This window comes from Triticum aestivum, chromosome 1A, assembly GCF_018294505.1.
Source record: "Triticum aestivum cultivar Chinese Spring chromosome 1A, IWGSC CS RefSeq v2.1, whole genome shotgun sequence".
Lineage (NCBI taxonomy): Eukaryota > Viridiplantae > Streptophyta > Magnoliopsida > Poales > Poaceae > Triticum > Triticum aestivum.
Window position 1 is genome coordinate 494,997,237 of NC_057794.1, and position 58,638 is coordinate 495,055,874.

A 58,638-nucleotide genomic window follows, 5' to 3' on the forward strand; every position below is an offset into this window, starting at 1 on the left:
TCTCCTATCGACCCCCAAAGAAAAGAAAAGAAATAAAACTATTTACACGGGAAAGCTCCCAACACGCAAAAGGAGAATAGGAAATCTTTTTGGGTTTTCTTTTTAATTACTGCTACAAGCATGGAAAGTGAATTAATTAAAAGCTACAACTATTTTTTTGGTTTTTCTTAAGGTTTATTAAACACACAAGAAGAAAGCATAAAAAGGAAAATAAACTAGCATGGATGATACAATGAAAAAGTATGAGCACCGACATCTAGCAATGAGTGTGTGAACATAAATGTAATGTCGGTGGGAAATACGTACTCCCCCAAGCTTAGGCTTTTGGCCTAAGTTGGTCTATGGCCACGGTTGGCCTGGCTGATATCCATAGTAATAGTTGGGGTCATACTGTGATGAAGAAGGCTCCGATTGCCACTGGTTGGCAATCATCTCCGGATCCCACAGGTAATTAGACTGTCATGGAGGATCAACTTGTGGTTCCGCCTCTGGCTCTGTGGCTGATGTAGGGTTCCGGTAGGCGTGAATGTCCTTCGGCGAGACGAGGTACTTGCCTGAAGATAAATTAAACAAGGAAGGAGCAGGCAAGGTGATAGTCTCAGGGTGATGTTTATCAAAGAACAGTTTATATTTCAGCTCCCCTTCTCTATTCTTTGTAACAAAGTCATGTGCTACCATACTCTTATAATCTAAATAAACATGAGGCATCAATTTTTCTTCTTTTTCATAGTGCCTAATAGGTATATTATAATGTGCAGCAAGGTGTGAAGCATAAATACCACCAAAGATGGGTCCTTTGGTACGGTTAAGACTTAACTGTTTAGCAATAATTCCGCCCATACTAACAGAGTTGTCAGCATATAAACTGTGGAACAGAATAAAAATATTAGGGACACTAAGGTTTCCATAGTTTCCGCGACCAATTAAGCAACGACTAGCAAATATTGCAAAGTAGCGTCAAACAGGAAAATGTATGCTAGTGATTCGTGCATCAGAAACCTTCCTAGTTTCCCCTACAGTGATAGTATCAATAAAACCTTCCACATCCTTTTGATGTAGTTCCTCTAAACTACCCTCAAAAGGGATCAAACAAACCTGAAAAAAATCATAAAGTGACATCTTCTTAACCAGATCATATAAATGAAACTCTACTGAAGGGGGTGATTCCCTAGGATAATAGTAGAAGTTTTGCACAAAAGTATTGGTGAGTAAGAGATAATGTTCGCGTTGGTCGTGGAGGAAGTCGGTGAGGCCTGCATTCTTTGCCAATTCATAAAAATCCTCATAAATCCCGGTTGCTCTCAAGAATTCATCGGAGTGCCATTCACACGGTCTAACCTCCGTGATGCGAGGAAAATTATATTTAGGCTTCTGTGCCTGTTCATTTTGCTTTTCCCTTGAGCTTCGGCTCGATGAGCCCCTCAAAAATCTCTTTATCATTTTATGAATTTTTTTGAAATTTTTAGTAACTTCAAAATAAAAGTAAACCAAACTCAATAATATTGATAGCAACTACTCATACAAGTGCCTAGAGCCTATATCATGCATCAAAACTACTTTTGACCATCTAAATTTGACATGCAAGCTCAAGAACAGGGTCACCTAAGCAGCAAAAATTTGCAATGAATAAAGCGCTAGAACAAAAACTAATTGGACCAATGGAGGAGTCACATACCAAGGAACAATCTCCCCAAGCAGTTTTGTGAGAGGTGCTTTGAGCAAGGAGATCGAAAATGGCAGCAAAACAAGCTTGGACTCGGGTTTGAGCTGGTTATTCGTGTTTGGGGGAGGAAGAAGAAGTGTATGGGTGAAAGGATAAGTGGAGGAGGGCCACCATGGGCCCACGAGGCAGGGGGCGCGCCCAGGGAGGTAGGGCGCACCCTCCACCCTCGTGGACAGGTGGTTGACCCCCTGCTGTGTTCTCAGTGCCAAATATTCTCAAATATTCTAGAAAAAATCATATATTTAAATTTCAGGGCATTTGGAGAACTTTTATTTTCGAGGTATTTTTATATTGCACGGATAATCAGATAACAGAAGGAATAGTATTTTTTTATTTATTTAATATAGATAACAGAAAGTAAAAGTGGGGTACAGAAGGTTTTGCCTTCTAGTTTCATCCATCTCATGATCATCAAAAGGAATCCACTGACAAGGTTGATCAAGTCTTGTTAACGAACTCATTCCAAATAACATGGAACCAGAGAAATTTCGAATAACACTATGTTACCTCACCGGGGATATGCACATCCCCAATAATAAGAATATCATATTTCTTCTTGACGGTAGGAAGAGGAAATTCAAAACCTCCAAATATAATCAATGGAATTTTTCCAATAGAGTTGATACTATGAACTTGAGGTTGTTTCCTCGGAAAGTGTACCGTATGCTCATTACCATTAACATGAAAAGTGACATTGCCTTTAGTGCAATCAATAACAGCCCCTGCAGTATTCAAAAAGGGTCTTCCAAGAATAATAGACATACTATCGTCATCCGGAATATCAAGAATAACAAAGTCCATTAAAATAGTAACATTTGCAACTACAACAGGCACGTCCTCACAAATACCGACAGGTATAACAGTTGATTTATCAGCCATTTGTAAAGATTTTTCAGTAGGTGTCAACTTATTCAAATCAAGTCTACGGTATAAAGAGAGAGGCATAACACTAACACCGGCTCCAAGATCACATAAAGCTATTTTAACATAGTTTTTTTAATAGAGCATGGTATAGTGGGTACTCCTGGATCTCCAAGTTTCTTTGGTATTCCACCTTTAAAAGTATAATTAGCAAGCATGGTGGAAATTTCAGCTTCCGGTATCTTTCTTTTATTTGTAATAATATCTTTCATGTACTTAGCATAAGGATTTGTTTTGAGCATATCAGTTAATCGCATACGCAAAAAGATAGGTCTAATCATTTCAGCAAAGCGCTCGAAATCCTCATCATCCTTTTTCTTGGATGGTTTGGGAGGAAAAGGCATGGATTTATGAACCCAAGGCTCTCTTTCTTTACCATGTTTGCTAGCAACAAAGTCTTTTTTTATCATAACATTGATTCTTTGATTGTGGGTTATCCAGATCAACATCAGGTTCAATTTCTATATCATTATCATTACTAGGTTGAGCATCATCAATAACATTATCATTAACATTATCACTAGTTTCAGGTTCATTACCAGATTGTGTTTCAGCATCAGAAATAGAAATATCATTTGGATTCTCAGGTGTTTCAGTAATAGGTTCGCTAGAAGCATGCAAAGTCCTATCATTTTTCTTTTTCTTCTTTTTAGAAGAACTAGGTGCATTTATATTATTTCTCTGAGAATCTTGCTCAATTCTTTTAGGATGGCCTTCAGGATACAAAGGTTCCTGAGTCATTCTACCACCTCTAGTCATAACTCTAACAGCATTATCATTTTTCTTACTATTCAATTCATTGAGCAAATCATTTTGAGCCTTAAGTACTTGTTCTACTTGAGTGGTAACCATAGAAGCATGTTTACTAATAAGCTTAAGTTCACCTTTGACATTAGCCATATAATCACCCAAGTGTTCAAGCATATTTGAATTGTATTTCAACTGTCTACCAAAATAAGCATTAAAATCTTCTTGCTTAGCCATACATTTATCAAACTCATCTAAGCATGGGCTAGCAAACTTAGTAAATGGGATTTCAGCTTTATCATATCTATAAAGAGAACTTACCTTCACTACCTGTGTCAGGTTATCAAGACCATGAGTTTCTTCAATAGGTAAAGGATTAAGATCATATATTTCTTCAACAGGCGGTAAATTAAGATCGTGTATTTCTTTAATAGGAGGTAAATTCTTAACATCTTCAGCTTTAATACCTTTTTCTTTCATAGATTTCTTTGCCTCTTGCATATCTTCAGGACTGAGAAATAGAATACCCCTCTTCTTTGGAGTTGGTTTAGGAATAGGCTCAGGAACTGGCTCCGGAGGTGTCCAATTATTTTCATTTGCCAACATATTATTCAATAGAATTTCAGCTTCATCCGGTGTTCTTTCCCTGAAAACAAAACCAGCACAACTATCCAGGTAATCTCTGAAGGCATCGGTTAGTCCATTATAAAAGATATCAAGTATTTCATTTTTCTTAAGAGGATGATCAGGAAAAGCATTAAGTAATTGGAGAAGCCTCCCCCAATCTTGTGGGAGACTCTCTTCTTCAATTTGCACAAAATTATATATATCCCTTAAAGTAGCTTGTTTCTTATGAGCAGGGAAATATTTAGCAGAGAAGTAATAAATCATATCCTGGGGACTACGCACACAACCAGGATCAAGAGAATTAAACCATATCTTAGCATCACTATTTAATGAGAATGGAAATATTTTAAGGATGTAAAAGTAACAAGTTCTCTCATCTTTAGTGAACAGGGTGGCTATATCATTCAGTTTAGTAAAGATGTGCCACAACAGTTTCAGATTCATAACCATGAAAAGGATCAAATTCAACCAAAGTAATTATATCAGGATCAACAGAGAATTCATAATCCTTATCAGTAACACAGATTGGTGAAGTAGCAAAAGCAGGGTTAGGTCTCATTCTAGCATTTAGGGATTGCTTATTCCATTTAGCTAATAACCTTTTGAGTTCATAACTATCTTTGCAAGCTAAAATAGCTAATGAAGCTTCTTGATCAAAAACATAACCTCAGGAATAACAGGCAAGTCTTCATCATCAATTTCATCAGTATTATCAGATTCAATATTCTCAATCTCTCTAGCCCTAGCAATTTGTTCATCAAGAAAATCACTAAGTGGCACAGTAGTATCAGACATAGAAGTAGTTTCATCATAAGTATCATGCATAGCAGAAGTGGCATCATCAATAACATGTGACATATCAGAACGAATAGCAGAAGAAGGTGTAGGTGTCGCAAGCTTACTCAAAACAGAAGGTGAATCAAGTGCAGAGCTAGATGGCAGTTCCTTACCTCCCCTCGTAGTTGAGGGATAGATCTTGGTTTTTGGATCTCTCAAGCTCTTCATAATGATAAGTAGATATATATATCCCAAGTGACTCAAAGAATAGAGCTATGCTCCACGGCAATAGCGCCAGAAAATAGTCTTGATAACCCACAAGTATAGGGGATCGCAACAGTTTTCGAGGGTAGAGTATTCAACCCAAATTTATTGATTCGACACAAGGGGAGCCAAATAATATTCTCAAGTATTAGCAGCTGAGTTGTCAATTCAACCACACCTGGAAACTTAATATTTGTAGCAAAGTAATATGATAGTAGTGGTAACGGAAGAAAAGGTAACAGTAGTAAAAGTAATGTTTTTGGTATTTTTTAGTGATGACAGCAATAGCAACGGAAAAGTAAATAAGCAAAGAACAATATATGGAAAGCTCGTAGGCAATGGATCAGTGATGGAGAATTATGCCGGATGCAGTTCATCATGTAACAGTCATAACCTAGGGTGACACAGAACTAGCTCCAGTTCATAAATGTAATGTAGGCATGTATTCCGAATATAGTCACACGTGCTTATGGAAAAGAACTTGCATGGCATCTTTTGTCCTACCCTCCTGTGGCAGCGGGGTCCTTACAGAAACTAAGGGATATTAAGGCCTCCTTTTAATAGAGAACCGAAACAAAGCATTAACACATAGTGAATACATGAACTCCTCAAACTACGGTCATCACCGGTAAGTATCCCGATTATTGTCACTTCGGGGTTAACGGATCATAACACATAATAGGTGACTATAGACTTACAAGATAGGATCAAGAACTCTCATATATTGATGAAAACGTAATTGGTTCAGATCTGAAATCATGGCACTTGGGCCCTAGTGACAAGCATTAAACATAGCAAAGTCATAGCAACATCAATCGCGGAACATAGTGGATACTAGGGATCAAACCCTAACAAAACTAACTCGATTACATGATAAATCTCATCCAACACATCACCGTCCAGCAAGCCTATGATGGAATTACTCACGCACGGCGGTGAGCATCATGAAATTGGTGATGGAGGATGGTTGATGATGATGATGGCGGAGGATTCCCCTCTCCGGAGCCCCGAACGGACTCTAGATCAGCCCTCCTGAGAGGTTTTAGGGCTTGGCGGCGGCTCCGTATTGTAAAACGCGATGATTTCTTCTCTCTGATTTTTCTCCCCGAAACACAATATATAGAGTTCGAGTTGGAGTCGGAGAGGCACCAGGGGGCCCACGAGGTAGGGGGCGCGCCCTAGGAGGGCAAGCGCGCCCCCACCCTCGTGGACAGGTGGTGGGCCCCTGGCCTTCATCTTGGGCAGGTATTTTTTATATTTTCCAAAAAGTGGCTCCGTGAAGTTTCAGGTCATTCCGAGAACGTTTGTTTCTGCACATAAATAACACCATGGTAATTCTGCTGAAAATAGCGTCAGTCCGGGTTAGTTCCATTCAAATCATGCAAGTTAGAGTCCAAAACAAAGGCAAAAGTGTTTGGAAAAGTAGATACGACGGATACGTATTAGGTACACCTTCTATCACAGATCCGAAGGCAAGATATTCGTTGCTAATAATGGATCCTTTCTAGAGAAGGAGTTTCTCTCGAAGGAAGTGAGTGGGAGGAAAGTATAACTTGATGAGGTAACGGTACCTGTCGTGGTTCTAAGTCTGATAGTAGTGTAGGGGGGTAAGTATGGAGAGGCGAGATCTTAGCTGTGGAGAAGTTGTAAGCACGCAAGGTTTACGAGTTCAGGCCCTTCTCGGAGGAAGTAATAGCCCTATGTCTCGAAGCCCGGAGGCAGTCGACTGGATTATATGAATATGGGTTACAGAGGTGCGAACCCTTGTCTCGGAGGAGGGGGTGGCTTATATAGAGTGCACCAGGACCCCGGCCAGCCCACGTTACAAAGGGTTCAATGTACATTAAGGCAGGGCGTTACTGGTAACGCTAGTAATAAAGTGCTATGATGACCATAAAAGCTACTTAATGACCGACCGTTAGCGTGCGGAGTGACTTCAGGTCTCCTGGCCGTCGAGTGGTTGGATCTTGGTCGAGTGATTGCTTCTTGGTCAAGCGTCTTCGGGTCTGTCGAGTGGAACACCTCCAAGTCGATTGAAAGGTGGTTTCTTCTAGAGATGTCCTTGGGTAGGGCAGTTAGGACAGGTCCATGATCCTACCCTAGGTACATAGCTTCATCAGTACCTGCTCCCTTATTGGAAAGTAGTTCATCACAGAAATCAGTTCCAGTGATTCCTACACCAGTAAGTGAGGAAGCTAATGATGATGATCATGAAACTTTTGATCAAGTTACCACCGAACCTCGTAGGTCAACCATAGTAAGATCCACACCAGAGTAGTACAGTAATCCTGTTCTGGAAGTCATGTTACTTCACCATGATGAACCTACGAACTATAAGGAAGCGATGATGAGCCCAGATTCCGCAAAATGGCTTGAGGCCATGAAATCTGATATGGGATCCATCTATGAGAACAAAGTGTGGACTTTGGTTGACTTGCCCGATGATCGGCAAGCCATAGAGAATAAATGGATCTTCAAGAAGAAGACTGACGTTGCCGGTAATGTTATTGTCTACAAAGCTCGACTTGTTGCGAAAGGTTTTCGACAAGTTCAAGGAGTTGACTACGATGAGACCTTCTCACCCGTAGTGATGCTTAAGTCTGTCCGAATCATGTTAGCGATTGCCGCATTTTATGATTATGAAATTTGGCAAATGGATGTCAAAACTGCATTCCTTAATGGATATCTTAAAGAAGAGTTGTATATGATGCAACCAGAAGGTTTTGTCGATCCAAAAGGTGCTAACAAAGTGTGTAAGCTCCAGCGATCAATTTATGGACGGGTGCATGCATCTCGGAGTTGGAATATACGCTTTGATAGTGTGATCAAAGCATATGGTTTTATACAGACTTTTGGAGAAGCATGTATTTACAAGAAAGTGAGTGCCAGCTCCGTAGCATTTCTGATATTATATGTGGATGACATATTGTTAATCGGAAATGATACTGAATTTCTGAATAGCATAAAAGGATACTTGAATAAGAATTTTTCAATGAAAGACCTCGGTGAAGTTGCTTATATATTGGGCATCAAGATCTATAGAAATAGATCAAGATGCTTAATTGGACTTTCACAAAGCACATACCTTGATAAAGTTTTGAAGAAGTTCAAAATGGATCAAGCAAAGAAAGGGTTCTTGCCTGTGTTATAAGGTGTGAAGTTGAGTCAGACTCAATGCCCGACCACTGCAGAAGATAGAGAGAAAATGAAATTCATTCCCTATGCTTCATCCATAGGTTCTATCATGTATGCAATGCTGTGTACTAGACCTGATGTGTGCCTTGCTATTAGTTTAGCAGGGAGGTACCAAAGTAATCCAGGAGTGGATCACTGGACAGCGGTCAAGAACATCCTGAAATACCTGAAAAGGACTAAGGATATGTTTCTCGTTTATGGAGGTGACAAAGAGCTCGTTGTAAATGGTTACGTCGATGCAAGCTTTGACACTGATCCGGATGACTCTAAGTCACAAACCAGATACGTATTTTTATTGAATGGTGGAGCTGTCAGTTGGTGAAGTTCCAAGCAGAGCGTCATGGCGGGATCTATGTGTGAAGCGGAGTACATAGTTGCTTCGGAAGCAGCAAATGAAGGAGTCTGGATGTAGGAGTTCATATCTGATCTACGTGTCATACCTATTGCATCAGGTCCAATGAAAATCTTTTTGTGACAATACTGGTGCAATTTCCTTAGCAAAGGAATCCAGATTTCACAAGGGAACCAAGCACATCAAGAGACGCTTCAATTCCATCCACGATCAAGTCAAGGAGGGAGACATAGAGATTTGCAAGATACATACGGATCTTAATGTTACACACCCATTGACTAAGCCTCTCTCATGAGAAAAACATGATCAACACCAAGACGTATCTCGCAGCCCTCCACCGAAACTCCGCCGAAAACCATGATGATTCAGGTCGGAAAGAAGTCGTGGTTCTAAGTCTGACAGTAGTGTTGGGGGGTAAGTATGGAGAGGCAAGATCTTAGCTGTGGAGAAGTTGTAAGCACGCAAGGTTTACAAGTCCAGGCCCTTCTCGGAGGAAGTAATAGCGTTACGTCTCGGAGCCCGGAGGCAGTCGACTGGATTATATGAATATGGGTTACAGAGGTGCGAACCCTTGTCTTGGAGGAGGGGGTGGCTTATATAGAGTGCGCCAGGACCCCGGCCAGCCCACGTTACAAAGGGTTCAATGTACATTAAGGCAGGGCGTTACTGGTAATGCTAGTAATAAAGTGCTATGATGACCATAAAAGCTACTTAATGACTGACCGTTAGCGTGCGGAGTGACTTCAGGTCTCCTGGCCGTCGGGTGGTTGGATCTTGGTCGAGTGATTGCTTCTTGGTCGAGCGTCTTCGGGTCTGTCGAGTGGAACACCTCCAAGTCGATTGAAAGGTGGTTTCTTCTAGAGATGTCCTTGGGTAGGGCAGTTAGGACAGGTCCATGATCCTACTCTAGGTACATAGCTTCATCAGTACCTGCTCCCTTATTGGAAAGTAGTTCATCACAGAAATCAGTTCCAGTGATTCCTACACCAGTAAGTGAGGAAGCTAATGATGATGATCATGAAACTTTTGATCAAGTTACCACTGAACCTCGTAGGTCAACCAGAGTAAGATCAGCACCAGAGTAGTACAGTAATCATGTTCTGGAAGTCATGTTACTTCACCATGATGAACCTACGAACTATGAGGAAGCGATGATGAGCCCAGATTCCGCAAAATGGCTTGAGGCCATGAAATCTGATATGGGATCCATCTATGAGAACAGAGTGTGGACTCTGGTTGACTTGCCATATGATCGGCAAGCCATAGAGAATAAATGAATCTTCAAGAAGAAGACTGACGTTGTCGGTAATGTTATTGTCTACAAAGCTCGACTTGTTGCGAAAGGTTTTCGTCAAGTTCAAGGAGTTGACTATGATGAGACCTTCTCACCCGTAGTGATGCTTAAGTCTGTCCGAATCATGTTAGCGATTGCCGCATTTTATGATGATGAAATTTGGCAAATGGATGTCAAAACTGCATTCCTTAATGGATATCTTAAAGAAGAGTTGTATATGATGCAACCAGAAGGTTTTGTCGATCCAAAAGGTGCTAACAAAGTGTGTAAGCTCCAGCGATCAATTTATGGACGGGTGCATGCATCTCGGAGTTGGAATATACGCTTTGATAGTGTGATCAAAGCATATGGTTTTATACAGACTTTTGGAGAAGCCTGTATTTACAAGAAAGTGAGTGGCAGCTCCGTAGCATTTCTGATATTATATGTGGATGACATATTGTTAATCGGAAATGATACTGAATTTCTGAATAGCATAAAAGGATACTTGAATAAGAATTTTTCAATGAAAGACCTCGGTGAAGTTGCTTATATATTGGGCATCAAGATCTATAGAAATAAATCAAGATGCTTAATTGGACTTTCACAAAGCACATACCTTGATAAAGTTTTGAAGAAGTTCAAAATGGATCAAGCAAAGAAAGGGTTCTTGCCTGTGTTACAAGGTGTGAAGTTGAGTCAGACTCAATGCCCGACCACTGCAGAAGATAGAGAGAAAATGAAATTCATTCCCTATGCTTCATCCATAGGTTCTATCATGTATGCAATGCTGTGTACTAGACCTGATGTGTGCCTTGCTATTAGTTTAGCAGGGAGGTACCAAAGTAATCCAGGAGTGGATCACTGGACAGTGGTCAAGAACATCCTGAAATACCTGAAAAGGACTAAGGATATGTTTCTCGTTTATGGAGGTGACAAAGAGCTCGTTGTAAATGGTTACGTTGATGCAAGCTTTGACACTGATCCGGATGACTCTAAGTCACAAACCGGATATGTATTTTTATTGAATGGTGGAGCTGTCAGTTGGTGAAGTTCCAAGCAGAGCGTCATGGCGGGATCTGCGTGTGAAGCGGAGTACATAGCTGCTTCGGAAGCAGCAAATGAAGGAGTCTGGATGTAGGAGTTCATATCTGATCTAGGTGTCATACCTAGTGCATCGGGTCCAATGAAAATCTTTTGTGACAATACTGGTGCAATTTCCTTAGCAAAGGAATCCAGATTTCACAAGGGAACCAAGCACATCAAGAGATGCTTCAATTCCATCCACGATCAAGTCAAGGAGGGAGACATAGAGATTTGCAAGATACATACGGATCTTAATGTTACACACCCATTGACTAAGCCTCTCTCATGAGAAAAACATGATCAACACCAAGACGTATCTCGCGGCCCTCCACCGAAACTCCACCGAAAACCATGATGATTCGGGTCGGAAAAAAGTCGTGGTTCTAAGTCTGACAGTAGTGTAGGGGGGTAAGTATGGAGAGGCAAGATCTTAGCCATGGAGAAGTTGTAAGCACGAAAGGTTTACGAGTTCGTGCCCTTCTTGGAGGAAGTAATAGCCCTACGTCTCGGAGCCCGGAGGCAGTCGACTGGATTATATGAATATGGGTTACAGAGGTGCGAACCCTTGTCTTGGAGGAGGGGGTGGCTTATATAGAGTGCGCCAGGACCCCGGCCAGCCCACATTACAAAGGGTTCAATGTACATTAAGGCAGGGCGTTACTGGTAACGCTAGTAATAAAGTGCTATGATGACCATAAAAGCTACTTAATGACCGACCGTTAGCGTGCGGAGTGACTTCAGGTCTCCTGGCCGTCGAGTGGTTGGATCTTGGTCGAGTGATTGCTTCTTGGTCAAGCGTCTTCGGGTCTGTCGAGTGGAACACCTCCAAGTCGATTGAAAGGTGGTTTCTTCTAGAGATGTCCTTGGGTAGGGCAGTTAGGACAGGTCCATGATCCTACCCTAGGTACATAGCTTCATCAGTACCTGCTCCCTTATTGGAAAGTAGTTCATCACAGAAATCAGTTCCAGTGATTCCTACACCAGTAAGTGAGGAAGCTAATGATGATGATCATGAAACTTTTGATCAAGTTACCACCGAACCTCGTAGGTCAACCAGAGTAAGATCCGCACCAGAGTAGTACAGTAATCCTGTTCTGGAAGTCATGTTACTTCACCATGATGAACCTACGAACTATGAGGAAGCGATGATGAGCCCAGATTCCGCAAAATGGCTTGAGGCCATGAAATCTGATATGGGATCCATCTATGAGAACAAAGTGTGGACTTTGGTTGACTTGCCCGATGATCGGCAAGCCATAGAGAATAAATGGATCTTCAAGAAGAAGACTGACGTTACCGGTAATGTTATTGTCTACAAAGCTCGACTTGTTGCGAAAGGTTTTCGACAAGTTCAAGGAGTTGACTACGATGAGACCTTCTCACCCGTAGTGATGCTTAAGTCTGTCCGAATCATGTTAGCGATTGCCGCATTTTATGATTATGAAATTTGGCAAATGGATGTCAAAACTGCATTCCTTAATGGATATCTTAAAGAAGAGTTGTATATGAGGCAACCAGAAGGTTTTGTCGATCCAAAAGGTGCTAACAAAGTGTGTAAGCTCCAGCGATCAATTTATGGACGGGTGCATGCATCTCGGAGTTGGAATATACGCTTTGATAGTGTGATCAAAGCATATGGTTTTATACAGACTTTTGGAGAAGCCTATATTTACAAGAAAGTGAGTGGCAGCTCTGTAGCATTTCTGATATTGTATGTGGATGACATATTGTTAATCGGAAATGATACTGAATTTCTGAATAGCATAAAAGGATACTTGAATAAGAATTTTGCAATGAAAGACCTCGGTGAAGTTGCTTATATATTGGGCATCAAGATCTATAGAAATAGATCAAGATGCTTAATTGGACTTTCACAAAGCACATACCTTGATAAAGTTTTGAAGAAGTTCAAAATGGATCAAGCAAAGAAAGGGTTCTTGCCTGTGTTACAAGGTGTGAAGTTGAGTCAGACTCAATGCCCGACCACTGCAGAAGATAGAGAGAAAATGAAATTCATTCCCTATGCTTCATCCATAGGTTCTATCATGTATGCAATGCTGTGTACTAGACCTGATGTGTGCCTTGCTATTAGTTTAGCAGGGAGGTACCAAAGTAATCCAGGAGTGGATCACTAGACAGCGGTCAAGAACATCCTGAAATACCTGAAAAGGACTAAGGATATGTTTCTCGTTTATGGAGGTGACAAAGAGCTCGTTGTAAATGGTTACGTCGATGCAAGCTTTGACACTGATCTGGATGACTCTAAGTCACAAACCGGATACGTATTTTTATTGAATGGTGGAGCTGTCAGTTGGTGAAGTTCCAAGCAGAGCGTCATGGCGGGATCTACGTGTGAAGCGGAGTACATAGCTGCTTCGGAAGCAGCAAATGAAGGAGTCTGGATGTAGGAGTTCATATCTGATCTAGGTGTCATACCAAGTGCATCGGGTCCAATGAAAATCTTTTGTGACAATACTGGTGCAATTTCCTTAGCAAAGGAATCCAGATTTCACAAGGGAACCAAGCACATCAAGAGACGCTTCAATTCCATCCACGATCAAGTCAAGGAGGGAGACATAGAGATTTGCAAGATACATACGGATCTTAATGTTACACACCCATTGACTTAGCCTCTCTCACGAGAAAAACATGATCAACACCAAGACTCCATGGGTGTTAGAATCAATACTTTGTAATGTAGATTATTGACTCTAGTGCAAGTTGGAGACTAAAGGAAATATGCCCTAGAGGCAATAATAAAGTAGTTATTTATATTTCCTTATATCATGATGAGTTTATTATTCATGCTAGAATTGTATTAACCGAAAACTTAGTACATGTGTGAATACATAGACAAACTGAGTGTCACTAGTATGCCTCTACTTGACTAGCTCGTTAATCAAAGATGGTTAAGTTTCCTAACCATAGACATGCGTGTCATTTGATAAATGGGATCACATCATTAGAGAATGATGTGATGGACTAGACCCATCCGTTAGCTTAGCACTATGATCGTTTAGTTTATTGTTATTTCTTTCTCCATAACTTATACATGTTCCTATGACTATGAGATTATGCAACTCCCGAATACCGGAGGAACACTTAGTGTGCTATCAAACATCACAACGTAACTAGGTGACTATAAAGATGCTCTACAGGTGTCTCCGCTGGTGTTTGTTGAGTTGGCATAGATCGAGATTAGGATTTGTCACTCCGAGTATCGGAGAGGTATCTCTGGGACCTCTCGGTAATGCACATCACTATAAGCCTTGCAAGCAATATGACTAATGAGTTAGTTGCGGAATGATGTATTACGGAATGAGTAAAGAGACTTGCCGGTAACGAGATTGAACTAGGCATTGAGATACCGACAATCGAATCTCGGGCAAGTAACATACCGATGACAAAGGGAACAACGTATGTTGTTATGCGATTTGACCTATAAAGATCTTCGTAGAATATGTAGGAGTCAATATGAGCATCCAGGTTCCGCTATACGTTATTGACCGGAGAAGTTTCTTGGTAATGTCTACATAGTTCTCGAACCCGTAGGGTCCGCACGCTTAACGTTCGATGACGGTCGGTATTATGAGTTTATCTATTTTGATGTACCGAAGGTAGTTCAGAGTCCTGGATGTGATCACCGACATGACGAAGAGTCTCAAAATGGTCGAGACATAAAGATTGATATATTGGACGACTATATTCGGACACCGGAAATGTTTCGGAGAAGTTTCGGATAAAACCGGAGTGCCGGAGGGTTGCCGAAACCCCCCGGAGGAACTAATGGGCCTCATGGGCCTTTGTGGAGAGAGAGAGGGGCCGCTAGGGCAGGCCGCATGTCCCCTCCCCTTGGATCCGAATTGGACTAGGGAAGGGGGCGGCGCCCCCCTTTCCTTCTCCCTCTCTCCCTCTCCTACCTTCCCCCTCTCTTCCTTGTTGAAAACCTACTAGGAATAGGATTCCTATTCCTAGTAGGAATCCTACTTGGGGCGTGCCCCTATAGGGTCGGCCGCCTCCCCCTTGCTCCTTTATATACGGGGGCAGGGGGCACCCTAGAACACACAAGTTGACAGTTGTCTTAGCCGTGTGTGGTGCCCCCTCCACCATATTCCACCTCGGTCATATCGTCGTAGTGCTTAGGCGAAGCCCTACACCGGCAACTTCATCATCACCGTCATCACGCCGTCGTGCTGAAGAAACTCTCCCTCAGCCTCAACTGGATCAAGAGTACGAGGGACGTCATCGAGCTGAACGTGGGCTGAACACAGAGGTGCCGTACGTTCGATGTCGAGATCGGTCGAATCGTGAAGACGTACGACTACATCAACCGCGTTGTTATAACACTTCCGCTTTTGGTCTACGAGGGTACGTAGACATACTCTTCCCCTCTTGTTTCCATGCATCACCTAGATGGATCTTGCGTGTGCGTAGGATTTTTTTAAAATTACTACATTCCCCAACAAAAGGATGGGGTGAGTACTTGTTTGTACGAATGTTTTCAGATTCATCGCAATTTGTAGCTTATTGTTTGCTCAAAATTATGTGTAGGATGGATGCAAGTTTTGGTATTGGGAAGATGAGAACATCAATCTATTGAAAACGAGAAAGTTGCTGGATGTTTGTGCACTCCTTGCTATAGTAGAGACTAGAGATGGAACTAGAGACTACGTAATGCTTGAGAAGCCAGTTGAGAATATCAACAATGCTAAAAATGAAGACATAGAGAAAATATTAATCCAACTACTGGGAGTGTTATGGAGGTTGGATTTCTTTTAAAACTGTAATTTTTCTTGTGATTTTCTTTGGATTAGTTCTCTTAGTGAAGAATTGGTGAATTATGTACTCCGGTGTATAAAGATGTCGTTCAATAAAATAAAAAAATAGTTCAATTTATTTCGGTGGCTGGAAATTAAATGAATTTGATGAAAAAATATATTTACTCCACTAAATTTAGGAGTTTGGCTAGGTGCAGCCAAAACTGAGTGGAGTAAATTTACTTCACTAAAGTTTACTCGGCGGTTTACTCCACTATTTCTTAGGAGATCGGCTAGAGATGCCCTTAGTCAGGTTCAACTAACAAAGGACACCCCAACACCTGCCACACAATCATAAAAAGAAAATAAGCAAGCCCACCATATTTAGCAAAAAGAATGTATACATGCTGTTATCTTGAGAAATACATGTGAAAGCAATTCTCAGCTTAAGTGGTCACTGTTCAATATATCTTGTTAAACTTTTTTGACACTTTGAGACAACTTGGAAGAACCAAATGATCTAGAGGAACACAATATAACGTATATAATCATTTTGATGTTGTCGTACTTGTATTAGTAGAAAATAATTCCACTCTTCTTCTAGGTTTCATCTTAAAAAACAAGTAGGAATGACAACCGAATTCTAACATGGGAGGTGAACCCTAGTCATTATCAAACACATCCCTCCTCCACCTCCTCCCTTCACCGTCAGCAACAGGAAATCTCCCCCTCGTGCTCCTTACGAGCTGGCGGCGGTGTGCCCCCTCCCTTGTACGACACTATAGTAGTGGATTTGGCAGCATGCGGCTAGTGTGTGAAAGCTAGGCTCGGCGCGGAGGGTTGTGGTGGCAACCAGGACTGGAGCCCCGGATGGGTGGTATATTATGGTATAATGTGCATTGACTTCAGGAAGTTGAATAAATAGACGCGAAAGGACCATTACCCACTACCCTTCATCAACCAATTACTTGAAAGGTTGGCCACTCACACTCACTTTTGTTACTCAGGGAGTCCTGGATTAGGGGGTCCTCGGACAGCCGGAATATATCCCTTGGACGGACTGTTGGACTATGAAGATACGAGATTGAAGACTTCGTCTCGTGTCCGGGTGGGACTCTCCTTTGCGTGGAAGGCAAGCTTGGCAATTTGGATATGTAGATCTCCTCCCTTGTAACCGACTCTATGTAACCCTAGCCCCCTCCGGTGTCTATATAAACCGGAGGGTTTAGTCCGTAGGACAACAACAATCATACCATAGGCTAGCTTCTAGGGTTTAGCCTCTTTGATCTCGTGGTAGATCAACTCTTGTAATACTCATATCATCAAGATCAATCAAGCAGGAAGTAGGGTATTACCTCCATCAAGAGGGCCTGAACCTAGGTAAACATTGTGTCCCCCGCCTCCTGTTAGCATCCACCTTAGACGCATAGTTCGGGACCCCCTACCCGAGATCCGCCGGTTTTGACACCGACATTGGTGCTTTCATTGAGAGTTCCACTGTGTCGTCACCATAAGGCTTGATGGCTCCTTCGATCATCGGCAATGATGCGATCCAGGGTGAGGTTTTTCTCCCCGGACAGATCTTCGTATTCGGCGGCTTCGCACTGCGGGCCAACTCGCTTGGCCATCTAAAGCAGATCGAGAGCTACACCCCTGGCCATCAGGTCAGGTTTGGAAGATTGAACTATACTGCTGACATCCGCGGAGACTTGATCTTCGACGGATTCGAGCTCGCGTCAGGTGCGCCGCACAGTCACGACGGGCATGACTTAGCTCTGCCGCCGGACAGTGTTCGGGAGATCACACCTGAGGCGACTCCGGCCCTTGATCCGGAGTAGATCACGTCATCCGAGGACGGGTGGATGGACCCCACCCCGGAGGCCGAACACTCAGCGGCGATAGAGTCGAATACTGACTTCACCTCCTACGCGACATGTGTTGCAGGACCCTTGGATTCGTCCCTGGCCATGACCTCCGAACCGCCTGCGTCCATGCCTATCGAATCCGATTGGGCACCAATCATGGAGTTTACCTCCGTGGATATCTTTCAGTACTCGCCCTTGGGCGACGTGCTAAATTCATTATGGTCTCTCTCCTTGTCAGGAGGCTCTCGGCCGAACTATGTCTGGCTCGAGTGGGAAGCGGACGGCGAAGAAATTTGTTCCCCACCCACCACCCACTTAGTAGCCACTATCGACGACTTAACCGACATGCTCGATTTCGACTCCGAAGACATCGACGGTATGGACGACGATGCGGGAGACGAACAGGAACCACCGCCCACAGGGCGCTGGACTACCACCTCATCGTATGATATATATACATGGTGGACACCCCCAAAGAAAGCGATGGCAATAAGGCAACAGAGGATAATCCCCCGAGAAACAATCCAAGAACCGGCGTCATCGGCGCCGCTCTAAGCCCCGCCATAGAAAAAACAGCGATACCGGCACAGGAGACAATAACACTGCAAATAGTGCCGAAGACGAAGACAATCCCCTCCAGCTAGGCTTTGAGCAGGAGGATGGGCAAGCCATCCCTAAGGAATAGGCAGCAGACAGAGAATCAAAGGATGACAATTACATGCCTCTCTCCAAAGACGAGGTGAGCCTCGGCGACGAAGAATTTATCGTGCCTGAGGATCCCGTCGAACAGGAGTGCTTCAAGCACCGGCTTATTGCCACAGCAAAAAGCCTGAAGAAAAAGCAACAACAGCTTCAAGCTGAGCAAGATCTGCTAGTGGATAGATGGACTGAGGTCCTGGCAGCCGAGGAACACAAACTTGAGTGCCCAATCAGAAGTTTCCCAAAGCGCAGGTTGCTACCCCAACTTGAAGAGGAAGCATTAAAGCCTGCACTTCCAGCGTATGATGCGGCAGACCGGCCACCTCGTGGCCGGGACAAAGTGGCATATAAGCCCGAAGTCCAGCCTGCACCCCGTCGCTAGTCAAACAAAAACAGCAAGGCCCGGGGTAACACGCAGGACCTGCGAGACGTATTGGAAAACAAAGCAGGACACAAAAGATCGATCTTCGGATCACGAGGGCGCGCCCCAACACATGACAACGACCGTCATGCTGGATATACCAAAAGCAAATCCGGCCGGGCCAAACACAACAGACAAGACTCTTACAACTGTGTCATGACATAGCCCGGCACAGAGGCGCCGCACACCCCCTATGCTTCACTGATGAAGTAATGGATCATGAATTCCCAGAAGGGTTTAAACCTGTGAACATTGAATCATACAATGGTACTAATGACCCCGTGGTATGGATAGAGGATTTCTTCCTCCACATTCACATGGCCCGCGGGGATGATCTACACGCCATCAAGTACCTCCCGTTAAAGCTCAAAGGACCAGCTCGGCATTGGCTAAATAGCTTGCCAGCAAACTCCATCGGAAGTTGGGAGCACCTGGCAAACGCATTCCTGGACAACTTCCAGGGCACTTATGTGCGACCACCGGATGCTGATGATTTAAGTCACATAACACAACAGCCCGTAGAGTCAGCCAGGAAATTTTGGACTCGGTTCCTAACCAAAAAGAACCAAATTGTGGATTGTCCGGATGCTGAAGCCCTAGCGGACTTTAAACACAACATCCGTGACGAGTGGCTCGCCCGACATCTCGGCCAAGAGAAGCCAAAGTCCATGGCAGCCCTCACGACACTCATGACCCGTTTCTACGCGGGCAAGGATAGATGGTTGGCCCGTAGCAACAACACAGCAAGCAACCTTGGCACATCGGAGGCCAGAGACAGCAACGGCAAGCCACGTCGCAATAGATACAAGCGCCGCAACGACGGCGATAACGCCGAAGACACGGCAGTCAATGCAGGATTCAATGGCTCTAAATCTGGTCAGCGGAAAAAGTCGTTCAAAAGAAACAATCCGGGCCCGTCCAGTTTGGACCGCATACTCGACCACTCGTGTCAAATTCATGGCACCCCCGATAAGCTAGCCAACCACACCAACAGAGAATGCTGGGTGTTCAAATAGGCCGGCAAGTTGAATGCCGAAAGCAAGGAAAAGGGGCTGCATAGCGACAACGAGGAGGAGCCCTGGCCGCCAAACACATGAGGGTAGAAGAAATTTCCTCCCCAAGTGAAAACGGTGAACATGATATACGCAACCCATATCCCCAAGCGGGAACGGAAGCGTGCACTCAGGGACGTCTACGGTGGAACCCTTATCCCTTTATAAGGGCGGAAGAAACTATGCGCCTCCCCACCTGCCTGGTAAATTCGCTTATTCCCCAAGCGCCGTGATTAATGGCGTGGTTGGGTTACCCACACCCGTATTGATGAGAATCCCGTGATAAGGGGACACGATCTCTGCTTCGACAAGACATGCCAAGAAAATCGTCTCACAATATGTGCAGTAGCTGGTTGAGAAAAACGGTTCGAATAATGACCGGGCCATGGCGTGATGTCACGTTATGAAAAGTTGTCAGCAAATTAGATTTGTGGAAATATTATACTCTCTACGGTGGTATGTGGAATTTGTTTTGCAGAGCCGGACACTATCCTTGTGTTCAAAATCTTCTATGGAGTATTCAAAGGAGGAACCCGCCTTGCAATGCCGAAGACAATCTGCGCGCCGGGCTCGTCGTCATTGAAGCCTGGTTCAGGGGCTACTGAGGGAGTCCTGGATTAGGGGGTCCTCGGACAGCCGGAATATATCCCTTGGCCGGACTATTGGACTATGAAGATACGAGATTGAAGACTTCGTCCCGTGTTCGGGTGGGACTCTCCTTTGCGTGGAAGGCAAGCTTGGCAATTTGGATATGTAGATCTCCTCCCTTGTAACCGACTCTGTGTAACCCTAGCCCCCTCAGGTGTCTATATAAACCGGAGGGTTTAGTCCATAGGACAACAACAATCATACCATAGGCTAGCTTCTAGGGTTTAGCCTCTTTGATCTCGTGGTAGATCAACTCTTGTAATACTCATATCATCAAGATCAATCAAGCAGGAAGTAGGGTATTACCTCCATCGAGAGGGCCCGAACCTGGGTAAACATTGTGTCCCCCGCCTCCTGTTACCATCCGCCTTAGACGCACAGTTCGGGACCCCCTACTCGAGATCCGCCGGTTTTGACACCGGCAGTTACCTAGATATTCTGGACTTTCACAAATTGTTGTTCACCCTGATGATCAAGAGAAAACGGTATTTACTTGACCTTTCGCCATGTATGCTTACCGTTTTATGCCATTTGGACTGTCTAATGGATGTGCTACCTTTCAGCAGTGCATGACTACAATATTTGTTGACTTAGTTGAAGACATTATGGAAGTATTAATGGACGGTTTTCCATCCATGGAACTTCATTTGATGATTGTATTCACAATCTTAACAAAGTTTTTGCATAGGTGTGAAGACACAAATTTAGTCTTGAACTACGAGAAATGTCATTTCAAGCTGAATGAAGGAATTGTGTTAGGCCACAAGATATCCAAAAGGGGCATTGAAGTCGACGGAGTTAAGAGTGATGCCATAGAAAAGCTACCATATATCCATGTGACGTAAAAGTGATATGGAGTTTGCTAGGGCATACATGCTCTTATAGACGCTTCATTAAAATTTTCTCTAGTATTTCGAAACAGTTGACTAATATTATGTAGAAAAACATCCTTTCAACTTCAACGAAAAGTGCATCTTGGTTTTCGAACAACTAAAGCGATCTTTGATCAAAGGACCAATCATCAAACCGCTTAAATGGGATCAGCCTTTTGAGGTAATTTGTCAGATCAACGACAATAAAGTAAGTGTCGTGTTAGCACAACACAAAGGTGACAAACTTGATCTTATTTATTATGAAATCCATACTCTAAATGATGTCCAAAGGAATTATGTTATTGATGATAGAGAATTATATGATGTATTTTCTTTGGAAAAATTCATATCTTACATTATTGATACAAAAGTTGTAGTCTACACGAATAGTGAGGCAGTAAAAGATGTACTCACAAAAAAAGACTCAAAGCCAAGAGATCCAGCGGGCTCCCCTTTTATAGGAATTCTATATGAAGATACTAAACCGGATTGCGATAGATGCTAAGAAGATGGATGTCTCATTGACAACGCAAAATGAAGCAAAGGGACAGGAAGACAATGTATGCATTCCTCATGGTTCAACCATATCTCCTGATGGGATCACGACACGAACGCATGGGGAACACACACCCCCCCTCTTGCAAGCTATACAAGGACATCTACTTCAAAAGTTAGTGTGAAAAGGTACATGACTTTGATACAAATAATCATCCTAACGGTTTATGCCCCAATAAGTTGTTCAGGACAAATTCATCAAAGAATCCACCGAAAAGGGAAAAGAAAGTTGGAACCAAAGCATTTCTAAAGAACAAGTCTTGCGAGAAGCACAAAAGTAGCCCTTGCCACATGTACATGTTTCCCTAAAGCTAAAAATTTCCATCTCTTTGACTTGGGCTAAAAATTATGTGCAAAATTAAGGTTTTTCCAGGTAGTACAACCGCTTGTAGGACTGCGCCGGTCGTACCATGCGCTGCCTCGGTTTTTGGGACTTTCGGTTAGTCTTACGACCGGCGGTACAAGCACCAACACTCGCACCATAGGCCGTCTTTCGTTCTGGATACAAAACCCCTTTTCATTAAAAAATCTTGTTTTGCAGGTACCGAGAAGCAACATGACCCCTGGTACGAGCGCTAGCGTGTTGGAAATATGCCCTAGAGGCAATAATAAAAGCATTATTATTATATTTCCTTGTTCATGATAATTGTCTTTATTCATGCTATAATTGTGTTATCCGGAAATCGTAATACATGTGTGAATAACAGACACCGACATGTCCCTAGTGAGCCTCTAGTTGACTAGCTCGTTGATCAACAGATAGTCATGGTTTCCTGACTATGGACACTGGATGTCATTGATAACGAGATCACATCATTGGGAGAATGATGTGATGGACAAGACCCAATCCTAAACATAGCACAAGATCGTATAGTTCGTTTGCTAGAGTTTTCCAATGTCAAGTATCTTTTCCTTAGACCATGAGATCGTGTAACTCCCGGATACCGTAGGAGTGCTTTGGGTATGCCAAACGTCACAACGTAACTGGGTGACTATAAAGGTAGACTACGGGTATCTCCGAAAGTGTCTGTTGGGTGACATGGATCAAGACTGGGATTTGTCACTCCGTATGACGGAGAGGTATCACTGGGCCCACTCGGTAATGCATCATCATAATGAGCTCAGAGTGACCAAGTGTCTGGTCACGGGATCATGCATTACGGTACAAGTAAAGTGACTTGCCGGTAACGAGATTGAACGAGGTATTGGGATACCGACGATCGAATCTCGGGCAAGTAACATATCGATAGACAAAGGGAATAGCGTACGGGGTTGATTGAATCCTCGACATCGTGGTTCATCCGATGAGATCATCGTGGAGCATGTGGGAGCCAACATGGGTATCCAGATCCCGCTGTTGGTTATTGACCGGAGAGTCGTCTCGGTCATGTCTGCTTGTCTCCCGAACCCGTAGGGTCTACACACTTAAGGTTCGGTTACGCTAGGGTTGTAGGGATATGTATATGCAGTAACCCGAATGTTGTTCGGAGTCCCGGATGAGATCCCGGACGTCACGAGGAGTTCCGGAATGGTCCGGAGGTAAAGATTTATATATGGGAAGTCCTGTTTCGGGCATCGGGACAAGTTTCGGGGTTATCGGTATTGTACCGGGACCACCGGAAGGGTCCCGGGGGTCCACCGAGTGGGTCCACCTGTCCCGGGGGGCCACATGGGCTGTAAGGGGGTGCGCCTTGGCCTAATGGGCCAAGGGCACTAGCCCCACATAGGCCCATGCGCCTAGGGTTCAAGGGGGCAAGAGTCCTAGGAGGGTAAGGCACCTCCTAGGTGCCTTGGGGGGAAGGGAAACCCCCCTTGGCCGCCGCACCCCCTAGGAGATTGGATCTCCTAGGGCCGGCCACCCCCCCTTGGCACCCCTATATATAGTGGGGGAGAGGAGGGACTTCATACCTGAACGCCTTGGCCTTTGGTTGCCTCCTTCTCCCTCCCCAACACCTCCTCCACCTCCATAGTGCTTAGCGAAGCTCTGCCGGAGTACTGCAGCTCCATCAACACCACGCCGTCGTGCTGCTGCTGGTGCCATCTCCCTCAACCTCTCCTCCCTCCCTTGCTGTATCAAGAAGGAGGAGACGTGGCTGTTCCGTACGTGTGTTGAACGCGGAGGTGCCGTCCGTTCGGCGCTGGTCATCGGTGATTTGAATCACGTCGAGTACGACTACATCATCACCGTTCTTTTGAACGCTTCCGCTCGCGATCTACAAAGGTATGTAGATGCATCTAATCACTCGTTGCTAGATGAACTCCTAGATGATCTTGGTGAAACGAGTAGGAAAATTTTTGTTTTCTGCAACGTTCCCCAACAGTGGCATCATGAGCTAGGTCTATGCGTAGTTCTTCTTGCGCGAGTAGAACACAATTTGTTGTGGGCGTAGATTTGTCAACTTTCTTGCCGTAACTAGTCCTTTCTTGCTTCAGCGGTATTGTGGGATGAAGCGGCCCGGACCAACCTTACATGTACGCTTACGTGAGACCGGTTCCACCGACTAACATGCACTAGTTGCATAAGGTGGCTGGCGGGTGTCTGTCTCTCCTACTTTAGTTGGAGCGGAATCGATGAACAGGGTCCTTATGAAGGGTAAATAGAAGTTGACAAATCACGTTGTGGCTTTAACGTAGGTAAGAAAACGTTCTTGCTAGAACCCTAATTCAGCCACGTAAAACTTGCAACAACAATTAGAGGACGTCTAACTTGTTTTTGCAGCAAGTGGTTTGTGATATGATATGGCCAAAGTTGTGATGAATGATGAATGATCTATATGTGATGTATGAGATGTTCATACTATTGTAATAGGATTCACGACTTGCATGTCGATGAGTATGACAACCGGCAGGAGCCATATGAGTTGTCTTTATTCTTTTATATGACCTGCGTGTCATCAAGAAACGCCATGTAAATTACTTTACCTTATTGCTAAACGCGTTAGCCATAGTAGTAGAAGTAATAGTTGGCGAGCAACTTCATGGAGACACGATGATGGAGATCATGATGATGGAGATCATGGTGTCAAGCCGGTGACAAGATGATCATGGAGCCCCAAGATGGAGATCAAAGGAGCTATGTGATATTGGCCATATCATGTCACGTTTATTATTTGATTGCATGTGATGTTTATCATGTTTTGCATCTTGTTTACTTAGAACGACGGTAGTAAATAAGATGATCCCTCACAATAATTTCAAGAAGTGTTCCCCCTAACTGTGCACCGTTGCGACAGTTCGCTGTTTCAAAACACCACGTGATGATCGGGTGTTTTATTTAGACGTTCACATACAACGGGTGTAAGACAGATTTACACATGCAAACACTTAGGTTGACTTGACGAGCCTAGCATGTACAGACATGGCCTCGGAACACAGAAGACCGAAAGGTCGAGCATGAGTCGTATAGAAGATACGATCAACATGAAGATGTTCACCGATGTTGACTAGTCCGTCTCACGTGATGATCGGACACGGTCTAGTTTAACTCGGATCATGTAATACTTAGATGACCAGAGGGATGTCTAATCTAAGTGGGAGTTCACTAATAATTTGATTAGTTGAACTTAATTATCATGAACTTAGTCTAAAATCTTTGCAATATGTCTTGTAGATCAAATGGCCAACGTAGTCCTCAACTTCAACGCGTTCCTAGAGAAAACTAAGCTGAAAGACGATGGCAGCAACTATACGGACTGGGTCCGGAACCTGAGGATCATCCTCATAGCTCCCAAGAAAGATTATGTCCTACAAGCACCGCTTGGTGACGCACCCGTTCTCCCTGCGGAACAAGACGTTATGAACGCTTGGCAGGCACGTTTCGATGACTACTCCCTCGTTCAGTGCGACATGCTTTACAGCCTAGAGTCGGGGCTCCAAAAGCGTTTTGAGAGACATGGAGCATATGAGATGTTCGAAGAGCTGAAAATGGTTTTCCAAGCTCATGCCCGGGTCGAGAGATATGAAGTCTCCGACAAATTCTTTAGCTGTAAGATGGAGGAAAACAGTTCTGTCAGTGAGCACATACTCACTATGTCTGGGTTGCATAACCGCTTGACTCAGCTGGGAGTTAATCTCCCGGATGATGCGGTCATTGACAGAATCCTCCAGTCGCTTCCACCAAGCTACAAGAGCTTTGTGATGAACTTCAATATGCAGGGGATGGAAAAGACCATTCCTGAAGTATTTGCTATGCTGAAATCAGCAGAGGTAGAAGTCAGAAAGGAACATCAAGTGTTGATGGTCAATAAAACCACTAAGTTCAAGAAAGGCAAGGGTAAAAAGAACTTCAAGAAGGACGGCAAGGAGGTTGCCGCGCCCGGCAAGCAAGCTGCTGGGAAGAAGCCAAAGAATGGACCCAAGCCCGAGACTGAGTGCTTTTATTGCAAGGGAAGCGGTCACTGGAAGCGGAACTGCCCTAAGTACTTAGCGGATAAGAAGGCCGGCAAAACAAAAGGTATATGTGATATACATGTAATTGATGTGTACCTTACTGGTGCCCGTAGTAGCTCCTGGGTATTTGATACCGGTGCAGTTGCTCACATTTGTAACTCAAAGCAGGGGCTGCGGAATAAGCGGAAACTGGCAAAGGACGAGGTGACGATGCGCGTCGGGAATGGTTCCAAGGTCAATGTGATCGCCGTCGGCACGCTACCTCTGCATCTCCCTTCGGGATTAGTTTTAAACCTTAATAATTGTTATTTAGTGCCAGCTTTGAGCATGAACATTGTATCGGGATCTCGTTTAATTCGAGATGGCTACTCTTTTAAATCTGAGAATAATGGTTGTTCCATTTTTATGAGAGATATGTTTTATGGTCATGCTCCTATGGTGAATGGTTTATTCCTTATGAATCTCGAACGTGATGCTACACATATTCATAATGTGAGTACCAAAAGAAGTAAGGTTGATAATGATAGTCCCACATACTTGTGGCACTGCCGCCTTGGTCACATAGGTGTCAAACGCATGAAGAAGCTCCATGCTGATGGACTTTTAGAGTCTCTTGATTATGTATCATTTGACACGTGTGAACCATGCCTTATGGGTAAAATGACCAAGACTCCGTTCTCAGGAACAATGGAGCGAGCAACCGACTTATTGGAAATCATACATACTGATGTATGCGGTCCGATGAGTGTTGAGGCTCGCGGTGGCTATCGTTATGTTCTCACTCTCACCGATGATTTAAGTAGGTATGGGTATATCTACTTAATGAAACACAAGTCTGAAACCTTTGAAAAGTTCAGGGAATTTCAGAGTGAGGTTGAAAATCAACATGACAGGAAGATCAAGTTTCTGCGATCAGATCGTGGAGGAGAATACTTGAGTCACGAGTTTGGGGCACACTTAAGAAAATGTGGAATAGTTTCACAACTCACGCCGCCTGGAACACCTCAGCGTAATGGTGTGTCCGAACGTCGTAATCGCACTTTGTTAGATATGGTGCGATCTATAATGTCTCTTACCGATTTACCGCTTTCCTTTTGGGGCTATGCTTTAGAGACTGCCGCATTCACTTTAAATAGGGCTCCGTCGAAATCTGTTGAGATGACACCGTATGAATTATGGTTTGGGAAGAAACCTAAGCTGTCGTTTCTAAAAGTTTGGGGATGCGATGCTTATGTCAAGAAACTTCAACCGGAAAAGCTCAAACCCAAATCGGAAAAATGCGTCTTCATAGGATACCCAAAAGAAACTATTGGGTACACATTCTACCTCAGATCCGAAGGCAAGATCTTTGTTGCCAAGAATGGGTCCTTTCTGGAGAAAGAGTTTCTCTCGAAAGAAGTAAGTGGGAGGAAAGTAGAGCTTGATGAAGTATTACCTCTTGAACCGGTAAATGGCGCAACTCAAGAAAATGTTCCTGAGGTGCCAGCACCGACTAGAGAGGAAGTTAATGATAATGATCAAGATACTTCTGATCAAGCTCCTACTGAAATTCGAAGGTCCACAAGGACACGTTCCGCACCAGAGTGGTACGGCAACCCTGTCTTGGAAATCATGTTGTTAGACAACAGTGAACCTTCGAACTATGAAGAAGCGATGGCGGGACCGGATTCCGACAAATGGCTAGAAGCCATGAAATCCGAGATAGGATCCATGTATGAAAACAAAGTATGGACTTTGACTGACTTGCCCGTTGAGCGGCGAGCCATAGAAAATAAATGGATCTTTAAGAAGAAGACAGACGCGGATGGTAATGTGACCATCTATAAAGCTCGGCTTGTCGCTAAGGGTTATCGACAAGTTCAAGGGGTTGACTACGATGAGACTTTCTCACCGGTAGCAAAGCTGAAGTCCGTCCGAATCATGTTAGCAATTGCCGCATTCTATGATTATGAAATATGGCAAATGGACGTCAAAACGGCATTCCTTAATGGTTTCCTTAAGGAAGAATTGTATATGATACAGCCGGAAGGTTTTGTCGATCCTAAGAATGCTGACAAAGTGTGCAAGCTCCAACGCTCGATTTATGGGCTGGTGCAAGCATCTCGGAGTTGGAACATTCGCTTTGATGAGATGATCAAAGCGTTTGGGTTTACACAGACTTATGGAGAAGCCTGCGTTTACAAGAAAGTGAGTGGGAGCTCTGTAGCATTTCTCATATTATATGTAGATGACATACTGTTGATGGGAAATGATATAGAACTCTTGGACAGCATCAAGGCCTACTTGAATAAAAGTTTTTCAATGAAGGACCTTGGAGAAGCTGCTTATATATTAGGCATCAAAATCTATAGAGATAGATCGAGACGCATCATAGGTCTTTCACAAAGCACATACCTTGATAAGATATTGAAGAAGTTCAATATGGATCAATCCAAGAAAGGGTTCTTGCCTGTGTTACAAGGTGTGAAATTGAGCTCAGCTCAATGTCCGACCACGGCAGAAGATATAGAAGAGATGAGCGTCATCCCCTATGCCTCAGCCATAGGTTCTATTATGTATGCCATGCTGTGTACCAGACCTGATGTAAACCTTGCCGTCAGTTTGGTAGGAAGGTACCAAAGTAATCCCGGCAAGGAACACTGGACAGCGGTCAAGAATATCCTGAAGTACCTGAAAAGGACTAAGGAAATGTTTCTCGTTTATGGAGGTGACGAAGAGCTCGTCGTAAAGGGTTACGTCGACGCTAGCTTCGACACAGATCTGGATGACTCTAAGTCACAAACCGGATACGTGTATATTTTGAATGGTGGGGCAGTAAGCTGGTGCAGTTGCAAGCAAAGCGTCGTGGCGGGATCTACATGTGAAGCGGAGTACATGGCAGCCTCGGAGGCGGCACATGAAGCAATATGGGTGAAGGAGTTCATCACCGACCTAGGAGTCATACCCAATGCGTCGGGGCCGATCAAGCTCTTCTGTGACAACACTGGAGCTATTGCACTTGCCAAGGAGCCCAGGTTTCACAAGAAGACAAGGCACATCAAGCATCGCTTCAACTCCATTCGTGAAAATGTTCAAGATGGAGACATAGAGATTTGTAAAGTACATACGGACCTGAATATAGCAGATCCGTTGACTAAACCTCTCCCTAGAGCAAAACATGATCAACACCAGAATTCCATGGGTGTTCGATTCATCACAATGTAACTAGATTATTGACTCTAGTGCAAGTGGGAGACTGTTGGAAATATGCCCTAGAGGCAATAATAAAAGCATTATTATTATATTTCCTTGTTCATGATAATTGTCTTTATTCATGCTATAATTGTGTTATCCGGAAATCGTAATACATGTGTGAATAACAGACACCGACATGTCCCTAGTGAGCCTCTAGTTGACTAGCTCGTTGATCAACAGATAGTCATGGTTTCCTGACTATGGACACTGGATGTCATTGATAACGAGATCACATCATTGGGAGAATGATGTGATGGACAAGACCCAATCCTAAACATAGCACAAGATCGTATAGTTCGTTTGCTAGAGTTTTCCAATTCAAGTATCTTTTCCTTAGACCATGAGATCGTGTAACTCCCGGATACCGTAGGAGTGCTTTGGGTATGCCAAACTTCACAACGTAACTGGGTGACTATAAAGGTAGACTACGGGTATCTCCGAAAGTGTCTGTTGGGTGACATGGATCAAGACTGGGATTTGTCACTCCGTATGACGGAGAGGTATCACTGGGCCCACTCGGTAATGCATCATCATAATGAGCTCAGAGTGACCAAGTGTCTGGTCACGGGATCATGCATTACGGTACGAGTAAAGTGACTTGCCGGTAACGAGATTGAACGAGGTATTGGGATACCGACGATCGAATCTCGGGCAAGTAACATATCGATAGACAAAGGGAATAGCGTACGGGGTTGATTGAATCCTCGACATCGTGGTTCATCCGATGAGATCATCGTGGAGCATGTGGGAGCCAACATGGGTATCCAGATCCCGCTGTTGGTTATTGACCGAAGAGTCGTCTCGGTCATGTCTGCTTGTTTCCCGAACCCGTAGGGTCTACACACTTAAGGTTCGGTTACGCTAGGGTTGTAGGGATATGTATATGCAGTAACCCGAATGTTGTTCGGAGTCCCGGATGAGATCCCGGACGGCACGAGGAGTTCCGGAATGGTCCGGAGGTAAAGATTTATATATGGGAAGTCCTGTTTCGGGCATCGGGACAAGTTTCGGGGTTATCGGTATTGTACCGGGACCACCGGAGGGGTCCCGGGGGCCCACCGGGTGGGGCCACCCATCCCCGGGGGCCACATGGGCTGTAGGGGGTGCGCCTTGGCCTGCTTGGGCCAAGGGCACCAGCCCCACATAGGCCCATGCGCCTAGGGTTCAAGGGGGCAAGAGTCCTAGGAGGGTAAGGCACCTCCTAGGTGCCTTGGGGGGGAGGGAAACCCCCCTTGGCCGCCGCACCCCCTAGGAGATTGGATCTCCTAGGGCCGGCCACCCCCCCTTGGCACCCCTATATATAGTGGGGGAGAGGAGGGACTTCATACCTTGAGTCCTTGGCCTTTGGTTGCCTCCTTCTCCCTCCCCAACACCTCATCCATCTCCTTATTGCTTAGCGAAGCTCTGCCGGAGTACTGCAGCTCCATCAACACCACGCCGTCGTGCTGCTGCTGGTGCCATCTCCCTCAACCTCTCCTCCCTCCCTTGCTGGATCAAGAAGGAGGAGACGTGGCTGTTCCGTACGTGTGTTGAACGCGGAGGTGCCGTCCGTTCGGTGCTAGGATCTCCGGTGATTCGAATCACGTCGTGTTCGACTACATCATCCCCGTTCTTTGAACGCTTCCGCTCGCGATCTACAAGGTACGTAGATGCATCCAATGACTCATTGCTAGATGAACTCCTAGATGATCTTGGTGAAACGAGTAGGAAATTTTTTGTTTTCTGCAACGTTACCCAACACCTGCACCGACTAAAGAGGAAGTTAATGATAATGATCAAGATACTTCTGATCAAGCTCCTACTGAAATTCGAAGGTCCACGAGGACACGTTCCGCACCAGAGTGGTACGGCAACCCTGTCTTGGAAATCATGTTGTTAGACAATGGTGAACCTTCGAACTATGAAGAAGCGATGGCGGGTCCGGATTCCGACAAATGGCTAGAAGCCATGAAATCCGAGATAGGATCCATGTATGAAAACGAAGTATGGACTTTGACTGACTTGCCCGTAGAACGGCGAGCCATAGAAAATAAATGGATCTTTAAGAAGAAGACAGACGCGGATGGTAATGTGACCATCTATAAAGCTCGGCTTGTCGCTAAGGGTTATCGACAAGTTCAAGGGATTGACTATGATGAGACTTTCTCACCGGTAGCGAAGCTGAAGTCCGTTCGAATCATGTTAGCAATTGCCTCATTTTATGATTATGAAATTTGGCAAATGGACGTCAAAACGGCATTCCTTAATGGTTTCCTTAAGGAAGAATTGTATATGATGCAGCCGGAAGGTTTTGTCGATCCTAAAAATGCTGACAAGGTGTGCAAGCTCCAACGCTCGATTTATGGGCTGGTGCAAGCATCTCGGAGTTGGAACATTCGTTTTGATGAGATGATCAAAGCGTTTGGGTTTACACAGACTTATGGAGAAGCCTGTGTTTACAAGAAAGTGAGTGGGAGCTCTATAGCATTTCTCATACTATATGTAGATGACATACTTTTGATGGGAAATGATATAGAACTTTTGGACAGCATTAAGGCCTACTTGAATAAGAGTTTTTCAATGAAGGACCTTGGAGAAGCTGCTTATATATTAGGCATCAAGATCTATAGGGATAGATCAAGACGCCTCATAGGTCTTTCACAAAGCACATATCTTGATAAGATTTTGAAGAAGTTCAAAATGGATCAGTCCAAGAAAGGGTTCTTGCCTGTTTTGCAAGGTGTGAAATTGAGCTCAGCTCAATGTCCGACCACGGAGCAGAGATAGAAGAGATGAGTGTCATCCCCTATGCCTCAGCCATAGGTTCTATTATGTATGCCATGCTGTGTACCAGACCTGATGTAAACCTTGCCGTAAGTTTGGTAGGAAGGTACCAAAGTAATCCCGGCAAGGAACACTGGACAGCGGTCAAGAATATCCTGAAGTACCTGAAAAGGACTAAGGAAATGTTTCTCGTTTATGGAGGTGACGAAGAGCTCGTCGTAAAAGGTTACGTCGACGCTAGCTTCGACACAGATCTGGATGACTCTAAGTCACAAACCGGATACGTGTATATTTTGAATGGTGGGGCAGTAAGCTGGTGCAGTTGCAAGCAGAGCGTCGTGGCGGGATCTACATGTGAAGCGGAGTACATGGCAGCCTCGGAGGCAGCACATGAAGCAATATGGGTGAAGGAGTTCATCACCGACCTAGGAGTCATACCCAATGCGTCGGGGCCGATCAAGCTCTTCTATGACAACACTGGAGCTATTGCACTTGCCAAGGAGCCCAGGTTTCACAAGAAGACAAGGCACATCAAGCGTCGCTTCAACTCCATTCGTGAAAATGTTCAAGATGGAGACATAGAGATTTGTAAAGTACATACGGACCTGAATATAGCAGATCCGTTGACTAAACCTCTCCCTAGAGCAAAACATGATCAACACCAGAATTCCATGGGTGTTCGATTCATCACAATGTAACTAGATTATTGACTCTAGTGCAAGTGGGAGACTGTTGGAAATATGCCCTAGAGGCAATAATAAAAGCATTATTATTATATTTCCTTGTTCATGATAATTGTCTTTACTCATGCTATAATTGTGTTATCCGGAAATCGTAATACATGTGTGAATAACAGACACCAACATGTCCCTAGTGAGCCTCTAGTTGACTAGCTCGTTGATCAACAGATAGTCATGGTTTCCTGACTATGGACACTGGATGTCATTGATAACGAGATCACATCATTGGGAGAATGATGTGATGGACAAGACCCAATCCTAAACATAGCACAAGATCGTATAGTTCGTTTGCTAGAGTTTTCCAATGTCAAAGTATCTTTTCCTTAGACCATGAGATCGTGTAACTCCCGGATACCGTAGGAGTGCTTTGGGTATGCCAAACGTCACAACGTAACTGGGTGACTATAAAGGTAGACTACGGGCATCTCCGAAAGTGTCTGTTGGGTGACATGGATCAAGACTGGGATTTGTCACTCCGTATGACGGAGAGGTATCACTGGGCCCACTCGGTAATGCATCATCATAATGAGCTCAAAGTGACCAAGTGTCTGGTCACGGGATCATGCATTACGGTACGAGTAAAGTGACTTGCCGGTAACGAGATTGAACGAGGTATTGGGATACCGACGATCGAATCTCGGGCAAGTAACATATCGATAGACAAAGGGAATAGCGTACGGGGTTGATTGAATCCTCGACATCGTGGTTCATCCGATGAGATCATCGTGGAGCATGTGGGAGCCAACATGGGTATCCAGATCCCGCTGTTGGTTATTGACCGGAGAGTCGTCTCGGTCATGTCTGCTTGTCTCCCGAACCCGTAGGGTCTACACACTTAAGGTTCGGTTATGCTAGGGTTGTAGGGATATGTATATGCAGTAACCCGAATGTTGTTCGGAGTCCCGGATGAGATCCCGGACGTCACGAGGAGTTCCGGAATGGTCCGGAGGTAAAGATTTATATATGGGAAGTCCTGTTTCGGGCATCGGGACAAGTTTCGGGGTTATCGGTATTGTACCGGGACCACCGGAAGGGTCCCGGGGGTCCACCGAGTGGGTCCACCTGTCCCGGGGGGCCACATGGGCTGTAAGGGGGTGCGCCTTGGCCTAATGGGCCAAGGGCACCAGCCCCACATAGGCCCATGCGCCTAGGGTTCAAGGGGGCAAGAGTCCTAGGAGGGTAAGGCACCTCCTAGGTGCCTTGGGGGGAAGGGAAACCCCCCTTGGCCGCCGCACCCCCTAGGAGATTGGATCTCCTAGGGCCGGCCACCCCCCCTTGGCACCCCTATATATAGTGGGGGAGAGGAGGGACTTCATACCTGAACGCCTTGGCCTTTGGTTGCCTCCTTCTCCCTCCCCAACACCTCCTCCACCTCCATAGTGCTTAGCGAAGCTCTGCCGGAGTACTGCAGCTCCATCAACACCACGCCGTCGTGCTGCTGCTGGTGCCATCTCCCTCAACCTCTCCTCCCTCCCTTGCTGGATCAAGAAGGAGGAGACGTGGCTGTTCCGTACGTGTGTTGAACGCGGAGGTGCCGTCCGTTCGGCGCTGGTCATCGGTGATTTGAATCACGTCGAGTACGACTACATCATCACCGTTCTTTTGAACGCTTCCGCTCGCGATCTACAAAGGTATGTAGATGCATCTAATCACTCCTTGCTAGATGAACTCCTAGATGATCTTGGTGAAACGAGTAGGAAAATTTTTTGTTTTCTGCAACGTTCCCCAACATAGCGCTCATACCATCGGCTGTCTTTCGTTTTAGATGATTTGAACGCTGGCAAAAGGAGGCGGTGCGGTCACAAGCACTTGTACCGTGCGCCCTCCTTCGCTCGGAAGGCATGATCTTGTGCTGATTTGATCCGGTTTCGTTCAGTTTGTTTCCTAATCTTTTCCAACTGCCTTTAGCTTGCGAAATCTTGCGACCTAACCCTCTTATATACCGCTCTAAGGCCTTCCTTCTTCTCACAAATAACAAAACCAAATCTCTTTAGACCTTTATCGAGTTTTTGTGCAGAGAAGCCATGGCGTGTTCTTGGGATGAGAGGCAAATCTCTTCTTAGGAGAGGGAGGAGAGGGACACCCTGTTCATGGAGATCGACACGGAGGTGGTCGAAGAGGAGGCGCAGGCGACCGTGACGACCACAAGGTTGACCCATCCACGTGTGGCGCCGTCAATACAGCGGACTCCGGTGAGGAAGAGTAGCACATGGGACACCATCGTGGCTTGGTCCCAGGAAGGCCACTTCTACTCTTCCCCTCCTGCAGTTTCATTTCCCGGGGCTCATGGCTGGTGAGTTTGCCAGACATGGGGAAAACAAGACGTGGGGCATGGACTCCGCCACGGGCGGCGATCATTTAGAGTATATTTATCTTGTCCACAAAATAACGCGGATACATACTGGCAGTGTTAAAATAACCCAAACCCGAGATACATTAGACTGAGATCATTCAAGCTTGTGTTAAAATTAAGGGTAAAATTAATATGATTACAACGAATTTTCACCGAGAATAAAAGGCAGTCAAACTGCCGAAAAAAACTTAAATGGATCCTCTACTTTATTCCCTATGCTACTAATCTTCCTTGTGCAAGGTGTTAAATGGAGGCCATGTGCCACCACCATTCTGGCAGTCATGTCCTTGTCCGGGCCTCCAAAAAAATGAACTAACCTGACCGGAGACCTATGCACACACAGTCCAAAAAAAGATAAAAATGAACAATCCTACTCCTTGATTTCGATGGGTGTCGTTGAGAATTTTCCGGTCAGAACATCGACGAGTGGCCGAAGAACATGTCGTCCCTCGGCTCGTCCTTGGTCCTCGAGGCGTCGTAGTACATCGCGTCGCTCTGTTGCTGCTGCTGCTCCTGCATGCTCGGGTACGAGTACGAGGGGTTGCCGAACCCGGACAGCGCGAACCCGCTCATCTCCGCGGGCGCGCCGCCGCCGTCGACGCCGCCGAACCCGTCGGGGCGAAGGCTGGAATAGCCGCCGGCGCCCTGCAGGTAGCTCGCGGCCGGTTGCAGCGTCGCGGCGCGGTACCGTGCTGCTGCGGCGGCACTCCCGCGCGCAGCCGGCACGTCGTGGTTGTGCTTGCCCTCGTACGTGGTGACCACGGCCCGCAGGTCCTGCGACGCGCGCTCCACGTGCTTCCGCACCGGGCAGTTGGGCGTCGTGCACTTGTAGTAGCTCCTGCCGAGAAGAGAAAGGCAAAGCCGTGCATGTCAGCTCACACGTGTCCAACATTCGTGCTTCATCTCAAGAAGTTCGGTAAACCTTCAGCTCGAACGTACCTCGGGTTTGGGTTGCCCTTGACCACCTTCTGCCCGTACTTGCGCCACCGGTAGCCATCGTCGAGGATGTCGATGTCGCTCATCGTCTGGACGACGACCCTCGGCTCCCGCACCGTCCGGTTGCCGACGCCCATAATCGTCGCCTCGCCGTCGCTCCTCCATCTCTTGCAGTCAGGCTCCTCGTCGTCGAACTGATCATCACCGCCGCCGACGGCTCCGGCCAGCCTCGAGCTCACGCCGTTCGTCTCGTCCTCCCCGTAGGACGCCGAGGAGTTCTCGGGCGTGCCGGAGAGCGCGTCGCTCGACGCGTCGTTGGCCCCGTGGCACTGCAGCGCGTACGACGACGACACCGCCGAGCCGGAGCCCCGGCGCGGGTTCTGCGGCTTGGGGTGGTTGTGCGTGCCCTTGTAGACGATCTCGGTGACCTGACCGTCGGGCGCCTGCTCCACCTTCTTCTTGGTGGGGCAGCCGGCGAAGGAGCACTTGTAGTAGCTGCGCGGGTTCTCGCTCCCCTTCATCTGCTTCTGCCCGTACTTGCGCCAGTTGTAGCCGTCGTCCGACGACGGCCGCCGGCTCTGCACGCGGTACCCGGCCGTCCCCGACGGCACCGGGACGCTGTAGGCGCCGTTCCCGAGCACGTCGGGCGCCGTCGTCGCCATGATGGTCGACGTGGTCGGCGGCTCGAATTGCGTGGTGAACTCGGCCGGCCTCGCGCCCCCGTTCATGCCCGTGTCTTGGTAGCTCCACGGTTGCTGCTGCTGCTCGTACGAGTCTCCCACCTACAGTAGCACAATATATTAGAGATCATGTAGTACAAGTGCACGGGCACAATTGGTACAATGGTTTTGACTTGAGCTTGGAGTGTGACAGCGTTGACTACAGTGTTTTAATTTCCAAATGATATTAAGAGATAATGCGTGTGTGCATTTTTTTGACCTGATAAGCATAAAGGCATGTGAAGACAAGTCACATATTGTGAACAAGTCAGGAGATGACATTAGTTTTTTTTTTAGGAAATCAGAAAAAATAGTATGTGGGGTAGAAGTACTCCTACAGTAGAAGTGTGGCAAACGCTGAGCGGGCCTCAATGTTCTGAGTAGGCTTAAATTATGTGGGCTAGAAGTACAAAGAAAATATTATGAGTGGGCCTGAATATTCCAAGTAAGAAGCCGGGGTCGTCTATCTTCCAGTCAACTGTCAAAATGTCGTTCTCTTAACGAGTGACTTTGCATGTAGTTGATCATTCGGTCTTACCAGTTGAGCCATGGGCATGGACGACTGCAGGAAGGAGGACGCGGTCGTGGTGGTCACCGCCGGCAGCGGCGCCGTCGTCTGGAACGTGAAGCCGGAGTACTGCCGCTGCTCGTCCTGGCTGGTGCTTCCCTGCAGGCCGTCGTTCTCCGGCGTCCCCATCCAGTTGAACTGGTGCGAGGGGAATGCGCCCGTCGTCGGCGATGCGAATAGCTGAAACAAGCACACCCACATCTGTCAGCTTCCATGTTTGAAATAAGCCACTTGCACCGTTGCAGTGCACGCATGCGCGGCACGGCGGGAGGGATGATTACGATGAACTGCTCGATCGGTGCTTACGCTGGGGGTGAGGAGGACCGGCGAGTCGAGGAACCCGGAGGACATGTTGAAGTACGACGACGGGGACGCCGGCGGGAAGGAGGACGGCGGCGTCATGGCCATGGGTATCGACAGCCTTGATCCACCTCTGCCGCCAGCAGAGAACGAGGTGTTCGTTGCGAAGGCGAGCGCGACAGGTCCCGAGTTGGCCAGCGCAGCGCCGGAGCTAGCTAGCTTGCAGCCGTCGAGGTCACCGGCGGCGAGGGAGACGGCCGGAGAGGGAGAAGGGGAGCAAAGAGCGCGCGCAGCTGGGAATGGGATCGATCGACGGTGATGAGATGACTCTCCGGACAGGACCGGCCGAGGCCTATATAGAGGTTTGAATATTTGACCGTTGACTGGTCAAAGCAATGCTTCTTTGACTGGCGGCTACGACCAGCGCGATGGTTAGAAGGATGGGATACCCACCAATGGGAGTGCGCTTGGTGGCTCACGTGGCGGGTTGCGGGACCTCTTTGGAGGGGGCTGTGCGGAGGCGGGTACAGTTTTGGGTGGGCGGAGGGAGTGACGGCCGTGGATCGTTTGTCTGACTAGTTCTTGTCGACTGGGATCATGGCCTGGGCCAACCACAATGCGCTCGTTGATTAGTTAAATTAAGCCACATCTCAGTATCGCTTTGCGGCGACCGGGAGACTTGTCTTGACAGTGTTCATTAAGCTCATTTCTTGCTGGGAGTTAATTAAGTTTTGTTAAATATAAATTTTTTGCTGGGAGCTAAAAATTGTTAACTGAACACTTTGTTTCCAAAATAAGTCGGTTCATTCTCGGTTTTCAAACATTTGGCACCCAAAAGAAATACTGTAGCACCGATGCAATTTGACCAAAATGTTACTACAACATCTCTGTCTCCTTTTTCTATGGAAAGGGAGAAATTCATATCTTTCAACCTATTATTAATCTAGACGACACACAAAACCACGAGTTATTAGTAGAAGAGTATATAAAGTGAAATATATGATAAAACCATGACTACAAAATGACAGCAGAAACCTTCAGTTGAATATAAATCGGTCGACGGCGCGTTGCCCGCGGGCGTCATCATGGAGCTCTCCGACCTTTTCCAACTCTTAGGGGATGTGTCTTTGAGTGAAACCCTATGGTCTTGTCGCACGGTCGGGCGACCGCATCGTTCCCATATCGCTTCCCTCCCTGGAGCGTCGGTCCCTTCCATGCTTTCCCAGAGTTGTACATGCATGACATCATGGTTGGCAGGTGCCAGACCAATGATGCGGGTGGTTGGCATTGCTACCCGTGTGAAATGATGATGGTGGAGAGAGGGGCTAGGTAGTGGCATGTTCTTTGTTGTCGACTGCCTGGCATGTCCATGGGTTTGTTCTCACGCCTTCTTGTTAGAGGTGAAGTCGGAGATGCATCTGGAGAGGTGACATAGTGGCAATGTTGCCGTACAAAAGGTAGGTTTGATTCAGGAATCTTTAATGGTCATGCCTGCCAATGTAGGTGCAAGATGTGCTTCTGTCCCCCTTCAAGGCTTGTCATCGAAGTCTGAGCTTCATCATCCTCAACGCCTCTAGTCGTTTATATGGCATAAGTCAGCGTGGATCTCTTGAGATCACGCTGAACGCTCTTGGTTTGTCTTCTACGGTGAAGTCAAAGTTGCTTGGTCGGAAAGAAGTGATGACGATGAGGATTTCTGGCAACCTCGGCGAAGGTTATCTCTTAGATGGTGTATCCGGCTCTTACTGGACAACCAGGTCGCATGGGTGGCTATCTTGTGGGTGTATTGTACCGGTTTTTTGTTAATTGACCGGGCAATCCCCTTCTCATTGAATGGATACAACCCTTAGGGCTTTGGTTTCAAAATAAAAGGACAATAAACATCTTGCAATTGGGGATGGGTGAGAGGAAAGGGCGCAAATATAGGTATTTAGCCACATGCCTAGCCTAGGCTTAAAACTCTCTAAACTTTTCCAGCTGACCGCCCATCAGTTCAGAATGAATAACTAGGTTGAGAATAATAATCGTCTTTATCAATTTGGAAACTTGCATTGGTGTAACCAGGTCTGACCTAGGCTAGAAACTCTCCTAAAATTCTTGTTTGGTGATACAAAAGGGACAAATGAGCAGAACAATTGAGTTAGGCTAACCCTTAGGTCTGACTATACATGGTATTGCCCTGTCTATGACCCTATAAGTCACATCTTTCTAAGCGCGGTCTTTAAGAAGGAGATTGTGCATCCATATCAATGTTTTTTCTCAAAAAGGGAGGAAATACCTCAGCCTTTGTGTCAGATTATGCACACGATAATATATTATTAATTATTGAAACAATGGCAAGCAAAGCTAAGCACTAAGGCCGATCAACTCGGCGTGAACAAAAATAAAAGAAGAAAATCCGAGGCCATCTGCCTAGGACAAGCCTTGCGACAACATATCCAAATCCTACTACAAAATTTAGAAGCTATACAGTCACAAACAAAGGGTGCAGCGCTCCAAGACAACGCCTTCCAGAAAAAATCACCGCTCGCACGCCCATACTAGCTGGTCCAGCTAGATGTCAGAACAAGGGCTATCAACCCCAAAGCAATCCTCGAACCAACGGCTTGAACTAGGCAACGACGGGTGGAGGTCGACACTGCCTATCCGACTGGATCATGGGTTTCCACCCGGAAAGAGTGCATCCAACAAGTGAAAGCTAGTTCCGACATTTTCATCCCGGAGGATATCAACCCTTGTTGCCAAATCTAAGCAGCGGAGGTCAGAGCTAAGCATGATGGTGATGCCTTTAGCAAAAGGGGCAACGCAAATATGTAGTTGCTGGATCTGACCGTTGGAGGTCAAATTACGAGTTCTCTCCGTACAAGGAGCTGTGCTTTGCAACATTAAGTCTCTAGGTTATACATGTACTGAAATCCAGAAGAATGGACTGAAATTGATCCCAAAGATTAGAAAGGTGATTGCGATTTAAGAAAACTACGGGCAATTTAGAAATAGACAAGCCTTAGCTAAACCGTGGCGATGGTCGGATAAATTTATTTTCGGCCAATAATTGTTGGCTAACTTAGCAAAGCTATCGAGTAATACGGTATTCGGATGCTTAAACTTATGCCCCTCGTGTAGCCGATGATATGAATTTTGTACTATCAGTTGATGACTGGTTCCACGATTCGGATTGACAAAACTGCACTCCCGGTATATCCTGAATTTTTGTTTTCAAGGGGAAAGTCACAATGGCCAATTATTCTGGATGGAATGAGGTATGTATGGAGCTATGGTGAGGGCTTGACCCCTTCTCTGACTGCTCAGTTACTGCGGATTGAAGCTAGGAAGTAAGAGAACTCCAACGGGTCGATCCAAACGGACGACACGTTTGTTCGTTTTTTGTTCGTTTGGATCGGTTGCCCGTCCGACAGCCGTCCTGTTTTAGATTTAGATCGGCAGTGCGTCCAACGCGCTGACCAATTTCATGTCCGCATTCAATTTTTTAAAAAAGCCCGCGGTTATATATCATGTCAGCGGCCATGTCTCATGCCAGCACCATGCCAGCTTCAAAAAATATCACCACACAGTTCATGCTGGCGCACTCGCCAACGGCCGGCACACATGCCAACACACAAAAAGGGATGGGACTTAAGTTCGACCACGCCAACGCGGCCCCGTGGTCATGCCAGCACACCTGCCGGCATACAAAAAAGGACGGCGCTCGCCGCCCCGAGATCACTCGTCGTTGAACTTGAGCATGTCGGCCTGCATCTTTTCGAACCACGGCCTCTTCCTGGCGACACGGTGTTGAGATCCACCTTCATGATCTCCACCCCGGTCATCATGCTCGCGAGAGCCACTTCTTTCACCTTGGTCTTGGTGTTGGCGGCCTCAATCTCTAGCATCTTGGCTTGCTTCTCCGCCTCCATCTTAAGCATCTTGGCTTGCTTCTCCGCGTCCATCTCAAGCCTCCTCCGCATCCCACTTGTCCTCCTTCTTGGAGTTGGTCTTCCCCCGCGGCCGTGCCTTCTAGCCGTCCCCAACCTCCTCCACGGCTTGCTTCTCCCCACGCGACTTGAGGGCGGCATATTGCGCCTTGAACTTCTCCTCGTCTTTGATGACCCTAAAGCAATGGGAGAGGTTGAAGCTCCTGCCATTGTGTTGGACCTTGAATGTCTCCAAAGCTTGAAATACCTACAAATGCATTTCATGCAAGCATATTGGCAAATGGTATGCAAATGAACACCAAGCATAAACTTGAAGACACAAAAGAGGGCGGCTTGCTAGCATACCATGTCTTGCATGCCGATGCCGCTCACGGGGCGGGCCTTGACGCTCTTAAGAGTGGCAGAAAACTTGTTGCACTCTTGTTGTATCACCCTCCATCGCTTCAAAATGGACACCCACCCGCGCGTGCTCACTATTTGGTAAAGGCGGAAACTTCTTGAGCTCGTGAAACTCACGGTGGGCACGAATCCAAAAAGTTGAATGCTTTTGTTCGGCGCCCGTCTTGGGGTCTTGCCCAATGTCTCTCCAACACTCGCAAAGAAGTTTGTCCTCGGCCGCCGTGTATGCCTTGGTCCGCTTGCTCTTGCGCTTCGGCTTCGGCCCGACGGCTTGGTTGGCGAGCTCGTCCTCGAACAAAGGCACCTCTTAGATGTCGCACGCGTCCTCTTCCTCTTGCCTGTAGTCCTCCGGAAAGTCGTGGTCAAGTGGGAAGCCGTCCAGGTCCATACCGACCTGATCACGCATGAAGGCCGCCTGATCTTGATCGTAGCCAGGGAACGGCGTGAACGCCCCTCGGCCATCCTGGCTTTGTGTCTCACCCGGCGCACCAGCCTCGAAGATCAGGTTCTGCATGTAGTCCTCGTCGCCGGCGGCCGACATTCCGTCGAACAGGTTGTGTGCGCCCGGCTGCACGTTGGCCGGCATCTGCCGCGCGCGTTTCCTCGCGCCTTCGGATGACGAGCCACCGGCCACTGGTGTGGCGTTGAGGTCGATGGGCGCCGGCGCGGGCGTGGAAGGCGCCACCACGCTCACCTCGGGCGAGCACTCCCCGAAGAGGCGGGACGCCTGCGGGTAGACGTGGAAGCCGGGCATCGGGGTGCAAGTCGACGCGTGGGGCGAGTCAGGCAGCACCATCCGAGGGAACGCAGACGAGCCGGTGCTGGTCGCGGCCACGACGGCGTTGACGAGGTCGTGCTGACTAGGGTTTAACCCTAGCATATAGAGCGCCTCCCTCGTTGCCGCCACGACACGGGCGTTGGTGACCTCCTGCTGCGCGGCGGCGGCGACGGCGGCCGCTGCGATGGCTTCATCCCTCGCGCTTGCGGCGTGCCTCCGGCCCTTCCTCTTGGCCGACTCCCTTACCCGTTGTTCGTGCGTCAGCACCTTCTTCGGCTTGGGCGCGGCCGCGGTCTTGCGGGAGGCGCGAGGCTTGCCTTTGCCGGAGGGGGCGGTCGTCATGCCGGACGAGGCGAGGAAGGCGAGTCCGGTGGCGGCGTCGAGGTCGAGCACGTCGTCGCCCATGGCAAGGGGTGGGACGGGAGCGCGCGGGCGGGAGGGGGGCGGATGGAGGGAAATGGTGGAGGCTGCCACCGACCAGCGGGCCCGGAGGAGGAGGAGGCCCGCGCGCGCGTCTGTTTTATGTTCGCACCGACGCAACTCCGGCTCAAAAATGGACCGGGAATGGGTTTGCGTCCATTTGGATCGGCGCGTTAGGCCGACTTCTGTGTCCGCGCCGATTCAAACGGACGCCAGCGGACGAAATGAGTCGCCCCGTTGGAGTTGCTCTAAGTAACCTTGCAAACTTTACTCGCCGAATTTGCCCAGACACACTTGAGGCTTAGTTTACAAGCCAGCGGTTTTACCCGGCACACCCCGTCCACGTCAGACTCGTGATGCGTGACAAATCTCTCCAAGATGCACGGCGAAGTAGGTATAGACGCGTGATCGACGTGCATGGTTGACGTGCCCGGAGAGGCTTTGAATGTTTCATGTCCAAGAAAAACTCCGTCCGTGGATGTGTGTGTAGCCTCACGAGACGAGACATTGCAGGGAAAATCAACGCACGGTTCGTTCACGAGAGATGGAGCTCTACGACGAGGAGGAGTCGTCGGAGAGAAATCAACCAGCCAGCCTGGGTGCGTGCCAGCACGACGGTCGCCGGTCAGTGTGGCCCTCACCTCACCGGGTAAAAACTTTCTGGGAAGCTGCCTCCCGCGGGGAAGCAGGAGGAGCGAGCAGGCCGCTCTGCACTGCACTGCACGTTGGAGGTGGACTGTGAAAGGAGGAGACGCTACGCTGCTCTCTCTCCCGTGTCAAAACGGTTGAACCGATCGACAAGGGCGAGAACGAGAAGGAACCGGTCTGGGTGAAGTGAATCACACTTGTGCAATGCTAGCCATCTTTGGTCTGATGCATGCTGGAGTGTGGCTTTCGTTGACCCGGCAGGGCGTGGAGATGTGTCGATTTTCTTCTGTGCGTCAGATGATGAAATGATATGGACTGACGGTGCTGAAGCTGTCAAACGTACGTACGTACGTGGCGTGCGTCCCGCCGGATGGAGGAGTTCGATGGACGTGAAATGGTCGTCCGATTCCTTATTGGTGAGCAAGAAATGGGCTCATCACCACACATACAGTATGTACTTTGAGGGCAGGGTTGAGCACAACAGCCTCCTGCGCAAGAAAACAGTGAGCTGAAACAACTTCTTTTCCAAGGTTATACTAGAACATACCGATAGCAGCGTCACGTTCAGCTGTTAGCCATGACGCCTCCAGCCCAATACAGTAATAAACACACGGAGACCAACCACGCCATTCCATCTCAAAAGAGAGTTTGCACTGCAGAAATCTACAGAATTACACAACAGAACAGGACAGAACTGAATACTCTATGCATCTCACGGAAGAGCGATCGGCACCCGAAAAGAAAAAGAAAAGCTCAGCCACGGATGAAGAGAGGCGTGGTAAATTTTCTTTACAACAAATATACAGGTCCACCTCCATGGACTGAGCAAGATTCGTGACCCCTCATGACAAGCCAATTGTTGGGCCGCCACATGCTACGATTCATCTTCACCTTCTCTGTGTAAGACAGATGGAGCAGGCGCCTTCATCGCCCTGTCGCCGCCGTTTGCCGGAGAAGAACCGGGAGGGGTCGCACCGGACGACCTCCGCGGAGCTGATGGGCTCTCCATGATGAAAATGGACTGACTAGCCGTGCCTGTGCTGCTCCTGTACGGCGAGGCTGGAGTTGACTTGAAAAGCGGCAGACCGTCTTCACGAGCCAATGGGGACATCACACGCTGACTCTCCCCATTTACCTGCCCTCTGTACGACCTCTCCTCTGCAATGTCATAGTAATCAGCGGTCCTCACCTCCTGAGCGAGAGAGCACGAGCAGCAGCACAGCCACTGGAAGCAGTCCGTGACGTCGGGGTTACGGCAGCAGAAGGGGTTCCCAGGGAGGTTGAATCTCTTCCTCATCTGTATTCTCCAGAAGCCGCCGTACAGCAAACCGAAGAAGCACAGCGCGATGCCGGTGAGCCCCAGCGCCTCTCGCAGGGTTTCGTTGTTGATGTTGACTGCTGCCAGGTTGAAGATGAAGAACGGAGCCAGGCAAAAGAGCAGGAATGTTGCAATGTGGACGTACATGTTGCCGAACCCAAGCCTCTGAACATTCCACCCGAAAACACAGCAGCTGCAGAAAATTGACAAGTATGCAATGGTTATGCTGTCCCAGAAATCTGATAGCCCGCCGACCCACTCAGGCCTGCTCTCCACGAAACGGCGCTCGTCGCTTTGAAGAAAAGAGTATCTTCTCTCAAGTGACCTCCCTGAAGTTGCTGGCCTGGCGCCTTCAGTTGATGTGACCCCGGCTTGTGCTTCTGGATCACCTTCTCTCAGCTCTGCATCATAATCCTTCCCAAGAGGACTCACAATGTTATACACACTAGCGAATAACGCAGCCCCAAATGCAAAAGAAATAGTCACGGCGACACCAAGGGGAGGCCTTTCAGATCTGCGGTACCCTATGTTGAGACCACACAAGGCATACTGGGCGAAGCAGTTCAGATTAAGAAAGACCACAACCACCATCATGTGCATCCACTCATTAGGCTTATATGTCCCATTTTTGCAGTATTCTTTCCTAAGCCTTAAAATGTCCTTTTGGTCCCATCGACACAAGAGCACAAAGTTATAGATCCGCATCGGGTGTTGGTAAAGGCACATGAGTGTGAATAATGCATTCAAAATTTGGTTGTTCACTTCAAACCAGGCGTCTCTTTCTGATTTGCTAGGCAAAGCATGATTCAGCATCCCGGTCATAACCATGAAGAGTATTGCACCAGATACAGAAACAACAGCAATCCAGACAAAAAGGGCCATGTTAAGGGGCTGCCTTATCCAATCCTTGCCCATTGCCCACAGATGACCCCAGTTAATTTTCCTGATTAATCGAAAATGTTCGTGATTGTCATGGTTGTCAGAATGGATTGAACGTGAAAAATCATCACGCTGAAGTGCAAGCTGTCGAAACTTGACTGAAGGAGAAGGACCCAGCTTCTTAAAGTGGGCACCACTAGAAAAGCGATTCACAAAGTTGAGGCACCCACTCCGTTGATTTCCCTGTTTTGAAACATTTTGAGTGGAAAGACTGTTGACATCTGTGACTCCGGGATCATTTTCTGATGTCTTTGACTCTACTTGTTGAGTATCAGCTTTGAGGTTTCCATTACCATTAGGGACCATTTTGTTCAGTAGGAGTCTTCAGAATGTAGAAGCAGTCTTAACCTCCTTCGCGAAACAAGAGCAAGCTATTTTACTATCGGACTTGAAGTTCCATGTTCCACAGGATCGGTTGCTGTACTGTAATCTTTATATGAACTGGGCATTGGCCACCAAATTCTGCACAAACAGAAACAGGTCCAAAAGAAAGCAGATGATCATTACGCAAATTTAGGCAAAACTCATCCGTACATAAGCATCTCAAATTTAGACAAAAAGATAGACAAAGGTATAAGACTCTTATCATCTTATCCTGTTTCGATCTTTCAGCTATTCTGGGAATTATTTTTTGACAACTTGTACATAAGCATCTCAAATTCTCAATCAGACAATCCACCAATCACTGGCTATAGCTATACAGTGAAACCAAAGGGCATAAACATGAAAACATGTCCCTGAAGGGAAGAATAAGAGGGGTCGATTACCAACAGCACAGCCATGGTCCATCATTATTGGCATTGTCTATCTAAGGCGAACACATAAAAATCAACATCTCAAACCTCCATGAAATCCGAATTGCTTTCCGAAAAGATTTTTGTGCTAGTATATAAAATTTCAGCTGCTAACAGCAACAGCAAACACATGTAGCAAGTACAGTAGGCACTAGGCAGATACATCACAAATCGGCTATCGATAGAGTTCAAGCAGCATGAAGAAAAAAAATCAATAGAAGCATTACTTACTCTGCATAAGCTTTTCTATAAACACCACCCACATCATTCTACAATATTGCAGTTTTATGAGTGCAGTAGGTAGGTACCCCCATTGGCTCGGATTTATAGCTGTATCTAGAATTCGAGATGCTTTAAGTAGTTGTGCGGATACAACTCTCCCAATAGCTTGTGTCTATGTGTGACATCTTTGAGTTCATACTGTTGAATGCATTATGATGAATCCTAACATCTTAATCTTGTGACATCTGACATGCTTTTGGTACCGCTTACAATGGGGAAATCTTAAAGAACGCATGTTTCAAACAGCTGTTGCTATCAAAACTCATACATATTAAATCTATGTGACTCAACCGAAAGCTGTAACAGGGTTAAATAACTCGGCCCTTGGATCTATTAGAACGTCGGAATGAGTAAGAGCAGACTGATACAAACTTGATATACCACAGACAACCAGAAGATGCTCACATGCCAGAAACACAGGGACGTCTAAACATTAGTACAACGCACAAGAAAACCTAACTATTTAGTGAATGACTGAATTGACAAAGGGAAAATAGCTAGCTCGTGCAAGCTCCTGAACCACGCCAAGTCGAATGCTAAACAGCACCACTATCAGATAAGTCAATACCACCAGTACTTCTCCAACGAACCGACCTGGCTGGCTGCTAGGGGTAGCTCCGCGGCGGCGCCAGCGGGCGCAGCCCGCGTGCTCGGCTCGGGGTTGCCTAGCGGGGATGGGGAGACGGCAGGACCGCGGGAGCAGCACCGGGTTGCTGCTACGGCGAAAGCGGAAACCGTGGGAGCAAGCAAACAGGCGCGGCCAAATCAGAGTGACGGCGCGTCCGATTGGCCCAGATCCATGAGAGCGGCAGGGAGCAGAGGAGAGGGGGGAGGGACGCTCACCTGGCGCTCAAGCAAAGGTCGAGATCCTTGCCTTCCTCCCGCCGCCGCCGCCGCCGTGTCGGCTAGGCTGGGAGAAAAGACAGCGCGGAAGGTTGGTGCAGCCCCCTGTGGTGTGCTCGTGGAGTCGTGGGGGATAGGGAGGTTGGGGAGGGACGCGTAGCCGCCGAGGGGAGGGAGGGAAGAGTCGCTGTGGACGGAGGGCGCATCTCTCCGTTCGACTCGCCGTTACGCCCGCGCTTTTCCGCTGGCTGCCGTTAGGCCCAGCCGCGGCACGGCGACGGCGAGCGTAACGGCGAGAAAAGAGCCGTTCAACGCCTGTCGTGGGAACTCGCTGGAGGAGCGACGCCGACGGGACGCGTAAGCCACATTATCTCTCTGGATTTTTTTTGCCGGCTGTCTCTCTCTCTCTAGGCTTTATCGATGGGTTAGGTGTAAACCGTTCAGCTGTTCCATTTCTTTCGGTTATTGATGTCCTGTGCTCATGCAGTACGTCGAGGAAAAGTTATTTCTTTAGGGCTAGGAAAAGTTAGGTTATGGCGGAGAAAGTGCTAAGGGCTCGTGGGAGCATAGTTTAAAAAACCGGAACGGTGATCAAACGGGCGAGTCTAGGCGTTTTGCTGGTCAAACTATTGGTACATTCTGTTCGACATCAGTTTGATAGGTGGTACAAATTATAATTTTGGGAGCCAGGGCCGGCCCTATGTTTTGGGAGGCCCTAGGCGAACTCGATAACATGGGCCCCTATATCCTAAATCCTAAGACCATATATATGTATGCGTGTGTGTTATATATATGACTTATTAAGAGTAACTTTTAGTCACACATCTTTAGTTTAAAATTTGACTATAATAATTCAAATGACTTCATCGAGAACAATAATAACCAAATTCGAACTGATTCCATCAACAACAATAATACCAAAAAATCGCAAAATGAAACTAACATGACATGATTAATTACCTCAAATAAGAACCAAATTAGACTGACTCCATCGACAACAATAATACTTCAGTGCTTCAAAAAAGGTTTCTTCGGGAGTAGTTTCTTGCCCCTGTTCTTCAATGACATCAACATTGCTTGAAGATGTAAAGAACTTATTCAAAGAATCCTTCAATGGTAGAATTTTCGGATCACTTTCTTTCTTTTTCCTTCTTGTTTCAGCACCCGACAATTGCTTCTTCTTAGGTAACATGGCAGGCTAATGTCCTAAAATCATGAAGAAAAGATCAAAAGAGGATACAAAGAATTAGGAATTTATACATCGGATGCTTGGAACCCTAGACATGTACATAGAATGACAAAAAAAATGATTGATTGAATTAGAAAATTTAAAACTTCATGCATACTGAAATTGGAGGATGGATCATGGATGTATAGTTGAATACGTAATTAAATACTAAATAAAGAATAAATAAAGTACTGAAATTGTCAAATTAGGGTTTGGGGGATGGACTGGAACTGAGGAACATGGATGGAAACATTCAAACGTACTTTAGGGATTGGGGACGGCCGCATTGCAGACTTCAAGACTTGTAGTCGCCAGTCGGATGTATACTTGTATACGTATTGCCGCGGTGCCGCCTTGCCGGATGCCGGATGGCCGGGCCGCTGGGTTGCTGGCCTGTCGTGCGGCGTGCCGCGCGTGCAGCTCCAGCGGGCAGCGGGCCAGCGGCAGGCGAGGCGAGGATGACACGGCAAGGCGCCGAGCGACGGAGCGAGGAGGCCGACGGGCGTCACGGCGCCTGACGAACCTAACCTACGAAGGAAAAGGAAAACGAGCAGTCGTCTGTCTGCCAACTGGCGTGAGTCACGGTGTCGCTTCGCGACTTCGCGTTCGTTAATCGATCAGCGATGGCTTGCTAGCTATCGGATGGGTCTAGCCCATCTTATTTCTTTTCTCTAGTTCTTTTGTATTATTTTTACCTATTTTTTGCTGGGCTATAATACAGATATATACTCTGTCATGGGCCCCCCTCCTTGCCTGGGCCCTGGGCCATCGCCCCGCCGCCATACCCCCAGGGCCGGCCCTGTTGGGAGCCCATATTTCTCGTGTCTTTTGTGTGTGTGCAAATATTTAGAGAGAAGGCCACAACAACCGAACGATATAAGGGTTCTTAAGTCACCCAAGCAGCATTACATGAGGTGTTTTCCGCCGGTGACCGAATGCAACTGGGCGGGCGACTGAAGGTGTCCGTGCACCCGACCGCGATGGCGCCGTCCGCCGCCGGTGATCGCCGGCGCGTCGGCGGGCGGTTCTGGGCTCTCGCCGAGTCCGACGAAGAAGACGCGGACGACGATGGGGGTGCATCCCCGGCGGAGGCGCCGCCCTCACCAACACCTTCAGATCTCATTTGCGATTTATTCCATGCAGGTTATTGCGAAGATGAAGTGGCCATGACGATCGATCAAGTTCTGCCACTGGACAATCCGGCGCGTACCGGTCTTCACGCGGGCGAGAAGAATGAGATGATCCGACGCATAGTTCATCGGAAGACGGCGGCGTCGGCGCTCAGACCATGGAAGGGACCCATACCTAAGGTGAGTCTTCCGAATCTCACGTTATTCGATATGATCAGGCCAGAGTCTTGGATCACTGTTAAGAACAAGAAGAACACGAGGCAGCGCGCAGGTAGTCCGGCAACGGCGGCGCCCGTGATGGCAGCGGCGATGACCACGATCTCGCTCACGAGATCACAGCGATTGACTCAGCTGCTAGGTGGATTTGGGCCGGTTCGGTGTGGACCGGGTCCGTGAGATGTTGGGCCAGAGAAAGATGGGTATGAGGCCCATGCCGGACCGGGCCACTCTCCTCCACCTATTGCGTTGCCATGCACGTACGAGCGTGATTGTTCTCTCGATCATGCGCAGCCGCCTCTTCGCCCTAGGGTTCGTAGGCACGGCACGAGAGGTTTTCCTGCCTCTAGTCTATGTCGGGCTAGGAGGATCTGCCTGCTGCCTGACATGGCCGGCCGCGGGGTGGCGCCGCCGCCAGCCAAGAAGGCCGCTTCCGGTCCTGTGGGACGGGGCGGGACAGCTCCGCCACCGACGGTGGACGCTGGACGAGGAGTCCCGACGTCGTCTGCCCAGAGGCCGCCGGCGGGCGAGGGCGCTACTCAGGGCAACCCGGGGCGAGGTGCTGGCCCCGTGGGCGCGAGGCCTCCGGGGCAAGTGCCCGTCCAGTCGGTTCCTGGTCGGGGCGGCTTGAGGCCCCCAGCGCCGGGCGCTGCACTTCCTGCTCTGCCGGTTGCGGGTCGCGGAGGGCTTCGGCCTGTTGTGCCGGGCGCGTCCAATGTGGCTCCGGTTGTCCATGGTGGAGGGCCTCGGCCTGTTGGGGGCTTGCCGGCGCCCTCGGGCAATCAACCTCGGGCTACTCCTCCACCCCATTACGTTGCGAGGCCGGCGCAATACCGGACCGGTCCGTCTCAGACAAATAACAGAGAGTCCAAGGATCCGCCCCGAGGCCAGTGGGGGGATGATGGGTATGATGCGTATGGTGCCGAACAGCACCGAGGATCTTCTTCTACAGGAGGAGGTCGTGGATATGCCTGGCAAAGAGACGGGTCGGCTGAGAGACCATTTCTCGGCCCGGCAGGTGGTTTTGTCGAGGGGGCCTCCGGCCCGGATCACCGTTAGAGAGGAGGCTTTCGTGGTCATCGTGGTGGTCGGGGTGGGGGCCGTGGGAGATTTCGCCGACCGCCCCCGCCCCGGGCAGTTGATCCTGCAGCGTCTACAGTGGAGCCTGGCCATACTGCCACTGAGCTTCCTCCCAAGGCGATGGAGGTGGTGAACGCCTTGGCCAGTGTTGAGGTTTCTGAGACTGGGACGATGGATGAGACTACCGACAGGTCTGATGCCGAGAGGGCGTCCAAATATGCGCGTAAGAAGGAGAGGATGATTTGCTACCATTGTGGTGAGAAGGGCCACTTCATTGCTGAGTGTGTGGCCCAGCTGTGTGAGTCGTGTGGCAAGCCTGCACATGACTCCGGGGAGTGCCCGTTGTTGCGTGACCTGCCCCCGACGCTGAATATTTATGGAGTCTATTGTGCTGAGCTCATGTTTTTTGAGTCCCTGACGGCGAGAGAGGTCCCGGAAGATACCCTGAGTTTGACTACCGGGATTGTGAAAGCGACCCAGGGCGCGGTGACTGAGACACAGATTGTGAGGAGGCTTCAGGAGCTGGCTCCCGGGGATTTTAGATGGGAATTGGTGCCTATCGAGGACAGGGTTTTCAAGGTTGATTTTCCTACTTTGTTGAACTTTGGCTTGTGTAGAGTCCCCGGTACTAAGTGTATCCTGGAGTTCCACGAGTGGAAGCAGGTTGAGCCTAAGGGAAAGCCGCTCACGCAGGTCTGGTTGCGGTTTTTAGGGGCTCCATCTAAGCCTCTGCAGGATGCTCGAGTGGTGGCTAGTATGGGCATCATGGTTGGGAAGACAGAAAAAGTGGATATGGCTTTCACACGTGCCCAGGGGGTGGCCCGGATTTTAGTGAGTGTTCTGGGTATTGAGTTCGTGCCTGATAAGGTCAACTGGACCTATAGGGGAGAGGTGTTCCCGCTTGAGATCGAGTTTGAGGACGCTGATTTATTTGCTGATGTGGTTAATGGTAACAATGTTGACATGCACGACAGAGATGGCAATGCGGGGGACAAGGGGTCACCGTCAGATGAGCCCACGCGAGAGGGGTCTAACGGTTCTCACCCAGCTCAGTCGCCTAGGGATGGGACCGGGGTTGAGCCCGCAGCATCACCAGCGGTGCCCATGACTACTATGCGTTTTGGGTCCTTTGAGCCAGCCTCGGCACCTCCCAGACTATGGAGTGACCGGGTAGATTCTGATGATTACCTTGAGCACACGCTCCCTCTGTTGGAGTTCGAGGGGGATGCTTGCTTGTCTGCTGGACGGCCGACAAGGACTTTGGTCGGGGCTAGGGTGAGGAGGCCGGAGGGTGCTTCTCTTGTCCTGGCGCCTCACGTGGACGCGACTCCGGTGTCGGCGACTACGTGCGCGATGAGTTGTGGGGGAGGGGGTTCGGGGCAGGTGGCCCCGTCTTCTCCCATCCCCATCCCGACCTCGGTTGCGTCGGTGACGCCGGCCCCGAGGGGGTCGGCCGGTGCTGGGAGAGGGAGCCCGAGGCAGGCGCCCTTAGCTCCTGCTTCTCTGATGGTGGCAGTAACCACCGCGGCAGCAGCTGCGTTGGGGGGTGCTGGGGCAGGAGGCCCTGGCTCCTCCTTCCCCGACGGTCAGGAGGACTGCTTCTCCCTCGCTGATGGCTCAGCCGTTTGAGCCGGCGGCTGGGGTGGGAGGAGGGCGCGGGCAGGTGTCCCCCGTTATCCCCTCTTCGCTCGCACACATGGCCGGGGGCCCTGGTGTGGGGCACCCGTCTGAGGGGATCAGGAGCCCGCCGACGCCTTCTCTGGTAACCTCGGTAGACCCTTTGAGGGACTCTATACCAGGTTTCACTAGAGAGGAGGTTGTCGCGTTTGGCGGGATCCCGGACCCTATCTCCGCGGGGAGACGGATGAGTGCTCGCATCCTCGACATCCCTGAGGTTGATGATATGCAGCAGCGGTGCGCTATGAGGGCGGCCAAGCTTCAGGAAGCTGCTTTATCTTCTGGTATGTCCGTCAACTTATCTAATTCCCTATTGCATTTTTCTAATGAGGAGATTATAAATAATGCAAACCAATTAGGGGTTTCACTAGGTGCTACGGATAGTGAGATTACCAATTCGGTGAATGATCTATTAGATTTGGAGGTGGAACGTGCCTTAGAGGCTATTCGTAATCTTGCAACAGTTAAACCAATGAATGATGATGAGATTGATGCGCTAGGGGTTAGAGTGCTCGATAATCTGTGTGCGGATCTAGCACCCCCCAATCATGACTCTGAGGAAGATGATGTACCCCTAGAGAATGAGGCTAGTAATATATGTGAACCCGGTTATGAGGACCGGGCGACTGAGCCTAGTAAACCTAAGCGTAAGTGGAAACGGAAGATCTATCCCGATTCCGCAGTTCGTAGGAGTGCTAGGATTCGAGTTACTAAAAAATTCCATGATGATCTATGAGAGGAATTTTTTGGAATAACAGAGGTCTGAAGGACTTGGCTAAAAGAAGATTCCTAGCTGAGGAAGCTCTAGAGCAGAGGTTAGATTTTGTTGCTCTATCGGAGACGGGTAGAGATAACTTTGCGCCCCAGTTTCTCTCTTCTCTTGTGGGTGGTATTGATTTCGATTGGCATTGCCTCCCTCCGCGAGGAAGATCGGGTGGTATCTTACTAGGTGTGAGATGCAATTCGCTTGAAGTCCGAAGTGTCGTGATGGGAGACTTCGCGGTGAAGTTTCGAGTCAGGTCTAGGTAGATGGTTTTAACTGGGCTTTGGTGGCGGTTTATGGTGCCGCACAGCCTGAGCTTAAAGCGGAGTTTCTGGCGGACCTTGTTCGAATCTGTGGGTCAGAACAGCTTCCAATTTTAGTTGGAGGTGATTTCAATATCATCAGGAGGAGAGAGGAGAAGAACAATGATAACTTTGATGGCAGATGGTCGTTTATGTTCAATAGCATTATTGAAAGCTTGGATCTGAGAGAGATAGAGCTTTCTGGTAGAAAGTTCACCTCGGCTAATGCTCTACCAAACCCAACCTATGAAAAACTTGATCGAGTACTTGCGAGCGTGGAGTGGGAACAAAAGTTCCCTCTGGTTACGATGCAAGCTCTTTCGAGGGGAATATCTGATCACACCCCATTGTTCGTGGACTCAGGGGAGCCGAACCATGTGGGGAACAAGAATACCTTCTCCTTTGAGATGTCTTGGTTTGAACGTGAGGGGTTCTTGGACTTGATCGCCAGGGAATGGGATAGAGGTGTAGGAGGCAAGAATGCTATAGAGCGTTGGCAGAATAAGATTAGGCATTTAAGAAGTTTCTTACGGGGTTGGGATAAGCACCTCAGTGGTGTGTATAATATTGAAAAGGATAGACTCCTTACTCTTATACAGGCCCTGGACATACAGGCCGAAGTCAATATCTTGTCGCCAGCCCAGCTTCAGGTTAAAAATGAGGCGGAGAAGAGGCTGAAAGAACTGCTTCGCGAAGAAGAATTGAAGTGGGCTTTGCGTGCTAAAGTCCGCAAAGTGGTCCAAGGGGATGCGAACACTCAGTTCTTCCATTTGATAGCTAATGGCAAGCACAGAAAGAAGCGTATCTTTCAGCTTGAGCAAGACGAGGGCACTATTTTAGGTCAGGATAACCTAAAAACATATATTACCGACTATTATAAGCAGTTATTTGGACCTCCGGAGGATAATTGTGTGTCCCTCGATGAGTCCAGGACTGAGGACGTGCCTCAGCTATCAGCTGCTGATAATGATATTCTGGTTGCCCCGTTTTCGGAGAAGGAGGTTTTGATGCTATTGCACAGATGAAAAACAATAAGGCTCCCGGACCGGATGGATTCCCGGCAGAGTTCTATAAAAAGTGCTGGCACATTATTAAGGGGGATTTACTACCTATGTTCCATGATCTGTTCTCTGGACAGCTTCAATTATTTCACTTGAATTTTGGGACTATCACACTGCTTCCTAAGAAGACGGATGCTGTGAGAATTGAGCAATTCAGGCCGATCTGTCTCCTCAATGTTAGTTTCAAAATTTTCACCAAGGTCGGGACTAACAGACTCACACAGATTGCGCATTCTGTGGTGCAACAGTCCCAAACTGCTTTCATGCCGGACAGAAATATCCTTGAAGGGGTGGTCGTCCTGCATGAAACACTCCATGAAATCCATTCCAAAAAATTAGATGGAGTAATTTTTAAGGTGGATTTCGAGAAAGCGTACGATAAGGTCAAATGGCCATTCCTCCAACAGTCATTGCGTATGAAAGGTTTTGATGAAGCCTGGCGCCGACAGGTTGAATCATTTACGCAAAAAGGTAGTGTGGGAATTAAAGTTAATGATGACATAGGTCATTACTTCCAGACACATAAAGGCCTCAGACAAGGAGATCCGATGTCCCCTATCTTGTTTAACATTGTGGTGGATATGTTAGCAATCTTGATAGGAAGGGCTAAGGAAAATGGTCAAGTAGGTGGATTGGTACCTCATCTTATTGATGGAGGTGTATCCATCCTTCAGTACGCTGATGATACAATCATCTTCATGGAGCATGACTTGGCCAAGGCTAGAAATATGAAGCTTGTGTTATGCCTTTTCGAACAATTGACCGGGTTAAAGATTAACTTTCATAAGAGCGAGCTGTTCTGTTTTGGTAGGGCCAAAGATGAATAGGATGCTTATAGGCAATTGTTTGGGTGCGAGTTGGGAGAGTTACCCTTCTCTTACCTGGGGATTCCAATCCACCATCGTAGGCTGACAAACAGAGAGTGGAAGTGCATCGAGGACCGATTTGAGAAGAAACTGAGTTGCTGGAAGGGTAAGCTCATGTCATACGGAGGCCGATTAATCCTGATTAATTCGGTGCTCACGAGTATGCCAATGTTTCTCCTATCGTTCTTTGAGGTCCCAGTTGGTGTTAGGAAGAGACTGGACTTCTATCGATCGCGTTTCTTTTGGCAGGGTGATGAGCTTAAAAGAAAATATCGGCTTGCTAAATGGGATATCATCTGTAGACCGAAAGACCAAGGGGGTCTAGGTATTGAGAATCTAGAAGTTAAGAATAAATGCCTTCTTAGCAAGTGGCTGTGGAAGCTCTCATCGGAGACTGATGCTATGTGGGCTCAAATCCTTCGCAGCAAGTACCTCCAGACAAAAACTTTGTCCCAGGTTACAGTCAGGCCGACCGATTCGCCTTTCTGGAAAGGCCTAGTGAAAGTCAAACATGCCTTATTTAATAGGACGAAGTTTGTTATTGGAAACGGCTCGAGTACACGTTTCTGGGAGGATACTTGGCTCGGCGAGACACCCTTGGCCATCCAATATCCGTCTTTGTACCGCATTGTTCAACGACGTGAGGTATTCGTCGCATCGGTCTTTCAATCTACCCCCCTTAATATCCAGTTCCGACGAACGCTAGCGGGCAATCGTTGGGAAGAATGGCTCTGTCTAGTTAGGAGACTGATGGACGTCCAGCTTTCACAACAACCCGATGAATTACGCTGGAAATTGACTAAGTCTAGAGTATCCACGGTTAAATCAATGTATATTGATGTTATTAATTCGAACTCCATTCCTACGTCTAAGCATGTTTGGGATGTCAAAATTCCTTTGAAAATAAAAGTGTTTATGTGGTTTGTCCATAAACAAGTTATTTTAACTAAGGACAACTTGATAAAGCGTAATTGGACAGGACCTACTAGGTGTAGTTTCTGCGATCGGGATGAGACTATCAAACACCTCTTTTTTGATTGCCCATTGGCCAAGGTACTTTGGCAGACGGTCCACATTGCTTTTAATATCAATCCACCGAATTCTGTTAATGCGTTATTTGGGACATGGCTTAATGGGATTGAGCCTGACTTAGCGAGACATATTCGGGTTGGAGTTTGTGCTTTGCTGTGGACTATCTGGACTTGCAGAAATGATTTGGTCTTTAACAGAATATCATGTATACATTTTTTGCAGGTCATATTCCGAACTACGCACTGACCGTTCGTGGTCGCTACTCACCCAGACGGAGGCCTGGGAGCATTTGATTACTGGGTCTTTCCGCTAGGAGATGGTAGCTCGGGATATCTTCAACCGGTTTGGATGGCGGTCATGTAATAGGATAGGTATTTAGTTTCCCTATCTAGTTTGAGCCGGCCGGATGTGGCATCTTGTCTTGGCTAGTTGGTGTTTCTAGCCTTTATTTGGCTCTGTGTGAGCTTTCTGTATTTTTTTATTACTTTTGAAGACCTTTGGAACCATGTTGATACTTCTTTATTTGGTTAATAAGATGGCCGTATGCATCTTTCTGATGCAGAGGCCGGAGAATCCCCCTTTTTAAAAAAAAAATGAAACATACAAAGAAGAGCCCCACCTGTGATGGCAACGACGACTACACACATGTAACAAAGGCCGGGCTGGAAGCAGGTGAAGCATGGTGAGCGAAAGTCTATTGCAGAAGGAGCAGTCTTGAACGGGAAGCTCGAGCTGGAGGCGGTGAGATCCCCTCTCCCCATCTCTCATTCTCTCTCTCTATTTCTTCCTTCCCAAACCTTCATTGTTGCTCACGCATGTTGTGTAGTTTTCACTCATAGCTCCCGATGTCATTGTCGATGTCCTTCCCCGCAATGGCTCAGCTCACCAACCCGCCTTGTCCTCCTCTTTCTCTGGTGTGTGCCGCTCTAACCTACTCCCAGTATAACCTGCTTTGCTTCCTGCCTCCTTCGGTTGCGAACCCAGCGAGTAGTTCCTCCTTAGAAAATCTACAACCAGAGGTCCCATATCTGTCCAAACGCTCGGGCGGCCTGCTCGGATAGAAACAAGCCACCCACCCGTCTGCCCCAAACGCA

The 58,638-nt window shown here is 47.5% G+C and overlaps 2 protein-coding genes across 2 annotated transcripts; both read right to left on the reverse strand.

The window, feature by feature from the left end:
• Positions 1-35,405: 35,405 nt before the first annotated feature.
• Positions 35,406-38,145, reverse strand: LOC123059977 (WRKY transcription factor WRKY24). Its single transcript, XM_044482545.1, has 4 exons — positions 37,843-38,145; positions 37,507-37,716; positions 36,253-37,031; positions 35,406-36,151 (listed from the first exon to the last, which is right to left on the reverse strand). The coding sequence occupies exons 1-4, from the start codon at positions 37,942-37,944 to the stop codon at positions 35,725-35,727; spliced, it is 1,518 nt and encodes a 505-aa protein (XP_044338480.1). The 5' UTR covers positions 37,945-38,145; the 3' UTR covers positions 35,406-35,724.
• A 6,372-nt stretch (positions 38,146-44,517) lies between these two features.
• On the reverse strand, positions 44,518-48,396 carry LOC123059986 (uncharacterized). The gene is made up of 2 exons (XM_044482550.1): positions 48,190-48,396; positions 44,518-46,732 (listed from the first exon to the last, which is right to left on the reverse strand). Exon 2 carries the CDS (start codon positions 46,574-46,576, stop codon positions 44,888-44,890), a length of 1,689 nt encoding a protein of 562 aa, XP_044338485.1. The 5' UTR covers positions 46,577-46,732; positions 48,190-48,396; the 3' UTR covers positions 44,518-44,887.
• Between the last annotated feature and the right edge of the window lie 10,242 nt (positions 48,397-58,638).

Coding starts and splice junctions, on each gene's coding strand:
- LOC123059977 (XM_044482545.1), bottom strand. CDS start 37,944: ATGGCCATGACGCCGCCGTCCTCCTTCCCGCCGGCGTCCCCGTCGTCG. Junction 37,717..37,842: donor CGGTCCTCCTCACCCCCAGC/GTAAGCACCGAT, acceptor TGCTTGTTTCAG/CTATTCGCATCGCCGACGAC. Junction 36,152..36,252: donor AAGGGCAACCCAAACCCGAG/GTACGTTCGAGC, acceptor TCTTCTCGGCAG/GAGCTACTACAAGTGCACGA.
- LOC123059986 (XM_044482550.1), bottom strand. CDS start 46,576: ATGGTCCCTAATGGTAATGGAAACCTCAAAGCTGATACTCAACAAGTA.